Raw genomic sequence first — 72,089 nt, 5'->3', positions numbered from 1 at the left:
GCAATGCTTGAACCATATGTTGGCTTCAAGGTTGCAATAAGAAGAAATTGATGAAGGATATCAAGTGTCAAGTATGTCTTGAAGATGGAGATGAAGAGTTGTCCATAGGCAATGCTTGAACCATATGTTGGCTTCAAGGTTGCAATAAGAAGAATTTGATGAAGGATATCAAGTGTCAAGTATGTCTTGAAGATGAAGATGAAGTGAGCCCTCAAGTTATCTCAAGACATCAACATGATGAAGAATGAAGAAATGATGTGCAAGTTCAAGATGAGCCAACTCGAAGAGATCATATGCTTGAAGCTTGCCATCCATATGGTGTTCATGGATTTGAGAAGATGCGCCGAAGAAGAAGCTCTCCCATGGTGGATTATGGGGGAGCAATCTACAAGACTTCGTCTAGCAAGCACAAGCAAGAAAGGTGTTCCATCTTGTTGCGGTCAAGATCGTCATCATCGAGCTCAAGTGGAATACGCAAGTTTAAGGTTTGCTCTTGATAGGGTTTCTTTCTCATCGGTCTCATAGTGTAGTTGGAGACCGGTTTATAGTTTAGTTGCCGTTCTATCAAGAGGGCTCTCGAGTGAGTAACTCGATCATATCGTTCGGAGAGAGCTCAAACCTTTGCATCCTTGCATCATCTTTCTTGGTTGTTATTTGGATCTTATCCATGTGATGTTTTAGAGCTTGTGCGTATTCTCATGACAAGCTCTAGTTCATCAAGAATGGTTTTTGCTTGGGCAACTTGTTGCATTTTCGAGGTTGGAGGTTTTACCGGTATGTCTTTCTTAGATAGGTCAAACCTTTCATCATTTGTTTCTATACTCCTTTGCTGGACTATGATGGTTCCCTGCATGATCTTGTAGAGCTTGTTACTAGCTTCGAAACGAGTCCAAGATCATCAAAATCGGAGTCCGGATACTCAAGTTATGCTTTTTCTAAGTTTGCCAAAAAGGAGGAGTTTGGGCTGAGCGGTAGTACCGCCCGAGCACGAGCGGTAGTACCGCCCGTGCACGAGCGGTAGTACCGCCCGAGGTACCGCCCGTGGTACCGGAAAATGGCCATTTGCCACAGTTTTGTTCCAGGGCGTTGGGGAGGTTCGGCCGGTACCTTGGCCGGTACCCCGGCCGGAGGCTCCGCCTCCTCCCGGCCCGCGCGCCCCAAGCCTCGCCGCGCTGCTCTACCTTGGCCGGTAGTACCGGCCCTTCCTGGCCGGTACCTCCGGCCTCCCCTCCCAGCCCACAACGCCTCCAACGGGCAGAAAAATAGGGCCTGCTATTTAAGCCCCTTTCTCTCACCTTTTTGGGTTGCTTCTTCCTCCTCTCTCTTCTCAAGCTTTGCTCCACCATTGTTGTTAATACTTGAGCTTGAGATCTCTCTCCCCTTCCCATGATTCTTGCATCTATTTGAGAGAAAGATTGAGGGGATCTAGATCCACACTTTGACCAAACCAAATCACCTCTTTGTGAGTGAATCATTGGGATCTAGATCTTGGAGAATTTTGTGTTCTCCTCTTTGTTCTTCCTCTCTTATTCCCCCAATAGCTTTTGTAGCTTTGTTGGAATTTGAGAGAGAAGGACTTGAGCATCTTTGTGGTGTTCTTGCCATTGCATTTGGTGCATCGGTTTGAGTTCTCCACGGTGATTCGTGGTGGTGAAAGCAAGAAGGTTGTTACTCTTGGGTTCTTGGAACCCTAGACGGATTCTAGACCTTTGTGGTGATTTGTTGGGAGCCTCCAATTAAGTTGTGGATGTGTGCCCCAACCTTTGTGTAAGGCCCGGTTTCCGCCTCGAAGGAAATCCCTTAGTGGAACCGTGACCTAGGCCTTTGTGGCGAGGGTCACCGGAGATTTAGGTGAGGCGCCTTCGTGGCGTTCGGTGTGTGGTGTGAGTACCGCATCTTGGGGTGAGGCCTTTGTGGCGTTGGTGTGCATCGAGCAACCACACCTCAAGGTGAGCCTCTTGTGGCGTTCGGGAGCACTAAGCAACCGCACCTCTCCACCGGAGATTAGCACTCGCAAGAGTGTGAACTCCGGGATAAATCATCGTCTCCCGCGTGCCTCGGTTATCTCTATACCCGAGCTCTTTACTTATGCACTTTACCTTGTGATAGCCATCGTGCTTGAAGTTATATATATCTTGCTATCTTACTTGCTTGTATTGCTTAGCATAAGTTGTTGGTGCACATAGGTGAACCATAGTATATAGGCTTTGGGCTTGACAAAGTAAACGCTAGTTTTATTCCGCATTTGTTAAGCCCATCTCGCAAAAGTTTTAAATCGCCTATTCACCCCCCCCTCTAGGCGACATCCGTATCCTTTCAATTGGTATCAGAGCAAGGTCTCTCATTCTTAGGCTTCACCGCCTTGAGAGTAAAGATGTCGGTTAGGGGATCAGCGCACAATAACTTGGTTATATTTGATGGCACAAATTATGATCTATGGAAAATTTATGTGCTTAATATTTTGCGGCGTATGTCTCCGGACATGGAGCGATTTCTTGGCATGGGTTTTTCTTCTCCTAAGGATCCTCAAAATTTATCTCTTGAGGAGGAGAAAAACTCTTGCCTCGATGCTCTTGCTTCTCATGTGTTTTCCATTGTTGTGAGCAATGTAGTTACTTCTTCAATCATGCCTTTTGGGAGCGCTCATGAATTATGGACAAAGCTTCAAGATAAATATGATGTGTCCAATATTATTGAGGATGATTGTATTGCTTCCACTTCTGGTCGTGATGAGTTCTCATCTTCATCCACTTCACCAAAGTGTGGTAAGACACAAGGTAATGATATGGTGAGTGGTGATGAAAATTGCAATGTTGATATTGAGCGTACTATTGATGATTCTTCATCTCTATCGCATTGCAATGCTTCATCTTTGGACTTAAACACATCTAGCACTAGAAATGATTTACATGCTTGTGTTGATAGTCCTTGCATATCATGTGTAAGTTGCTTGAATAAATCTAATGATGATATGCTTGCTTTGTCTTGTGGCCATGATAAAAATGCTTATATTTCCTCTAGTTGTTGTGTGACTAACATTGTAGAGGAAACAAAAGATTCTATTGGTCAAGACAAGATCTTGAAAGGAGCCTCAAGTAACTCCTCATCTTTATCTCACGGTCCTCGTATATGCCTTATGGCCAAGGGTTCCACGGTACCTCCTACCATGGAACCTAATATGTCTCGTGGTGATAAGGATGAGGATGAATATGAAGAAGAGGATTGGGTTGTCTCTCTACGCGATAAGGGTGAGAGCGTATTCAAGGTTATTTGCAAAGATAAAATTGCTAGCACTCACTTCTTTGAAATCTTGACTACCGCTATTGAGAGCCAAAAACTTATTTGGATGCATGAGAATACCATTGATAAAAAGGGTGCTCTTGAACGAGAGTATGCCAATGATGTAGCATCCTTAAAGAATGATCTTGAAGAAGAACAAGATACCGTAGCCTCTCTAGAGGAGCAACTTGAAACCCTTGAGGTGTCTCAAAATGAAATATTTGCTAAACTCACTAAAGAAAGAGACCATGCTAAAGCTAAATTAAAATTGCTTAAAAATGAAAAGTCCAAAGTTGGTGTTGGTCATGATAAACTTGTTAAGGATCTAGATGATCTAGACAAGGCCCACAAGGCCTTGGAGAGTGAACACTCTATCCTCACCAAGTCATATGAGCAACTACAAGCTTCATATTTAAAAGAGCATGCTATGTTACCCTCTCTTCTTGATATGTCTTGTGATGATGCTTGTGCTACTAACTCTACTACTTGTGAAGCATCTATCTTGAAGGAGAATGTTGAGCTAAGGGCTCAACTTGATTTGCTAACTAGCAATTATGGGAAATTGGAAGAAAATCATGGAAAGCTTGCTAGCTCCCATGAGGATCTTCTAGCCTCTCATGATAGGCTAAAGTTAGCTCATGAGGCTATCATATCTAAGGCAACACCTTGTGAGCCTCATGTGGGTACTAGCACTACTACTCAAAATGTTACATTGCCATGTGCTAGTCCTTGTAATTCATCCACTCATAATATTGCTAAATCTTGTGATGAATTATCTTCCTTGCCTTGTTGCTCTAACAATGAAGGTTCTACTTCCTCTAGTACTTGTGTTGTTACTAACCATGTAGAGGAAATCAAAGAGCTCAAGGCCCAAGTCTCTTCTTTGAAGAACGACTTGGTAAAGGGTCATGAAGGGAAATGCAAACTTGACAAGATGTTGAGTGTGCAACAATCCCCCAATGACAAGAGTGGACTTGGATTCAACTCCAACAACAAGAACAAGTCCAAGAACAACAAGAAGAAGAAGGGCCAAGTACAAGTCAAAGACCCGGCCAAGATTGTTTGCTTCAAGTGCAAAATTGAAGGGCATCATGTTAGATCTTGCCCTTTGAAGAAGAAGCAAAAAGGGAAGCGGCCTCAAGCTCAACGTCATATTCAACCTCAAGTTGAAGAAATGCCACTTCCCAAGAAGAATCAAGCCAATGCTCCCATTGTGGAGAAATCTAGTGAGAAGAAGGAGAAGAAAAGAACTTGCTACATATGCCGTGAGAAGGGCCACATCTCCTCCTTTTGCACTATTGGTACCTCATCCAACTCTATCACCATTGATGATGTTTATTCCCTTCGTAAGGATGAGGGTGGCAATGTGTTTGCCAAATTTGTTGGTGCTCAAAGTGGTGTCAAGAAAAGAACCATTTGGGTCGCCAAGCCTATTGTGACTAACCTCTTAGGACCCAACTTAGTTGGGGACCAACAATCCAAAACTTGATCAATAGGTGCTTGTTGGAGGGCATTGGAGACTTGGCTACATCATGAAGAATTAAGGGATCTTCATCATTTATATTATCTCAAGCCAAGTCTTTTGATTATCTTGCTACTATCATATATCCAATGTTCCTCCTTGCGGTAACATGTTCTCAACCCATTTATATTGAAAGTTACTCGCCCCTTTGCATGTGTTAGTTTTGTTCCTAACATGTGTTTGTATATGTTGTGCTTCCTAATAGTTTTGCTTGAGTAATCAAGTCTATGCATGTTGGGTTGCACACCATGTATTTGTGTTTGTGTTGGAGCCTCTTTGCATCTTGTTGTATCTTATATGGCTCTTATGAGAGATTATTGGACTATAACATTTTGGGGGAGTGATATGCCTTTAGGAATTTCACAATCCTAACAATGTGTGTACATGAGGAATATCACTTAGAATTGATATTGCAAGATTATCTAGTCTCTATGTGGTATGTCATCTTCATGAGAAATTCAAATTCTAATGTCCATTAATATCTCTAGTTGGATCTTATTTGCCTCTTGTGAAAATAAATTCCTTATCACATTATGGGGGAGTAATAAGCTTTGTGCATATTACAATCCTAGGAAATGTGAACATTTGAGGTTGTGTCACATAGAATTGATATTGTAAATTATCTCTCATATGTGACATGTTTTCTCAAACAAGTTCCAATTTGCTTAAATGGCTTCATTGCTAATATCTTTGTGGATCTTATTTGTGAATGTGGTCCTTAGCATGGTTTTCACAATGTGTCCCTCAATACTTTTTTTGGAAAACCATATGCTTCAAGTCATACTATTAATTGCTTTGCATGTTGGTATGAATACTATTAATTGCTTTGCATGTTGGTATGAATACTATTAATTGCTTTGCATGTTGGTATGAATACTATTAATTGCTTTGCATGTTGGTATGACTAAATGAAGCTATCAAGGAACTATCTTTGCATGATGGTTAACTCTTATCTTTTACCATATGCTTTATTCGTTGTAAATATGATCTTTCGTTTACTTACAAACTACCACCGGGAAATATTTCCTAAATACCTCTTGTCCTAGGACAATTGGTAATCTATTATGAGGTAGATTTTTATTGATCATATTTACATTGGCTCTTGTGTTCAAATTGCCTTATTTATTGCCATGAATTTGTTTTGCTTTGACTCCCATATGTCTTCCTTGCATCTTATGGATCTAATTTGTCTATTCAACTTTCTTAGCATTTTAGTATATATAGGTAGCGTGATGATCCTAGTTTTGTGCATTTTGTCTTCATATGAAAAATCCTAGATAATGCACTAATCTTGGGGGAGCTCTTCTATATTTGTTAGAATGCTTAACATCTCTTGATCTTTATCAAAAATTTGGTTTTGGGAGATATAAAATTTTCTTTTTGGTACTTTGTGCCATCATAAAAAGTGTCGAGGGTTTGGTTTATTTGTTGGAACCTTGCTCTCTTGGGAGTTGGTTATCTCATTCCTTTGTGTTTAGGTTTAATTAGCTTCTTATAATGAGATAATTCTTTGGAGTCAATCTTGTGTTGATTTGATTCGTTGATATAATTTGGACAACCATTGTCTCTTAATTTATTTGGTGTTTTGTACAAATTACATCTTTATTTGGTTCTTGAAAGTTTTGTGCATGCATATTAAATATATGTATATCTTATGGCATGTGTTACTTCCTTTGAGTCAATATATAGGGTAAACTCCATCAAATCCTAATTTGGCTAAGATGTGCATGAAATTCAATTTCATATCTATATGCACATAGTATTGTGGAGTTTGTCCTATATGTTGTAGTGTGTCTAACTACTTTGGACCCAATTAGTTTGGGGACCACTTTGTACTTACCGTTGTGTTAGGTACAATGGATATGCATTGGATGCTTGTCTCACTCTTGGAAAGATGTGGTGACTCAATGGTAACTTGAGGCAAGCTAGGATGATCAACGAACACATATCTACTACATCCACACTAATGCTATCTTGGTAACAAGTATCTTCTCATGCATACTTTTCTTGTATCAAACCTTATGGTTGCATCTTGGCATGAATCTCTTGATTTGCAAATGTTGTGCTTCTTGCAAAAGTCTTAATGAAACCTCTTTATTGTGAATGTGAGTAATTTGAGATGAGTGCATTTGTTGGGAAGTATTTTAAATCATGCTCATGATTCATCCATCCCAACTATGCCTATCTAGCAATTTTGTTGCATATCAATTCCTCAAGGCTCTCACATGTGCAATATAGATGAAAGTGCAAATTTAGTTACTTCTTTTGGTATCCCCGTTTGTGATACTTGTTGCCTTTCTCAAATGCATCCCAACTATCTTCTATCCCTTGTTGATATTTGTGATGTATTTTAGTTGTTTGTGGTTGAAGTTCATGAATGTACAATAAGATAAAATTGAGCCTTTGGCCATGCTATTAAGCAAAAATTCTTATTGGTATATTGCATGACTTCGTCTTGGATATCATACTATTTTTCTTGCGTATCTATTTTATGTGTGCATGTTTCTTTGTGGATAAATATCTTTGTGATATTGCCCACTTAGAGAAACTTATACACATAAGAGATGATACATCTCCTTTTGATATCTTATTTATTGCGTGTTGATTGGTCATGCTAAGCAATATAATTCATTGAAGACTATGATGATGCTTTTTGCTCATCCTTGTAATAGTCTTATAATATGCTTTATCATGCCTTTCACATATCCTCTTGGTTGAGCCTTTTTATTATGGTGCCTCTTACTTGTTGCTCAACTATTTATTTGTTGCAAGTGTTAAGCTTACTTTTCTATCTATGATCTATTGTAAATGTTTGTGTTTTGAATGATAATGAGGGAGTGAGGATTCCATGTTATGCATATTGTATTCAAATGCAACATCTTAATTTATGCATGTACCTTGGGGAGCTTCCTCATTTAATTTAGAGCACTATCTTTTGGTGATCATTAGAGTTTGATTCACTTGGTATACTTTGTTTTTGAATGATATTATGGGAGTGATGATTCCATGTTTGTGCACTTTATACTCCAATGCAAATTGTCTTGTTTTGTGCACAAACCTTGGGGAGCTTCCTCATATTATTTAGAGCAATCTTCTTGATCTTATCATAATATCTATCTTTCTTTTGGTATCTTCTTTGTGGTTCATTTGGTTGCTTGCTTCATTTGTTGAAGCTTCTTGACTTTTTTATCTTTTTGCAATCTTTGATCCTATCTATAGTGTGATTCCTTCCGAATATTCGTCATTGGATATGTGCTTTTGATTCCACTCAAATTATGAGAAATGCACACGCTATGGAGGAACTCTCACTATATTGGCCTTCTAAATTTTTCACCCATTTCGGCAATTGGTGCCAATGGGGGAGAAGTTTAGAGGGTTTAAGGGAATTTGGTTATGTCTTTGCTTTGTGCTTAAGCATGTGCCTTTATTGCATTGCATCTTGTTGCTTTGCATAGTTGAATACTTAGAGGAAACTCCACTAGGCTTTGAATGCCAATATATGCAATGAAAGTCAAGATCATTCACACATGCATATATTATGGGGGAGTTTGCTCTATATATTCAACTTGTTTGTTACTTAAATTCCATATATAAACCCTCTCAAAGAGATTGTCATCAATTACCAAAATGGGGGAGATTGAAAGTGCATGGAGCCCCCATGTGTGGTTTTGGTAATTAATGACAATCCCTATGGACTAATGTTTGCATTGAGTTATATTTGTAGGAGTTGTCCATAGGCAATGCTTGAACCATATGTTGGCTTCAAGGTTGCAATAAGAAGAAATTGATGAAGGATATCAAGTGTCAAGTATGTCTTGAAGATGGAGATGAAGAGTTGTCCATAGGCAATGCTTGAACCATATGTTGGCTTCAAGGTTGCAATAAGAAGAATTTGATGAAGGATATCAAGTGTCAAGTATGTCTTGAAGATGAAGATGAAGTGAGCCCTCAAGTTATCTCAAGACATCAACATGATGAAGAATGAAGAAATGATGTGCAAGTTCAAGATGAGCCAACTCGAAGAGATCATATGCTTGAAGCTTGCCATCCATATGGTGTTCATGGATTTGAGAAGATGCGCCGAAGAAGAAGCTCTCCCATGGTGGATTATGGGGGAGCAATCTACAAGACTTCGTCTAGCAAGCACAAGCAAGAAAGGTGTTCCATCTTGTTGCGGTCAAGATCGTCATCATCGAGCTCAAGTGGAATACGCAAGTTTAAGGTTTGCTCTTGATAGGGTTTCTTTCTCATCGGTCTCATAGTGTAGTTGGAGACCGGTTTATAGTTTAGTTGCCGTTCTATCAAGAGGGCTCTCGAGTGAGTAACTCGATCATATCGTTCGGAGAGAGCTCAAACCTTTGCATCCTTGCATCATCTTTCTTGGTTGTTATTTGGATCTTATCCATGTGATGTTTTAGAGCTTGTGCGTATTCTCATGACAAGCTCTAGTTCATCAAGAATGGTTTTTGCTTGGGCAACTTGTTGCATTTTCGAGGTTGGAGGTTTTACCGGTATGTCTTTCTTAGATAGGTCAAACCTTTCATCATTTGTTTCTATACTCCTTTGCTGGACTATGATGGTTCCCTGCATGATCTTGTAGAGCTTGTTACTAGCTTCGAAACGAGTCCAAGATCATCAAAATCGGAGTCCGGATACTCAAGTTATGCTTTTTCTAAGTTTGCCAAAAAGGAGGAGTTTGGGCTGAGCGGTAGTACCGCCCGAGCACGAGCGGTAGTACCGCCCGTGCACGAGCGGTAGTACCGCCCGAGGTACCGCCCGTGGTACCGGAAAATGGCCATTTGCCACAGTTTTGTTCCAGGGCGTTGGGGAGGTTCGGCCGGTACCTTGGCCGGTACCCCGGCCGGAGGCTCCGGCCTCCCCTCCCGGCCCGCGCGCCCCAAGCCTCGCCGCGCTGCTCTACCTTGGCCGGTAGTACCGGCCCTTCCTGGCCGGTACCTCCGGCCTCCCCTCCCAGCCCACAACGCCTCCAACGGGCAGAAAAATAGGGCCTGCTATTTAAGCCCCTTTCTCTCACCTTTTTGGGTTGCTTCTTCCTCCTCTCTCTTCTCAAGCTTTGCTCCACCATTGTTGTTAATACTTGAGCTTGAGATCTCTCTCCCCTTCCCATGATTCTTGCATCTATTTGAGAGAAAGATTGAGGGGATCTAGATCCACACTTTGACCAAACCAAATCACCTCTTTGTGAGTGAATCATTGGGATCTAGATCTTGGAGAATTTTGTGTTCTCCTCTTTGTTCTTCCTCTCTTATTCCCCCAATAGCTTTTGTAGCTTTGTTGGAATTTGAGAGAGAAGGACTTGAGCATCTTTGTGGTGTTCTTGCCATTGCATTTGGTGCATCGGTTTGAGTTCTCCACGGTGATTCGTGGTGGTGAAAGCAAGAAGGTTGTTACTCTTGGGTTCTTGGAACCCTAGACGGATTCTAGACCTTTGTGGTGATTTGTTGGGAGCCTCCAATTAAGTTGTGGATGTGTGCCCCAACCTTTGTGTAAGGCCCGGTTTCCGCCTCGAAGGAAATCCCTTAGTGGAACCGTGACCTAGGCCTTTGTGGCGAGGGTCACCGGAGATTTAGGTGAGGCGCCTTCGTGGCGTTCGGTGTGTGGTGTGAGTACCGCATCTTGGGGTGAGGCCTTTGTGGCGTTGGTGTGCATCGAGCAACCACACCTCAAGGTGAGCCTCTTGTGGCGTTCGGGAGCACTAAGCAACCGCACCTCTCCACCGGAGATTAGCACTCGCAAGAGTGTGAACTCCGGGATAAATCATCGTCTCCCGCGTGCCTCGGTTATCTCTATACCCGAGCTCTTTACTTATGCACTTTACCTTGTGATAGCCATCGTGCTTGAAGTTATATATATCTTGCTATCTTACTTGCTTGTATTGCTTAGCATAAGTTGTTGGTGCACATAGGTGAACCATAGTATATAGGCTTTGGGCTTGACAAAGTAAACGCTAGTTTTATTCCGCATTTGTTAAGCCCATCTCGCAAAAGTTTTAAATCGCCTATTCACCCCCCCCTCTAGGCGACATCCGTATCCTTTCAACATCATATTTTCCAATGGCACCTATTTTCGAGTTGATCATATAGTTTTTTTAGATATATCAAAAACACTGGAACCTAAATCTAGAATAGCATGCCTAATAACTTTTCCAACAATAATTAGCATAATTGGGATCCATAGATCCCTAAGCTTAGGTGGTGATGGCTGCAAGTACACAGATCAGTTGTAGCTAGTTTCGAAATAAGAGTATCGAACCACGAGGAGCTACTAGTAAAGATCTTAGTGCCCCTTGTTGGTATTTATCTAGAATTACTTAGAGCTGTCTTGAATCCCAAATGAGGTGTTGTTATGAAAGAGCTTTGTGGCTTAGTTTATAAAATAAATAACTGAAATAGAAAAGTGCAATTACTAAGAATTAAGTTTGAACTTTAATAAGGCTAAAATGTTCTCGGATGTTGCTGGTTCCACCACTACTATTGATTAAGAACACACACTAGATAGTCTAAATATTTTATAACGTTCCCATTGTATGTGGGAAAGACTCGATGTTGGGATATGCATTTTTTAACACATCCCTGAATAATCACCATGATGACCTTTGGCGAGCCACCTATTGATCCATCACAACTAAGGGATTACCGCATGGTTATTTGTGAAAACATAGTGAGTCCTTTATTATCCCCTCCTTCCATACAATAATGCACCACACACGTTATGTCACTTCCCGCCGTACACACTATCATACTTCCGAAGGTAATTCCCTCTCGTGGCCCTAAGGCAAATATTACATGGTCGACTTCATGTAGCATCACGAGAGAAAACTAACATGCAATCATAGTGCAAAGTTATAAATCATCTTCATTCCTATTATAATATTACTAGGGTTTCTCCATCTCCCGGAAGAACGAGGTGAACTACTCACACATGGAAACAATAAGGAACATCATCATAATCTTGCGAATAGAATAAGGGTAGCGATGTGAATTCAAGTACAAACCCACAATGACAGTGGAGATTACAATCTAATGGGGTGAGCGGGATGGAAATGGTGATGGTGTTGCGGTTGATGCTGAAGGAGATGATGCATTGTCCTCCGATTATCCTCGTAGCAACTTCGATTTTGCCTCTTCTTGTTCCTCCTTGAGATCTCTTCTGGGACTATGTTCTGATGTTTCTGGTCACACTGGGGCTTGGATCTCAGATCCATCTGCGGGATATGAAAGTAATTGCGAAGGTATGGTACGGCGTACGGGCAGACGGTACAGGCGGGCTCCCCCGTACCGACGCCCGCTAAACTCCCTGGAACTTGTCCTCGCGATTCCCTTTCAGCCAGACACGTGGTTAAGTTCTTAAATAACTTTTATCACGTCAAAATACCATTAAATGATAGTTTTTATTGATATTTCATCATTGCCTTTATATTTTAGGATCAAGTGTAAAAAAGCACAAAAAGGGCGCGGTAGCGCAACAAAGTACAAAAATCATATCACTAGATGTATGTATGTGAAATAAAGGAGCAAAAACATGCTAAAAATGCACTCACTAACTTCCCCAAGCTAGACTCTTGCTCGTTGATACGTTGCAAACGTATCCATAATTTTTGATGCTCCATGCTTGTTTTACACCAATTTCTATATGTTTTCTTTACACTTCGTTACACTTTTATATATTTTCCGGAACTAACCTATTGACAAGATGCCACAATGTCAGTTCCTTGTTATCTGCTGTTTTGTATTTCATAAAAGTTGTGCAGAAAATATTCTCGGAATTGGACGAAACAAAAGCTGAAGTTTCTATTTTACTGTAACGAAGACGGAGTCCAGAGGGCAGACGAAGGAGGGCCAGGAGGCGGCCACACCTGACCTTGGTGCGGCCTAGGCCCTGGCCGCGCCAAGGGATGGTGTGGTGCCCCCGGGCGCCCACCGACCTCGCCCTTCCGCCTATAAGATGCCTCCCGACACGAAAACCCTAAATCATCCAGCCTCCATCCACGAAAAGTTCTGTAGCTCCGCCGCCATCGAAGACAAATTTCGGGGGATAGAAGTCTCTGTTCCGGCACCCTACCGGGACGGGGAATTGCCCCGGAGCCATCTCCATCGACTCCACCGCCATCTTGCTGACTCCCATGATGAGGAGGGAGTAGTTCTCCCTCGAGGCTGGGGGCTTTACTGGTAGCTATGTGGTCTATCTATCTCTCTCATGATATGATCTTTATGTGATCGTGAGCCTTGTAATCTAGTTGAATAGGTAGATATTATTCTTCAACTATTATTCTACTCAAGTGGTTTTATTATGTGATCTCCGGGGACACCTTGTCCCACGGTGTGAAGGTGACAGTGTGCACACCGTGTTTCTCTCTTAGACTAAACTTTACAGAAATACTTATGAATTGTGGTGTCTTGTTGGTACCATCTTTGTATTCTCAAATTGATAGCGTGGGGTGTCCATAGATTGGGAATGCGAATTTTAAGGAGTGCTTATGCAGCCCTACCCGGTGAATTTGTGTTTGTTATCAAACCAGAGAGTGGTTCAGAGTAGCATCGTGAAGAGATAATATTTATGTATTCAATTATAATATCATTGTTGAGAGTGTCCACTAGTGAAAGTATGATCGCTGGTCCTTGTTTTAAAGCATTGAAACACCGTTTACAACATGTTCTACTACATATTTGCTTGCTACCATTTTTATTTCAGATTGCAATTACCACTCATAGTCTTCCATATTACTTGTATTTCACTATCTCTTCACCGAAATAGTGCACCCATTGAAAGGACGAGATGTCGCTTAGAGGGGGGTGAATAGGCGTTTAAAAACTCTTACGGAATTGGCTTGTAAGAATGCGGAATTAAACTAATGTTTATTTTACAAGCACAAACCCAAAATATGATAGGCTCAACTAAGTGCGATAACAACAACAAGTGATAGCAATATGTAATAAGTACTTCAAGCTCGATGGCTATCACAAAGGACAGTAAACTCGGGTATAGAAATAACCGAAGCACGCAAAGACAAAGATGTATTCCCGTGTTCCCTTCCTTTGCAAGAAGGTACGTCGCGTTTGGAGAGGTGGGGATACCACGAAGGATTTCCCAACGCCATGAAAGCTAAACTTCTTCTCCGAGCCAATTCCACGAAGGATAATGGCCCTTTCCTTCTGGCTAGCTTTTCCTCCACTTCGGAGATGGCAAGCTCCAAAACCACTTCACAAGCTCCACGAAGGAGAAACCCGGACCTCTTCACAATCTTCCGCGAAGAGGTCACCGGGACACCAACCAAGCCAACTAGGAGGTCACCCTCAATAGTAACAAGCTCACGGTCTCTCACTTGAAAAAATCATGGTGGAGAGCTCAACACTATGAAATGATGCTAAGCAAGAACACCAAAGATGTTCAAATCCTTCACACTCAAATCCCACCAAAGCAATAAATGCTAGGATGGAATTTGAGAGAAAGAACAATGGAGGAAATCAACAAATGACTCCAAGATCTAGATCCCAAGAGTTCCCCTCACTTAGAGGAGGAAAAGATTTGAGGAGGTTGTAGATCTAGATCTCCTCTTTCAAATTCCCCAAGAATATGCAAGAATCATAGGAGGGAAGAGAGAGGAAGCAAGCTCAAGAGGTTCAATAATGGTGGTCAAAAATATGCTTAAGAACCCTAAGAACAATGGGGAAGAAGCCCCTTCTATAGCCCCTCAAAAATATGACCGGTTGGGCCAAAACCGAGCCAACCCTGCACTCCACCCGGCAGGTACCGGAATTTTCGGTATCCAAGCCGGCATGCCGGGCCAGATAGCGGGCTGCCCGGCAACATCACTCAGCATGCCGAGCCACACGGCGAAAATGTGATAACTTTTGCATACGGACTCCGATTATGATGATCTTGAGCTTGTTTGAATCACGACAACGAGCTCTACAACATTATGGATAGAAAAATCATAGTCCAACCATTGAGTAAGAAAAATAATATAAAATGTTTGACCTATCTATGAAACGTCAAACCGGTAAAACCTCCAAACATGAAAACGCAATAGAAGATGCGTACGAATTCCGTTTTTGATGAATTTGGGCTTGTTGTAAAGCTAGAAACAAGCTCAAGAACCTCACACAAAGAAACACAAATAAGCAACAAGATTTATGAATGAAAAGAATGCAAAGGGTTGAGCTCCCTAAGACGGTGTGATCAAGTAACCCAACCGAAAGCCCCTCTTGATAGTGCGGTCATCTATCCCATAACCGGTCTCTCAACAACCACCTTGATACCGGTGAAAGGAAAAACCTATCAAGGCCATACCTTTTCCTTGCGCATCCCTCTTGATCTTGATGCTGATGCCTCATTCTTCATTCAAGCCAACACACCTCACTTGATTATTGTTGCTTCGTGAAGACATATAATTTTCTCCCCCATACACCACTATGGGATAGCTTTATTAAGCACATCTTCACATGTCCATTTTCACCAAATGGATGGCAAGATTCAAGCATGTGATCCTCTTGAGATGCACAACTCGAACTTGCCCAACTCAACCTTGATGACGATCACCACTTGATGTCATCCTCTTATGGGCTATATGAGATCTCACTTTTGATGCATGCCCATGGAAAGATACCTAACCCATATAGACAACACAAGGGAAAATATATGATGGGTTAATTCATAAAGCTTAATTAACAAGGATTAACATATCACATGACTTTCCGTGGCACATTCTTCATGCTTCATGTGTTGACCAAACTTGAATCTATCTGTCACTCTTTGTATTGGTCAACCTTGTATCTTCTCATGCTCTATCATACTATCTTGAGGTGTATAAAGAACTCTTCATTTGTTTGCATGCTCTAAATATTAGTCAAATGTAGCTCAACTTATGAGACTATCATGACACTGACTTAGAGCCATATCTTGAATTCTTCACTTGGAATCAAGCACTCAAGATTTTCATCATTCATTGCTTAACACATAAGCTAGAGCATGGCTAATATTGAGTTCCACATAAGAAGTCCATCTTCATTTCTTCTTCTTGATCATATCACATATATGTCTTCAAATCGATGATCTTGATGCCAATACCAAAAGTATAACAATATATTCATGGCATCCACACTTGAATCCAACATATGGACTTAAAGAAATACCTATGTAATATTCACATATAATAACTCCATCGTCATTTCTTCTTCTGGATCATATCACATATATGTCTTCAAATCGATGATCTTGATGCCAATACTCAAGATATATCTTTATCTTAATGGCATCCAACTTGAATCAAACACATGGACTACAAGTAGTACCTATGGAATATTCCTTCATATAAACTCAATGAAAACATTAGTCCATAGGGGTTGTCATTAATTACTAAAACCACACATAGGGGCAGTGTACCCTTACAATCTCTCCCATTTTGGTAATTGATGACAACCACAACAAGAGGGTTTATATGATGAATATTAGAAACAATTATGCAATTTATCCGAGAATAAGTTGAATACAAGAGGTTGTATTTGATATGGCCCAGTAACACAAAGCTATTGGCCCATATCAAAACCAGTTCTACTCACACAACTACAACTAATGTAAGGGATGTGAGTAGGACCAACATATATAGAGCAAACTCCCCCACAATGTATGCACATGTGATGAACATGATTTCATTGCATACATTGTCAAGATTAAACTTTGGAAGAGTTTCCACTATATAAACAACCATGCAGGATATAATAAATATGGAATGCACGAGAGGCAAAACACTTAAGCACAAACCAAACTTAAGTATAAATAAAACCCTTAAACCCTCTAAACTTCTACCCCATTGGCAACAAGTGCCAAAATGGGTGAAAACTTTAGAAAGCCAATATAATATGAGTTCCTCCCCAAGGTGTGCATTTCTCATTATTTGAGTGGAATCAAATGCACATATACAATGATGAATACTTGAAGGAAGTCAAACTATATTGAGGATCAAAGATTGCACAAAGATAACATGGTGAAGAAAGTTTCAACAAATAAAGCAAGCAATCAAGGATCCAATTTGGATAAACAAAGATATCATGATAATAGAGATATAGTGCTCTAAATGAAATAAGAAACCTCCCCAAGGTTCATGCATGAATTAGAATAGTTGCATTTGAATACAATATGCACAAACATGGAATCCTCACTCCCTCTATATCATTTAGAACACAAACAAGATAAAGAGGATAACTTTAGTCCAAAACATTTATGAGATATGGGTGCAAGAACATAAAATAAAATTAAGCCAAGCGCTCATAAATCAAGTCCTTACCAACACCACTAAAATCAATAGGATAAAAAGATGGTCGGCAAAGAACAAGGATATCAAGGTGATGGATTAAAACTCTCATGCATATAAGTTTCTAAAGTGGACAAGATGATCCATAAAGAAACATGCACACACAAGAGGTTAATAAAATAAATGAGACATGGTATCCAAGATGAAGTTATAAAATATACCAAAGGATGTTTGCTTAAAAGCATATATAGCCTATGGATCCAATTTTCACTTATGGTATAGGAATGAACTTCAACCAAGAAAATCGCAAAAACATCACAACTAACAGTAAGGGAAGTAAAGCTAGTTGGAATGTTTTGAGAAAGGCAACAAGTATCACAAATAGGGATTCATTTTGCAATTTCATCAATATTGCACATAAGAGCTCTTCGAGGAATCGATATTCAATAAATTGCTAGATATTACCATCATATGCATCTTCTCAAATTACTCAAATGTACAATAGATTTTTTCTTTAAAAATTATTTTTCTAGAACCGCAATATTTTCGAAATAAAAAATTTCATGCCAAGATGCAACCTACAAGAGGTTGGATTATATATGAGTATGAATGAATAAGATACTTGTTACCGAGATAGCAATGTCATGATGTAGTAGATAAGAGTTCATCGATCATCCTAGCTTGGCTCTAATTCTCATATGGTGACGACCCCTTCCTTATAGATGAGACAAGCCTCCATTGCATCTCCAATGTACCTAAAACAACATTAAAGTACATCTTGGTCCCCAAACTTATTGGGTCCAAAGTGGTTATACTAACCACAATACATAGGATACACTCCATATCAATATGTGCATAGTTATAGATGAAGTTGGAATTTCATACACATCTTAGCCATTTAGAATTTGATGGAGTATACCCTATATATATTGGATCAAACAAAGCATAGTATGATATACAATGTACATTTAGTAAGCATACATGCACAAGATCCAAATAAGAAAATCAACACATGATTTAAGCAACAAAGTTAACAAAAAATCAACTAAGAAAATTGTTGAGCATAAAAGATGAATAAAGCCACACATGCTCAAAGATTTATCTCATTCAATCAAATAAAATATGTAAGAAAGAATGAGATAACACACTCCCAAAAGAGCAAGGTTACAACAAATAAACTAAACCCTCTACACTTTTCACAATGGCACAAAGTACCAAAAGGAAAAGGTTTGTCTTCCATCAAGGTAAACTTGATAGGAATCAAAAGATTTTATCAAAATATTTTTCAAAGAGGCAAGGAAGACACATGGGAGCTAAAAAGATTTCTTGGAAATAAAATAAGGCAATAAGAAGCAATCGAAGGTGAAGATGATCCATACATTCAACCACATACAAGGTTATCAATTGTCAAAGACAATGAGAATATCGGAATTGATTTCCGGTGGTATATTTCAAGGATTCGAGATCAACTTCACAATAAAAGACATAGGATAAATATATAGGATTAAGCACTATGCACAGATGTAGATTCTTGATAGCTTCAACTAGTCAAATAATCACGCACATCAATGATTTGAATAACCTGAAGCAAACGGTGTCCCAAATAAAATATAGATATATGTATTTGAGGAAAACCGTACGAAGAATTTCTTACTCAAACAAGAACCCATAAGATGAGCAATACAAGCTTTTTAATAAGAGTGATCTTGTTTGAGAAAACATGCCACCTGGGAATAAGATAATTAGCAATTCAACTCTAAGTGGCAAAACCTCATATGTTCACATTTTCTAGGCTTGTGATATGTACAAAACATATTAATTCCCCATAATGTGATACAACATTTCTTCTAATCAAGAGGCAATTAAAATTAGACTAGAGATAATTAATGGACACTTGGAATTTGAATTTCTCATGAGTATGACACACCACATAGTGACTAGATAATTTTGCAATATCTGTACTAAGTGATGGTACTCATGTACACATATTTTAAAGAAATAGAGATACACAAGGCATATTGATGGCGCGTGAAGCACACGTCTGTTGGGAACCCCAAGAGGAAGGTGTGATGCGTACAGCAGCAAGTTTTCCCTCAGTAAGAAACCAAGGTTATCGAACCAGTAGGAGATGAAGGCCACGTGAAGGTTGTTGGTGGAGGAGTGTAGTGCGGCGCAACACCAGGGATTCCGGCGCCAACGTGGAACCTGCACAACACAATCACAATACTTTGCCCCAACTTAGCAGTGAGGTTGTCAATCTCACCGGCTTGCTGAAAACAAAGGATTAAACGTATGGTGTGGAGAATGATGTTTGCTTGTAGAAAACAACAGAGAACAGAGATTGCAGTAGATTGTATTTCAGATGTAAAAGAATGGACCGGGGTCCACAGTTCACTAGTGGTGTCTCTCCAATAAGATAAATAGCATGTTGGGTGAACAAATTACAGTTGGGCAATTGACAAATAGAGATGCACATACATATATCATGATGACTACTATGAGATTTAATTAGGGCATTACGACAAATAGCATAGACCGCTATCCAGCATGCATCTATGCCTAAAAAGTCCACCTTCGGGTTAGCATCCGCACCCCTTCCAGTATTAAGTTGCAAACAACAGACAATTGCATTCAGTACTGCGCGTAATGTAATCAACACAAATATCCTTAGACAAAGCATTGATGTTTTATCCCTAGTGGCAACAGCACATCCACAACCTTAGAACTTTCTGTCACTGTCCCAGATTCAATGGAGGCATGAACCCACTATCGAGCATAAATACTCCCTCTTGGAGTTACAAGTATCAACTTGGCCAGAGCCTCTACTAGCAACAGAGAGCATGCAAGAACATAAACAACACATATATGATAGATTGATAATCAACTTGACATAGTATTCAATATTCATCGGATTCCAACAAATGCAACATGTAGCATTACAAATAGACGATCTTGATCATGATAGGCAGCTCACAAGATCTAAACATGATAGCACAAGAGGAGAAGACAACCATCTAGCTACTGCTATGGACCCATAGTCCAAGGATGAACTACTCACGCATCAGTCCGGAGGCGGGCATGGTGATGTAGAGCCCTCCGGTGATGATTCCCCTCTCCGGCAGGGTGTCGGAGGCGATCTCCTGAATCCCCCGAGATGGGATTGGCGGCGGCGTCAAAGTAACTTTTCTCGTATCGTGGCTTTCGGTAGTAGGGTTTTCGCGACGGAGGGAATTTATAGGCGAAGGGGCAGAGTCGGGAGGCGCCCGAGGGGCCCACCCCATAGGGCGGCGCGCCCAAGGGTGGGGCCGCGCCCCCCTAGGGTGTGGCCGCCTCGTCGCCCTTCTTCGTCTCCTCTTCGGACTTCTGGAAGGCTCCGTGCAAAATAAGACCGTGGGCTTTTGTTTCGTCCAATTCCGAGAATATTTCCTGTGTAGGATTTCTGAAACAAAAAACAGCAGAAAACAGGAACTGGCGCTTCGGCATCTTGTTAATAGGTTAGTGCCAGAAAATGCATAAAAATGATGTAAAGTGTATATAAAATATGTGAGTATTGTCATATAACTAGCATGGAACATAAGAAATTATAGATACGTTTGAGACGTATCAAGCATCCCCAAGCTTAGTTCCTACTCGCCCTTGAGTAGGTAAACGATAACAAGGATAATTTCTGAAGTGACATGCTACTATGATAATCTTGATCAATACTATTGTAAAGCATATGAAGTGAATGAAGTGATTCGAAGCAATAGTAAAGATAATGAATAAACAACTGAATCATATAGCAAAGACTTTTCATGAATAGTACGTTCAAGACAAGTATCAATAAGTCTTGCATAAGAGTTAACTCATCAAGCAATAGATTCTTAATAGAAGGTTTTGAAACAACACAAAGGATGATTAAGTTTCAGCAATTGCTTTCAACTTGTAACATGTATATCTCATGGATAATTGTCAACATAAAGCAATATAACAAGTGCAATAAGTAAACATGTAAGAATCAATGTACACAGTTGACACAAGTGTTTGCTTCTAAGATAGAAAGAAGTAGGTAAACTGACTCAACATAAAGTAAAAGAAAGGCCCTTCGCAGAGGGAAGCATGGATTACTCATGTGCTAGAGCTTTTTATTTTGAAAACATGGAAACAATTTTGTCAATGGTAGTAATAATTCATATGTGTTATGCATAAGACCTCTTATAAGTTGCAAGCCTCATGCATCGAATACCAATAGTGCTCGCACCTTGTCCTAATTAGCTCGGATTTCCATGGATTCTCATTGCATTACATATGTTTCAACCAAGTGTCACAAAGGGGTACCTCTATGCAGCCTGTACAAAGGTCCAAGGAGATAGATCGCATTTGATTTCTCAGTTTTGATAGATCTCAACTTGAGGACATCCATACCGGGACAACATAGAAACAGATAATGGACTCCTCTTTAATGCTTAAGCATTCAACAACAGATAATATTCTCATAAGAGATTGAGGTTTAATGTCCAACTGAAACTTCCACCATGATACATGGCTTTGGTTGGTGGCCCAATGTTCTTCTCTAACAATATGCATACTCAAACCATTTAATCATGATAAATCACCCTTACTTCCACTACTAGAAGATAGGCAATCAGTGGCGCACCTGTTTTTGCCATCAGTGGCGCACTAGTGGTGCGCCACTGCTATCACGCCACTGCTAACAATTAGCAGTGGCGCACTAGTGGTGCGCCATTGCTATTTGGCTTAGCAGTGGCGCACCAGGTAGTGCGCCACTACTAGCTTGATGGTGCGCCACTCCTAAATGTCTGAGGTGCGCCACTGGACAGAAACAAGGTGCGCCACTACTAAAATTTGAAATTTCTAGATCTGGATCTGGATCTGGATCTGGATCTGGCACATTTTGTTTCGAATTTTTTTGGCTCGTTATTTTTTCTCGTTCTTGTTGCTAGAATTATTTGTTCAATGTTCATTCTCATTTTTCTTAGCCTTGCCGCCGGTGAGGATGGATGAGAGAGGTAGGAGAGGTGAAGAGAGGTGAGGATATGGAGGAGGTAGGAGAGGATGAACAAGAGGACGAAGGCCAGAGGTAATGGAGGCCAGAGGGTCGTCGGAGGGTCGCCGGAGGGTCGTCGGAGGGTCGTCGTAGGGTCGTCGGAGAGTAAGGTCACCGGAGGTCACCATAGTCGACATAGTGGAGGAGGTCGCCGGAGTGTAAGGAGAAGTAGAAGAAAGGGTGAAAGAGAGGAGGAGCGGAGATGAGGAGAGCAGGAGGAGGAGAGGAGAATGAGAGCAGGAGAATGTGTGGAGGAGGAGGGAGGAGGGGGTAAGTGGCTGGCTCCACCCATTTTGAATCCCATTTTGAAATTCGTCGGCGGGAAGCTTAGCAGTGGCGCACCAAGGCATGGGTGCGCCACCGGTAATTTTTTCCTATTTTTTGCCCAAAATCTAAAACCTGAAAAAAGTCCTGTTTCTGTTTTGAATTTGACGAATCCATTTTTTCTCGAAACGGCCATAGGCGGTTGAATTCGGATAGGAAATTTCGTGTAGATAGATTTTGATATAAAAAAGTTTTTCATCGGAGGTCGTATGCAACCAGAAATCCCGTTTTACCGAAAGATGACGCCATTTTGCATAATATATCGAAATTCATTTTTTCAAAATTTCCTTAAAGCTAGATCACATAATACATGGGCAGTTCAAAGGATTTTATTTTTTGAAATTTCTATCTATTTCTTTTATTTTTTCCAAACCCGAAAAGGCGATCCACGGGGGGGGGGGGGGGGGGAGTGGAAATTTTTTGGCACCACTTAGCAGTGGCGCACCAAGCATGGTGCGCCAGTACTAAGTGATGCCCAAACATTTCCATCATCCCCTTTACATAGCAATGGCGCACCATGTAGAGGTGCGCCACTGCTACAAGAAATAGATGTGGCGCACCTCTGCATAGTGCGCCATTGCTATGTATAAGGCTGGGTCAAACCCATGGTCAAACTTAGTGGTGGCGCACCACAGGAGAGGTGCGCCACTACTAAAAATTTTATAGTGGCCCACCACTTTCCGGTGCGCCACTGCTAAGTAGTAGTGGCGCACTGCCCTCCTGGTGCGCCACTAACACCCATCTTACGGCTAGCCCTTTTCCTAGTAGTGTTCAGACAAGACGAACATGCATAGCAACTCACATGATATTCAACAAAGGTGTAAAAAGTTGATGGCGTCCCCAGAAACATGGTTACCGCTCAACAAGCAACTTATAAGAAATAAGATACATAAGCGACATATTCAATACCACAATAGTTTTTAAGCTATTTTCCCATGAGCTATGTATTGCAAAGACAAGGAATGAAATTTTAAAGGTAGCACACAAGCAATTTACTTTGGAATGGCAGAGAAATAGCACATAGTAGGTAGTTATGGTGGACACAAATGGCATGAGTTTTGGCTCAAGGTTTTTGGATGCACGAGAAGCATTTCCTCTCAGTACAAGGCTTTGGCTAGCAAGGTTGTTTGAAGCAAACACAAGTATGAACCGGTACAGCAAAACTTACATAAGAACATATTGCAAGCATTATAAGACTCTACACTGTCTCCTTGTTGCTCAAACACTTTTACCAGAAAATATCTAGACCATAGAGAGATCAATCATGCAATCCAAATTTAAACAAGCTCTACAGTAGTTCTCCACTAATAGGTTTAAACTACATGATGCAAAAGTTTAAACATGATCTATGAGAGCTCAAAACAATTGCCAAGTGTCAAATTATTCAAGACCATATCCCATTTACCACATGAAGCATTTTCTGTTTCCAAGCAAAAATCAATCAACGAAGCGGTTTTCAACTCCGCCATGAACATTAAAGATAGAGCTAAGAACATCAGTGTTCATATGAAAAAGCGGAGCGTGTCTTTCTCCAATATAAGGAATGCTAGGATCCGATTTTATTCAAACATAAACAAAAATAAAAACAAATAGACGCTCCAAGTAAAGCACATAAGATGTGACAGAATAAAAATATAGTTTCACTAGAGGTGACCTGATAAGTTGTCGATGAAGAAGGGGATGCCTTGGGCATCCCCAAGCTTAGATGCTTGGGTCTTCTTGAAATATGCAGGGATGAACCACGGGGGCATCCCCAAGCTTAGACTTTTCACTCTTCTTGATCATAGTATATCATCCTCCTCTCTTGACCCTTGAAAACTTCCTCCACACCAAACTCAAAGCAAACTCATTAGAGGGTTAGTGCATAATGAAAAATTCACATGTTCAGAGGGGACACAATCATTCTTAACACTTCTGGAGAGGTTACTATCAAAGACTTTACTTGGCACAACAATATGATAAGGAGAGGTTGCTACAGTAGTAACAACTTCCAAGACACAACAAAACAGTAGTAAAATAAAAACATGGCTTATCTCCCAAGAAGTGCTTTCTTTATAGCCATTAAGATGGGCTTAGTAATTTTAATGATGCTCTCGCAAGAAATAAGAGTTGAAGCAAAACAGAGCATCAAAAGCAAATAAGAAACACTTTTAAGTCTAACCCACTTCCTATGAAAAGGAATCTTGTAAATAAACAAATCATGTAAGCATAATGCAATAAGCATAGGAAAACAAGACAAGCGCAACTTCAAGATTTTAAGCAAAAAGAGACGTGTTTTAGTAACATGAAAATCCCTACAACCATATTGTCCTCTCTCATAAAGATATTCAGTAGCATCATAAACAAACTCAACGATATAACTATCACATGAAATATTCTTATCATGAGCTACATGCATAAAATTATTACTCTCCACATAAGCATAGTCAATACTATTAATTGTAGTGGGAGCAAATTCAATAAGATAGCTATCATTATTATTCTCATCACCATAATCATCATATATAGGAGGTAAAGTATCATCAAAGTAAATTTTCTCCTCCATGCTTGGGGGACTAAAAATATCACAACCAGCTTCCCCAAGCTTAGACTTTTCCATAGCATTAAAAATAATAGTGTTCAAAGAATTCATGCTAAAAACATTGCTACAACTATTTTGCAAACAAAGTTCCATGGGTTTTTTAATTCTCTCTTCAAACACATCATGTCCTAATTCAATATAAAGTTCATAAAGATCTCTAATTTTTTTGTCGTTTTCCATTAAGCCTAACTAGTGAAATCACACAACTTAGTGTTCTCGGGAGTATTCATTTTAATAGTAATAAAAATAAGTAAAGCAAACTAAATTAAGTAAAGTAAAAACAAGTAACTAATTTTTTTTGTGTTTTTGATATAAAGAAAGCAAACAAAATAGAAAATAAAATAAAGTAAAGCAATACAATAAACAAAGTAAAGAGATTGGATGTGAGAGACTCCCCTTGCAGCGTGTCTTGATCTCCCCGGCAACGGTGCCAGAAAAATTGCTTGATGGCGCGTGAAGCACATGTCTGTTGGGAACCCCAAGAGGAAGGTGTGATGCGTATAGCAGCAAGTTTTCCCTCAGTAAGAAACCAAGGTTATCGAACCAGTAGGAGATGAAGGCCACGTGAAGGTTGTTGGTGGAGGAGTGTAGTGTGGCACAACACCAGGGATTCCGGCGCCAACGTGGAACCTGCACAACACAATCACAATACTTTGCCCCAACTTAACAGTGAGGTTGTCAATCTCACCGGCTTGCTGAAAACAAAGGATTAAACGTATGGTGTGGAGAATGATGTTTGCTTGTAGAAAACAACAGAGAACAGAGATTGCAGTAGATTGTATTTCAGATGTAAAAGAATGGACCGGGGTCCACAGTTCACTAGTGGTGTCTCTCCAATAAGATAAATAGCATGTTGGGTGAACAAATTACAGTTGGGCAATTGACAAATAGAGATGCACATACATATATCATGATGACTACTATGAGATTTAATTAGGGCATTACGACAAATAGCATAGACCGCTATCCAGCATGCATCTATGCCTAAAAAGTCCACCTTCGGGTTAGCATCCGCACCCCTTCCAGTATTAAGTTGCAAACAACAGACAATTGCATTAAGTACTGCGCGTAATGTAATCAACACAAATATCCTTAGACAAAGCATTGCTGTTTTATCCCTAGTGGCAACAGCACATCCACAACCTTAGAACTTTCTCACATCGTCCTGCATTCAATGGAGGCATGAACCCACTATCGAGCATAAATACTCCCTCTTGGAGTCACAAGTATCAACTTGGCCAGAGCCTCTACTAGCAACGGAGAGCATGCAAGAACATAAACAACACATATATGATAGATCAATAATCAACTTGACATAGTATTCCATATTCATCGGATCCCAACAAACGCAATATGTAGCATTACAAATAGACGATCTTGATCATGATAGGCAGCTCACAAGATCTAACCATGATAGCACAAGAGGAGAAGACAACCATCTAGCTACTGCTATGGACCCATAGTCCAAGGATGAACTACTCACGCATCAGTCCGGAGGCGGGCATGGTGATGTAGAGCCCTCCGGTGATGATTCCCCTCTCCGGCAGGGTGTCGGAGGCGATCTCCTGAATCCCCCGAGATGGGATTGGCGGCGGCGTCACAGTAACTTTTCTCGTATCGTGGCTCTCGGTAATAGGGTTTTCGCGTTGGAGGGAATTTATAGGCGAAGGGGCAGAGTTGGGAGGCGCCCGAGGGGCCCACCCCATAAGGCGGCGCGCCCAAGGGTGGGGCCGCACCCCCCTAGGGTGTGGCCGCCTCGTCGCCCTTCTTCGTCTCCTCTTCGGACTTCTGGAAGGCTCCGTGCAAAATAAGACCGTGGACTTTTGTTTCGTCCAATTCCGAGAATATTTCCTGTGTAGGATTTCTGAAACCAAAAACAGCAGAAAACAGGAACTGGCGCTTCGGCATCTTGTTAATAGGTTAGTGCCGGAAAATGCATAAAAATGATGTAAAGTGTATATAAAACATGTGAGTATTGTCATATAACTAGCATGGAACATAAGAAATTATAGATATGTTTGAGACGTATCACATATCACTCCCCCAAAATGGGATGTTCCATTAATCACTCGAAAAGATCCAAATAATATATCATCAAGATGCATTAGAGACTCAAAGCAAAATACAAACGTAAATGATGTGTCAAACAATCATACTTGAATAAACAAGGTAAGCGAGTAAGGCACAACATATACAAAAACATACTTGGTACAAAACCAAAACATGTAAAGGGGAAAGTAACTAACAATGTAAAGAATTTAAGTACAAGTTACCGCAAAGAGGAACATTGGATATAAGATATATATGATAATCCTTATGACTTGGCTTGATAGAAATATAATATATGAATATCCCTTAATTCTTCCTGAAGTATCCAAGTCTCCAATTCCCTCTACATATACCTATTGATCAAGTTTGAGCTTGTTGGTCCCCAACCAAGTTGAATCCGAAGAGGTTAGTCACAATAGGTTTGGCAACTCAAATGGTTCTTTTCTTGACACCACTTTGAGTTCTAACAAACTTGGCAAACACAATGTCATCCTTATCCTTCCCAAGAGAATAATCATCATCAACAATGATAGGGTTAGATAAGGTACTGTTTAAACAAGAAGAAGCAAGATGCCCCTTCTCACGATATATGTAGCAAGTGTTCCCCTTTCTCTTCTTTATTGATTTCTTTTCTTGGGGAACTTTATCTTGATTCTTCTTGGGATGTGTCCTATCTTAAACTTGAAGTTGAGCTTGTGACTGACCTTTACCATGAGGTCGCTTTCCTTGTTGCTTTTTTACTCAAGTGCTTCTTCTTCTTCAATGGGCATGCTCTAACATGATGCCCTTCAACCTTGCACTTGAAGCAAACAATTTTGGCCAGATCCTTGGCTTTGTCTTGGCCCTTCTTTTTGTTGCACTCGCTCTTGGACTTGCTCTTATTGGAGTTGAATTCAAGTCCACTCTTGTCATTGGGGGATTGTTGAACACTCAACATCTTGTCAAGTGCGGGTTTCCCTTCATGACTCTTTGCTAAGTCTTTCTTCAAAGAAAGGACTTGGGCCTCGAGCTCTTTGATTTCCTCTACATGGTTAGTAGAAATACAAGGACTAGAGGAAGTAGAAGCTTTATTGTTAGAGAAACAAGGCAAGGCAAGTAATCCAACACAAGGTGTATCAAGAGTTTGTCTAGATGGATTACTAGGACTAGCTAGCACAAGGCAATATAGCATTTTGAGTAGAGGTTGTGCTAATTTCCACATGAGGCTCACAAGATGTTACCTTAGTGATACTAGCCTCATGAGCTAACTTTAGCCTATCATAGGAGATTAGGAGATCATCATGAGAGCCTGAGAGCTTTTTACGACTTTCTTCCAATTCCCTATAATTGCTAGTTAGCAAATCAAGATGAGCCCTTAGCTCAACATTCTCCTTTAAGATAGATGCTTCACAAGAAGTAGAGTTAGTAGCACAAGAATCAATAATAGATTTTTATTTTTCAAGCACATAACATTTATGGGATTCCATTTCTTGCTTAAGGCCATTAGTTATGCACCTTTAATTTTTTAGCTCTTGTCTAAGGAGATTGAATCTCCGTTTCTCATTTTCAATATGAGATTCCAACTCCTCAATGGACTCAACCCTTTCATTTAGGGAGTCCATCAAGAAATCGAATTTGACAAGGGCATCACCACGAAGGGTGCATCTAACATTGTAAAGGCCTTTAGTATAGCATCTTCATCTTGTTCATCATCATTACTCTCATCATTAGGAGATGTGTTGGGATTCAAGGTAGGAGTTACCTTTGGTCCCTTTTCCATAAGGCACATGTGCATATCGGAGGATGACAATGAAGATGTTTTGGAATCTCCATTCATGAGAGTATCATGCATCATAGATTGTTCAATTTCCTTTACGTTGTTAGCCAAATAACTAGATGAAATATAAGCATTTCGTTCATGGCAAGAAGACATAGCAAGCATATCATCACGAGATTCATGTAAGGAGTTTATACATGATATACAAGTATCTATATTATTTTCAGTGTTAGATGTGTTTAAGTACAAAGAGGACACATTGCAAAGGGATAAAGATGGAGAATCATCACTACTAAGCATACTATCAACAGTGCAATTTTCCTCACCACTCACCATATCATTACCTTGTGTCCTGCCACACGTTGGTGAAGTGGATGAAGATGATAACTCATCACGGCCGGAGGTAGAAGCAACTTGGAGTTCGTCATGATGTGAAGGGGGAGAGAGCTCCTCGGAGACACTACCGACCATATGAGAAATGGATCCACCAAATATTTCCTTAAGCTTGATCCACATCTCATGAGATGATTTTTTGCTTTATAAATATCAAGAACCTACAAAAATATGATCTCAAGGAGGATAAAATCTTGTTAGATACTTGAGCTTCAAGATGTAAAATTTTCTCATCCTCTAAAGATAGATTGTGAGGATCCATCGAAGGAGAAAAACCTACATCTAGAAATCGCTCTATATTTGGACACAAGGTCCGAAGATTACAAAGCAAGCGATTTCTCCACAAAAAATAATTTGTGCCATCAAAGATAATTGTGTCATTGTGCACTATATTACTAATCGACATCTTTACTCTTAAGGCGCTGAAGCCTTAAACAAGGAGAGACCTTTGCTCTGATACCAATTGAAAGGACAAGATGTCGCCTAGAGGAGGGTAAATAGGCGTTTAAAAACTCTTATGGAATTGGCTTGTAAGAATGCGGAATTAAACTAATGTTTATTTTACAAGCACAAACCCAAAATATGCTAGGCTCAACTAAGTGCAATAACAACAACTAGAGCTAAGCAAGATACGCACAATATATATATGAACAACAAGTGATAGTAAGATATAATAAGTACTTCAAGCTTGATGGTATCACAGAGGAAAGTAAACTCGGGTATAGAAATAACCGAAGCACGCGGAGACGAAGATGTATTCCCGTGTTCCCTTCCTTTGCAAGAAGGTACGTCATGTTTGGAGAGGTGGGGATCCCACGAAGGATTTCCCAACGCCACGAAGGCTCACCTTCTTCTCCGAGCCAATTCCACGAAGGATAATGGCCCTTTCCTTATGGCTAGCTTTTCCTCCACTTTGGGGATGGTGATGTCTACGGGTGCTTCTATTCTTGTAGACAGTGTTGGGCCTCCAAGAGCAGAGGTTTGTAGAACAGCAGCAAGTTTCCCTTAAGTGGATCACCCAAGGTTTATCGAACTCAGGGAGGAAGAGGTCAAAGATATCCCTCTCAAGCAACCCTACAATCACAAAGCAAGAAGTCTCTTGTGTCCCCAACACACCAAATACACTTGTCAGATGTATAGGTGCACTAGTTCGGCGAAGAGATAGTGAAATACAAGTGGTATGAATGAATATGAGTGGTAATAGCAATCTGAATAAAATATGGCAGCGAGTAAACATGCAACAAAACAGTAAACAAATGGAGATTCGATGCTTGGAAGCAAGGCCCAGGGATCCTGCTTTCACTAGTGGACACTCTCAACAATGATCACATAATAGAACCACTCTACGCCCTCTTGTTGGATGATGAACACCACTAACTGTGTAGGATTACACGAACCCTCAATGTCAGAGTTAACAAGCTCCACAATATTCGATATTCATGTTTAAATAACCTTAGAGTGCAAGATAGATCAACACAATTACACCGAGAACTAACATAGCATGCACACTGTCACCATCACACTATGAAGGAGGCATAGATCACATCAATACTATCATAGTAATAATTAACTCCATAACCTACAAGAGATTATGATCATAGACTACGCCAAGTACTACACGATGCACACACTGTCACCATTACACCGTGCAGGAGAATAAACTACTTTAATAACATCACTAGAGTAGCACATAGATAATATTCAACTAGATCACATAAAGAGAGAGATGAACCACATAGCTACAGCAGAGCCCTCAGCCCCGGGGGTGAATTACTCCCTCCTCATCATGGAGACAACGATGGCGGTGAAGATGGTGGTGGAGACGGCGGTGAAGATGACTCCGGGGGCAATTCCCCGTCCTGGCAGGGCGCCGGAACAGAGACTTCTGTCCCCCGAATTGGAGTTTCACGATGGCGGCGGCTCTGGAAGGTTTTCTCTGGTTTCGTCGAACGGGGTCGAGGTTTTAGGTCAGGGACGACTAAATAGGCGAAGAGGCGGAGTCGGAGGGGCCACAGGGGACCCACACACTAGGGGGGGCACCCCCCTGGGCCGCGCCGCCCTGTGGGGTGGGGCCCCCCTGGCTCCCCTCTGGCCTTTCTCCGGTGCTCTGGAAGCTTCCGGGAATTATAAGATCTTCGGTGTTGATTTCGTCCGATTCCGAAAATATTTCCTTACTAGGATTTCTGAAACCAAAAACAGCAGAAAATAGCAACTGGTCTTTCGGCATCTCGTCAATAGGTTAGTTCCAGAAAACGCATAAAAACAATATAAAGTGTGAACAAAACATGTAGGTATTGTCATAAAAAAAGCATGGAACATCAGAAATTATAGATACGTTGGAGACGTATCAGCATCCCCAAGCTTAGTTCCTACTCGTCCTCGAGTAGGTAAACGATAAAAGATAATTTCTGAAGTGACATGCTACCAACATAATCTTGATCATACTATTGTAAAGCATATGAGATGAATGCAGCGATTCAACGCAATGTTAATGCAATGAGTAAACAATTGAATCATATAGCAAAGACTTTTCTTGAATAATACTTTCAAGACAAGCATCAATAAGACTTGCATAAGAGTTACTCATAAAGCAATAAATTCGAAGTAAAGGTATTGAAGCAACATAAAGGAAGATAAAGTTTCAGCAGTAGCTTTCAACTTCAACATGTATATCTCATGGATAATTGTCAACACAAAGTAATATAACAAGTGCAATCAGTAAACATGTAAGAATCAATGCACACAGTTGACACAAGTGTTTGCTTCTGGGATAGAAAGAATAGGCAAACTGACTCAACAATAAAGTAAAAGATAGGCCCTTCGCAGAGGGAAGCATTGATTACTATATTTGTGCTAGAGCTTTTCATTTTGAAAACAAGAAACAATTTTGTCAACGGTAGTAATAAAGCATATGAGTTATGTATAAGACATCTTATAAGTTGCAAGCCTCATGCATAGTATACTAATAGTGCTCTCCCCTTGTCCTAATTAGCTTGGGTTAACACGGATTATCATTGCATAGCATATGTTTCAACCAAGTGTCACAAAGGGGTACCTCTATGCCGCCTGTACAAAGGTCTAAGGAGAAAGCTCGCATTGGATTTCTCGCTTTTGATTATTCTCAACTTAGACATCCATACCGGGACAACATTGACAACAGATAATGGACTCCTCTTTAATGCATAAGCATTTAACAACAATTAATTTTCTCATAAGAGATTGACGATTGATTGTTCAAACTGAAACTTCCACCATGAATCATGGCTTTAGTTAGTGGCCCAATGTTCTTCTCTAACAGTATGCATACTCAAACCATTTGATTGTGAAAACCGCCCTTACTTCAGACAAGACGAACATGCATAGCAACTCACATGATATTCAACAAAGGTAAAAGAGTTGATGGCATCCCCAGAAAACATGGTTACCGCTCAACAAGCAACTTACTAAGAAAACATATTCTTCACCACGATAGTTTTTAAGGCTATTTTGTCCCATGAGCGATATGTTGCAAAGGTAAAGAATAGAAATTTTAAAGGTAGCACTCAAGTAATGTACTTTGGAATGGCGGAGAAATACCATGTGGTAGGTAGGTATGGTGGACACAAATGGCATAGTAGTTGGCTCAAGGATTTGGATGCACGAGAAGAATTCCTCTCAATACAAGGCTAGGCTAGCAAGGTTGTTTGAAGCAAACTCAAGTATAAAAGGTGCAGCAAAGCTCACATATGAACATATTGTAGCTATTATAAGACTTTACATTGTCTCCTTGTTGTTCAAACACCTCAACCAGAAAATATCTAGACTCTAGAGATCAATCATGCAAACCAAATTTTAACAAGCTCTATGTAGTTATTCATTAATGAGTACAAGGTACATGATGCAAGAGCTTAAATATGATCTATATGAGCACAACAATTGCCAAGTATCACATTATTCAAGACATTAAACCGTTTACCACATGTGGCATTTTCCGTTTCCAACCATATAACAATGAATGAAATAGTTCAACTTTCGCAATGAACATTAAAGATAAAGCTAAGAACATATTTGTTCATACGAAACAGCGAAGCGTGTCTCTCTCCCACACAAGCATGATGGATCAGATCTTATTCAAACACAAAACAAAAATAAAAGAACACAGACGCTCCAAGTAAAGTACATAAGATGTGATTGAATAAAAATATAGTTTCAAGAGAAGAAACCTGATAAGTTGTCGATGAAGAAGGGGATGCCTTGGGCATCCCCAAGCTTAGATGCTTGAGTCTTCTTGAAATATGCAGGGATGAACCACGGGGGCATCCCCAAGCTTAGACTTTTCACTCTTCTTGATCATATTGTATCATCCTCCTCTCTTGACCCTTGAAAACTTCCTCCACACCAAACTCAAAACAAACTCATTAGAGGGTTAGTGCATAATCAAAAATTCACATGTTCAGAGGTGACACAATCATTCTTAACACTTCTGGACATTGCCGAAAGCTACTGGAAGTCAATGGAACAAAGGAATCCATCCCACATAACAAAAGAGGCAATGCGAAATAAAAGGCAGAATCTGTCAAAACAGAACAGTCCGTAAAGACGAATTTTAAAATGGCACCAGACTTGCTCAGATGAAAATGCTCAAATTGAATGAAAGTTGCGTACATATCTGAGGATCACTCACGTAAATTGGCATAATTTTCTGAGTTACCTACAGAGAATTAGGCCCAGATTCGTGACAGCAAGAAATCGGTTTCTGTGCAGTAATCCAAATCTAGTATCAACCTTTCTATCAAAGACTTTACTTGGCACAACAATGCAATAAAATAAGATAAGGAGAGGTTGCTACAGTAGTGACAACTTCCAAGACTCAAATACAAAATAAAAGTACTGTAGCAAAATAAACTCATGGGTTATCTCCCAAGAAGTTCTTTCTTTATAGCCATTAAGATGGGCTCAACAGTTTTAATGATGCAATCGCAAGAAATAGTATTTGAAGCAAAAGAGATCATCAAGAGGCAAATTCAAAACAAATTTAAGCCTAACATGCTTCCTATGAAAAGGAATCTTGTACACAAATGAATTCATGAAGAACAAAGTGACAAGCATAAGAGGATAAAACACGAGTAACTTCAAGATTCTCAACATAAAGAGGGGAAACTTAATATTATTAAGATGCATATACCCATGTTTCCCTCTCTCATAATAACTTTCAGTAGCATCATTAATGAATTCCACAATATACCCATCACTTAAAACATTCTTATCATGGTTCATATGCATAGAAGTATCATTAATTTTGGCATAAGAAGAATTCTTCTCATTAATAGTAATTGGAGCAGGATTATTATCAAGAATTTGAACATGGTAAACAAGTTGCATATTAAGGGAATTGTTTTTGGCAATCCAATCATAACTATGACAAGTTTCATAAGGATAGTTATAACCTATATCATAGCATTCTTTATAATAATCATCAAAGGTCGGAGGCACAGTGTCATCATAAGAAATAGAATAGTTATCTTTCACAGTCGGTTTATCTGTAACCATACCATCATTGTTATTAGAAGGAGATGTATCAAACACATAATGATCAGTAGCAAAAGGATTTTCAAACACCTCTTCCCCAAGCTTAGAGCTTTCTATATCATTATGGGAGGAAGCATGGATAGCACTGATACTATGGCAATTATTATCATCATCATTTTCAGAATTAGTTTCCAGTAGATTTGCAATATCAAAAGTAGTGTGCTCATTCAAATCATGATCACTAATGTATGTAAAGGGCATAGGAAGATCATTGTATTCAGATTCATTATCATAATAATCATTAGGAGCAACATACTTACGGTTACCTAGCGTTATCTCATTCACGCGGGGATATGCCGTTACCTCTTTCTCTTTATTCTCCTTCTTGTTCTTCTTCTTCTTCTTCGTTCCCTTCTTCCTCTTCTTCTCCTCCTTCTCCTCGTTCCCTTCTTTAGGAGGAAGAGGTTTGAAGGGTGGCTTGTCCGCATAACCTGATTTACTTTCAGAAACAATAGAAGAAACTTGGGAGGGTTCCTCCTTTTCATTAATTAGTTCAAAACACACAGCGGTCCTATCATATTTTGGCAAGGTGGCATCTTCTAAAATATTTTGTATGTAAGTATTTGTATGGCTATTATCAATGCAATCAGAAAAACACCCATGCAGGACATCATCAATATCGAGATCATTAATATCTAACAAAGAAATTTTCCTTGATAGCTCTTCACACCACAAAAATAAAGTGAGTTCATCATGCTGATTAGGAGTAATTTCATCATCACAATACAAATTTGCAGCACTCATTGGGTTCAAATTATCATTGGTGGAGCATTGAAAATTAAAATGACCCACTTCATGGCAAACTTCACAAATAAAAGGATAGAGGGCACAAACTTTTTACCAAGATCATCTAGAGCCCTAGCCCACTTTCTAGTTTTTTCATTAATATGATGGATACAATATTCATCTTTGATTTGATTAATTCCACAAGGTCTATGCATTCCACAAAAATTAACATGCTTATAGGAAATAGCATTCTTAGGAGTTTGAGCATGCTTATTGCAATCATTAACAACAATTTCATCCTTCATGCAAGCCTCTTTAAAAGGTTCATGATACTTATCAAAATTCTTTTTAGGCAATTCAAAATGAGAAGCAAAGGCTTTATAAAGATTTGCAGCAACTTGAGAGTCAAGACCATAAGTAGCACTCATATGTCGAAATTTATCGCATTCCATAAAAGCTTCAATGCATTCATAATCATAATTTGTACCGACTCTTCACCTTTGTTGTTCTCCCATCCTTCAAGCATTCTCCTCAATCCGATCAAGAAGATCCCACCTAGCTTCAACCTCCTTGCTTGTGAAAGATCCCTCCTAATGTGCATCCAGATAGTCCTTGTGTTGTCCTGAAAGCCTCGCATAAAAATTGTTAACAATAACATTACGGGGGAGCTCATGAATGGGACATTTGAGTATTAGTGACTTCAATCTCCCCCATGCTTGAGAAATACTCTCTCCATCACGAGGATAAAAGTTATAAATATAATTCCTATCAATATGCACTTCATGAGGAGGATAAAATTTAGAATAAAAGAGAGGTACAATTTCCTCCCAACCAAGAGAATGACTATTCTTCAACAATTTATACCAATGCGCCGCTTTACCAGACAGCGAAAAAGAGAATAGCTTCTTCCTCACTTCATCCATAGAGATACCTGCACACTTGAATAACCCGCATAATCCATGCAAAAACAGTAAATGATCTCCAGGATGGACAGTTCCATCCCCTTCATAGCGTTTATCAATAACACGTTCAATAATTTTCATGGGTATCTTGAAAGCAGTACTTGCAGTTGGTGAACAAGCATCATTAGAGTTATCGCATATGGGAGATAAAGCATTATCAGAACAAATTTTCTCACCTAAAGATGGGAAACTAAAAAGATCACAAAAACTAGCTTCCCCAAGCTTAGACTTATCCATAGCATTAGCAGTGATTGCGTTCATACTAATAACATTGCTACTAGCATGCAATTGAGGCTCCATAGATTCTTTAATTTTCGCATCACACAATTCATGTCTTAACTTAGGAAATAGAATAAGAAGCTCATTGTTGTCCATTATGCCTAACTAGTGTAAACAAGAAACAAAAAGATGCAATTGCAGGATCTAAAGGAAATAGCTTCGAGCACTCACACACCGGTAACAAGACTAGGAAATAGCTTAGTAGTCGGAGGATGTGAATACCTTTTACCTTACCTCCCACTGCAAGAACGGCGCCGTAAAATAGCTTGATGTCTACGGGTGCTTCTATTCTTGTAGACAGTGTTGGGCCTCCAAGAGCAGAGGTTTGTAGAACAGCAGCAAGTTTCCCTTAAGTGGATCACCCAAGGTTTATCGAACTCAGGGAGGAAGAGGTCAAAGATATCCCTCTCAAGCAACCCTGCAATCACAAAGCAAGAAGTCTCTTGTGTCCCAAACACACCAAATACACTTGTCAGATGTATAGGTGCACTAGTTCGGCGAAGAGATAGTGAAATACAAGTGGTATGAATGAATATGAGTGGTAATAGCAATCTGAATAAAATATGGCAGCGAGTAAACATGCAACAAAACAGTAAACAAACGGAGATTCGATGCTTGGAAGCAAGGCCCAGGGATCCTGCTTTCACTAGTGGACACTCTCAACAATGATCACATAATAGAACCACTCTACACCCTCTTGTTGGATGATGAACACCACAAACTGTGTAGGATTACACGAACCCTCAATGCCGGAGTTAACAAGCTCCACAATATTCGATATTCATGTTTAAATAACCTTAGAGTGCAAGATAGATCAACACAATTACACCGAGAACTAACATAGCATGCACACTGTCACCATCACACTATGAAGGAGGCATAGATCACATCAATACTATCATAGTAATAATTAACTCCATAACCTACAAGAGATTATGATCATAGACTACGCCAAGTACTACACGATGCACACACTGTCACCATTACACCGTGTAGGAGGAATAAACTACTTTAATAACATCACTAGAGTAGCACATAGATAATATTCAACTAGATCACATAAAGAGAGAGATGAGCCCCGGGGGTGAATTACTCCCTCCTCATCATGGAGACAGCGATGGCGGTGAAGATGGCGGTGGAGACGGCGGTGAAGATGACTCCGGGGGCAATTCCCCGTCCCGGCAGGGCGCCGGAACAGAGACTTCTGTCCCCCGAATTGGAGTTTCGCGATGGCGGCGGCTTTGGAAGGTTTTCTCTGGTTTCGTCGAACGGGGTCGAGGTTTTAGGTCAGGGACGACTAAAGAGGCGAAGAGGCGGAGTCGGAGGGGCCACAGGGGACCCAAACACTAGGGGGGCGCCCCCCCTGGGCCGCGCCGCCCTGTGGGGTGGGGCCCCCCTGGCTCCCCTCTGGCCTTTCTCCGGTGCTCTGGAAGCTTCCGGGAATTATAAGATATTCGGTGTTGATTTCGTCCGATTCCGAAAATATTTCCTTACTAGGATTTCTGAAACCAAAAACAGCAGAAAACAGCAACTGGCCTTTCGGCATCTCGTCAATAGGTTAGTTCCAGAAAACGCATAAAAACGATATAAAGTGTGAACAAAACATGTAGGTATTGTCATAAAACAAGCATGGAACATCAGAAATTATAGATACGTTGGAGACGTATCAGATGGCAAACTCCAAAACCACTTCACAAGCTCCACAAAGAAGAAGCCCGGGCCTCTTCACAATATTCCACGAAGAGGTCACCGGGACACCAACCAAGCCAACTAGGAGGTCACCCTCCAAGAGTAACAAGCTCACGGTCTCTCGATCACTTGAACAAATCATGGTGGAGATCTCAACACTATGAAATGATGCTAAGCAAGAACACAAAAGATGTTCAAATCCTTCACACTCAAATCCCACCAAAGCAACAAATGCTAGGATGGAATTTGAGAGGAAGAACAAGGGAGGAAATCAACAAATGACTCCAAGATCTAGATCCCAAGAGTTCCCCTCACTTAGAGGAGGAAAGGATTGGAGGAGGTTGTAGATCTAAATCTCCTCTTTCAAATCCCCCAAGAATATGAAGAATCATAGGAGGGAAGCGAGAGGAAGCAAGCTCAAGAGGTTCAACAATGGTGGTAAAAACGTGCTTAAGAACCCTAAGAACAATGGGGAAGAAGCCCCTTTTACAGCCCCTAAATAATATGACCGTTTGGGCCAAAAACGAGCCAACCCTACACTGAACCCGGTAGGTACTGGAATTTTCTGTATCCTACCCAGCATGCCGGGCCAGATACCGGGCTGCCCGGCATCAGCACTCAGCATGCCGAGCCACACGCCGAAAATGTGATAACATTTTCATCCGGACTTCGATTATGATGATCTTGGGCTCGTTGGAATCACGATAACGAGCTCTACAAAATTATGCATAGAAAAATCATAGTCCAACTATTGAGTAAGAAAAATAATATAAAAGGTTTGGCCTATCTATGAAACATCAAACCGTAAAACCTTCAAACATGAAAACGCAATAGAAGATGCATACGAATTTCGTTTTCAATGAATTTGGGCTTGTTGTAAAGCTAGAAACAAGCTCAAGAACCTCACACATAGAAACACAAAGAAGCAACAAGATTTATGAATGCAAAGAATGCAAAGGGTTGAGCTTCCTAAGACTGTGTGATCAAGTTACCCAACCGAAAGCCCCTCTTGATAGTGCGGCCATCTATCCTATAACCCGGTCTCTCAACAACCACCTTGAGACTGGTGAAAGGAAAAACCTATCAAGACCATACCTTTTCCTTGCGTATCCCGCTTGATGTTGATGATGATGCCTCATGCTTCATTCAAGCCGGCACACCTCACTTGATTATTATTGCTTCGTGAAGATATATAATTTGCTCCCCCATACACCACTATGAGATAGCTTTATTAAGCACATCTTCACATGTCCATTATCACCAAATGGACGGCAAGCTTCAAGCATATATAGATGAACTTGTTGTTATGAGGCTAGGCATCAGCCCTCGAACCGCGAGGACTACTCACACATGATTAGATCAACAGTCATAAACATTGCCTTAAAGATCTTGAATATGTTGAATAGATTCCAAAGTAGAGAGGAATGGAATGACGATGGAGATGATCGTGGCAGTGATCAAGCTTCGGTGTTGATGGAGATATGACTCATGGTGCCAGAATGGGGTTTCGGTGGATCTCTTTGTCTCTTATGACCTAGGCGTCTTCACGATATATATTGGGTTTGACGAGGCAAATCCACCGAAAGGTGGTATGGTCACCCGGTACGGGCATGGGTGACCATACCGCTAGTTGTCAAATCTTCTCTGTGATGCGTCTTCATGGATTGGGGTTGACTTGGTGAAGTTCCTAGCTCGAAATTCTTCTTTGATTGCCTTTGATTTCCTTCCCAAAAATCCCATTTCTATGTAGAAATAAACAAAGACTAGGATTTGCATATCTATGAATTAATTAGTGATTAGCAGCGGGTCCAGAGAGGTATTATCATTATTTAAATAAAAAAGTTTTAGATGGAGATTAAAATGAGTGTGTTACCACTCATCACGGTGGCTTTGAGAGCGAAGAGCTTGTGATCCCTCCTAGCGTCTCGTAATGAGTTGTTGGTGAAGATCATAAGCACCTCTTTGATGGAGATTTCTGGCTTGGGTCCAAGGGACATGCCTTTGAGCCCTTTCGATATCTCGTTGATGGCATGGAGTGTTCACACCCTAGAGGTCCTCGGGGGCATGCATGTGTGTTCCATCACTCCCTATGGAAAGGGCAGTCTGGTGTGCACTGATTTCCTTTGCTTTTTTACTCAGTGGACGACATTCCTCCTTGGGATGTGATGACTGCAAGAACACAGATCAGTTGTAGCTAGTTTCAAAATAAGAGTATCAAACCACGAGGAGCTACTAGTAGTGATCTTAATATCCCTTGCTAATTTCTATTAAAATTACTTAATAATTGTTTTCTAATCTCATAATGATAAAATGGGGGTGATGTAAACGGTTGCAGGGAAAGTAAATAAATCAGTAAAAACGTTATATAAAAAGGGTTGGAACTTTATAAGACAAATTGTTCTCAGGGATTATTGGATCCACCTCTAGCACTAGGACTCATGTTAATCAAGATAAAATATGCTTTCAAGCATGTTGTGCGTGGGAGAGCTTCGTAATAAGATGCGCCCAAAAAACCATCGGTCATCGCATCTCTAAATAACCACATCATCTAGCCTTCTGCAGCCAAATATTTGACTAGTGTTATTAAGGGGTGTACCCCATGGTCATCGATATGAGCTTAGTGAATTCCTTTTATCCCCTTGTTCATGTGTCAAAGAAACGATACGGTAATGTCAATTCTCGCCATTCGCTTTACCAAACTTCAAAGAGTAGTTCCCTCTCAAGACCAATAGGCAATATTACATGGTGCACAACATGTAATAACGAGAGAGAAAACTAACACACATTAATACTTGAAACTATAGATCATCTTAGATTCATCTCATATTCATGCTAGGGTTTCTCCATCTCCCAAGAACTAATAAGACCACTCACACATGGAGACAATCAAGAACATCATCATAATCTTGTGAAATGAATTAAAGGAATGGAACAAATTTAAATACAAATCCACAATAGCAATCAAGATTACAACTATGGTTGGAGGATGATGGTGATGAAGGTGCAACGGTTGATGATGATGAAGGGGATGATACATTGTCCTCCGAGGATCCACGTAGAAGCCCGGATCTTGCCTTCTCCAAAGTTCCCACTTGAGATTTGATCTGGGCGGTGTTTCTCGATTTCGCAAAGCTATGTGTGTCTGATCTCTGATCCGTCTGCGGGAGGTGAAAGTATTTGACGAGGCGGTGCTCCTGGAGGGTGGTACGGGCGGGTCCTGCCCATACCGATGCCCGTTAAAGCCCCTGGAAGCTATCCTCGCGCTGTCCTTTCGCCCAGGCGCATTATTAAGTGCAAAAATGATTTCTATCATGTCAAAATGCCAGAAAATGACAGTTTTCATTGATATTTCATTATTAACTTATTATTTTAAGATCCTCTGTTGACAAGCATAAAAGGGCGCGGTAGCGCGGTGAAATACAAAAATCCTACCACTACTTGATGATAACTTGATAAAATAGTAATGCAAAAGCATGCTAAAAATGCACTCATTAGGATGCTTTTAACAAACAATATGGAAAGTGATTTGGTGAGTCGCACAGCTAAACACGGCCGACTGGTCTCGCATATATATCAATCGTCAGGTTACAGATGGGACACGTATTGTTACAGCTAACAACTAGCTAACAGGTAACATACTATGGTTATGATTCTAGTATATCTAGAATTGTTACAACAATACAATTGTTATGTTTAATACCCTCCTACAATCTCAGCCTACTGAAGACATGTTGAGATTGTGCCGACATGCTTGGAATGCTGGCAATGGAAGTGGCTTAGTGAAGATATCTGCAACTTGATCCTCCAAAGAGATGAACTGAATATGAAGTAGTTTCTGAGCTACTCTTTCTCGAAAAAAATGGAAGTCCACCTCAATATGTTTAGTCTGAGCATGGAAGACAGGATTGGAGGACAAATATGTGTCTCCAAGATTATCAGACCATAATACAGGAGGGCAATCCTATTTTATCCCAAGCTCCAGAAGGACTGACTGAATCCAAATCAATTCAGCTGTGGCATTAGAAAATGCCTTGTACTCTGACTTAGTACTAGAACGAGAAACTATAGCCTGCTTCCATGCACTCCAGTCAATCAAATTTCCCCCAAAGAATATAGCATAACCCCCGGTTGATCGCCGATTATCAGAGTCCCCCGCCCAATCAGCATCAGAAATGGCAGACAACAAACTAGCAGAAGAGGGACGAAGACTAAGACCATGATCACTTGTCATCTTGACATAACGAAGGATGCGTTTCACCGCAGCCCAATGTGTATCTCGCGGCTCATGAAGAAATTGACAGACCCTATTGACAGCATAGGATAAATCAGGGCGAGTGACTGTAAGATACGGCAAACTTCCAACTGCACTTCTGTAGTGTGTAGCATCTTCACATGAGAGAGGAGTACCATCAGAAGTACTTAATGGATCAGTGACCATCGTAGGAGTGTTTGATGGTTGACACTTGAGCATACCTGCCCGCCGAAGGAGCTCAAGCACATATTTCCTTTGACTGATAATTAGACCACCAGATGACTGTCAAAGAAACTCAATACTAAAGAAATAGTGGAGTGGCCCAAGATCTTTGACCACAAACTCTAATAATGTCATCCACATAAATGAGAAGGTAAACTGTGACTTCTGGATGTTGAAGTATGACTAATGATGTATCAACAGCTGAAGCTTTGAAGCCAAGTTTACCAAGAACTGAACTCAACCTTACATGCCATGCTCTTGGTACTTGCTTAAGTCCATATATAGCCTTCTCAAGATGGCAGAGATGATGGGGATAGGTTGAATCCTCAAATCCAGGTGGTTGGCGCATATACACTTCCTCATCCAAAATACCATGGAGAAAAGCATTCTGAATATCCAACTGGTGAAGGTGCCATTTCTGGTACACTTCAAGAGACAACAATAACCGAATAGTTGTGGGTTTGACCACGGGACTAAATGTATCATCATAATCTATCCCATATCTCTACTTGAACCCTTTTTCCACCAACCGTGCCTTGTACCTTTCGACAGAAACATCGGCATGGTGTTTTACCTTGAACTGGAGTCTATCACATTGACGCTAGATTTTCTCGGAACCAGCTGCCAGGTACCACTTTTCTGCAGTGCATCGAACTCCTGATGCATCGCTTCTCTCCAAAGCGGATCGGTCATGGTGTGATGAAGATCACGTGGCTCGGCGGCGACAAAACGTGCATGCACCATGCACGTAGACAACCAGGCCAATGTTCCATTAGTGCGCTTCCGAGGTTGTCGTACCCCTTGCTGTAATCGAGTCCTAATGCGAGGAGCTGAAGCATGCGGTGGAGAAGAAGCTACATCGCGCTCAGCTGGCGAGGTGTGGTCGCACTCAGCTGGCGAGGCGTGGTCGTGCTCAGCTGGCGAGGCATGGTCCTATGGTGATGCTAACCCACGGGCTGGCGTGTCGTTGGCCGGTGAATCTGGCCCATATGATGAAGCAGACTCCACGTCGAAGCTAGAGGCCGAAGCAGGCTCCATCAACATAGATGGGCCGGTAGCTACATGGTGATCAGTGTGCACGTCAATCGATGATGTTGCATGGCGCTCATCGTGATCGTGACGCTTGCTCTGGAATTTTTCAAGCTGAACGCCTCTTCCAATGCCTACACCATTGATGTGGGCATTACCCTTCGGGTAACTAATGTTGCACTGCCTCTTGCGGCCCAACCAAGGGCCCATGATGGCACTCGATGGTAAGGTGGGCTACTACGTCGACACGGAAGAAAATTCCTTGAAGAACAAGATGAGGAGACGAAGAATACAAGGAAGGTTTAGAACTAGGACTCTTTGTAACCTAGTCGTACCAGGACAGATCTCTCGAGACCTGGCTCCCTATATAAGGGCCAAGAGAGGGGCTGCCGAGGACACATGCAATCTTAGCAATCATAGCCACCATAAGTCTAGAGCTAGGTCCCTGCAGAACTTAGCCTCTCGACGAGATCATAGTCGAAACCTTCAGCACCCCATTGTAACCCGATATTTTCATAATCAAGATCAGACAGGCAGGACGTAAGGGTTTTAGCTCATCGAGGGCCTCGAACCTGGGTAAATAGCTTTTCCTGCTTGTTTGATAACCGATGTCTCGTGTCAGCCTACAGGATTCTATCTACCCTAAGCCCCAAACGGAGGGCATTGCCGAGGAGTACCCTCAACAATTGGCGCCGTCTGTGGGAAACCTGTTGGCACAAGATCCTTCATCGGCAGATCCAGCTATGTCGTCGTCAGCTTCATCGATGCCGTCGGCATCACCAAGCTCAGGGAGTCCGATTCGATTCGGTTCCTACGAGTTCACCCCGCACAGCGACTCGTCCCGTTCAACTTTTTTGGGTCTACAAGGAAACTTGGGCATGACGTTCGGAAGCGTCCACTGTAACATCAACACGAAGGGAGTCCTTCGGTTGCTGGAGCCGTTCGTCCCCAGATCAAGAAGGAAACCATCCCCATCGGCCGCAGGATCGATCATGTCATCATCGATTGATCTTTCAGCTGGCTTAACAGACTCGACGAGTTCGTCTCCACCATCGACCCCTCGGTCGGTATCTTCAATGTCGGTTGGATCTGACGACCCCATGTCGTCGGATATGACCTTGTACTACTGTTTGAACTGCGACACCAGGCACGGATTGGGATCAAGTGACACACCGTTCATCTGCAGTGCCAGATATTCGTCGGGAGAGGACAGTATCGACAGCGCTGTTAGGACGACCACCTGGAGGGCAGCGCGTCACCAAGTCTATGCTACCAACAACGTAGGAAACGCGGGGAACGAAGGATAAGAAGAAGATCACACCCCCCGCTCCGGCAGGCGACGCAACTTTGAAAATAGTGCCAGTAACAACAACAGCGATTACACCATCGCGGAGGAAGAATGGGTAGCAGCCCGGGCAGCTGTACTCAACAACACGCCACTTCCCGCCGGAACTTCGGTTGGAATCCTTAATGCCTATCGTTCTATCTTGGAGAAAAATCGGGAGCGACTGTCGAACGAGCAGGCCACCCACGAACGACGTTTGCTAGCAGCGGATCAATCTTGTGAACGACGGAGGGGCTCACGAGGAAGCACGTCCCGAAGCAGCCAAGGCGTGGAAAGCATCGATCAAGGTTGTCCCGACTTTCGGAAGACGATGCCAGAGAGATAACATCAAACCTATCCAAGTCCTTCATGACCATGGACACTGCGGGTATTGTAAGGCCAAAAACCGTTGAAGGAGCAACCGCCAACCTTGCGGCATACCTCATTAACCAACGACCAGAAGGTTCTATGGCTCAAGCCCATCGAGGTGCTCTGGAAAGCCTTGCGATATTGGGAGACAGTCTGGTTCCACGAAAGGAAAAATCCACGCCTCAAGCCAGCGGCTCGAAACACCGCTCAAGGGACGCCCGAGACGAAATCACCCATAGCAGAATCGACAAAGCAGGGCGACGTCGAGCCGCAAGGGAAGAGTACGATAGTGACGCCTCGGAGGAAAGCCAGGAGTACGATGGCGAGATGAGGGGAGCTGATTGTTTAAGTTATAAGATCTGCGAGACAATGCCGCCCAAAAGGTTCAAACCTACTCCTACTGATGCCGCTAAGTATGACGGACAGCAGGAGCCAAGGTCTTGGATAGATGATTATCTGCAGACTGTGATCCTACACAAAGGAAATCAGATAGCGGCGATGCAGTGCTTGCAACTTTACCTGAAGGATTCGGCACGAGCCTGGTTGAGAGGCCTGCCAAAGGGCTCCATTAAGTCATGGGACGATCTAGTAGATGCTTTCGTCAAAAACTTCCAAGCAACATACAAAAGGCCTGTTGGGATCGATGAATTACGGCATTGCCAGCAGAAGCCGAAGGAGTCGATGCGTACGTACATTGGGAGGTTCACCAAACTCTTGAACGCTGCCGAAGACGTTTCCGTCGATAGAGCAATAGATGCCTTTAGCGATGGTATTCGACGCGAAACCTACATAGAGGAGCTTGGGCGCAAGAAGCCGAAGACCATGACCAAGTTAATGGAAATCGCCAACAGTTGGGCTGATGGCGAATACAACGTACGAAGGCCCCACGCAGTGACGATGAAGACGATGATCAGCAGAGGCACGATTCGGGTGGCCGAAGAGATCGTCGCAAGAAAAGGAAAGACCGCAGTTACGATGACAGTAACTTGGTAGCCGCAGGATATTCTGATCGCCGAGACGATCGGTATGACGACAGGTGAGATGATCGACAGGACAACAATCGGAACACCGCTGGGAACCGTGGCAACTACAAACCACGGCCTCAAAGGACACCCGAGTTACCCTTCGCTGAGCAGACAAATGCCCCTTGCTACCTGCACGCGTACATCGATTCTAAAGATGACAAGAAGAAGTCAAGTCATTTGCTCAGAGACTGTCGACAGTTCATTGAGATGCAGAAGCTCATCCAGTAGCAGCAGCAGCCAATTCCACCACCGCCGCCACCTCAGCACCAAGTTCAGCAGGTCCAGCCTCGCAACTCTAACGAGACTTTTCCTCCACCACGTGGACAAATAGCATGATTCACAGAACTGGTGTTTCGAGAAGGGAGATGAAGAAGCTCACCCAGGAAATCAACCTGGCAGAAAGTATCATGGCTAATATTCCTGAATACATCGACTGGTCATCTCAGAGCATTCTATTCAGCAGAGCAGACCACCCGATGACAATTCCAAAGCCAGGACATGCTGCCTTAGTAGTCGAAGCGCAAATTGGAGGATTTAAAATGAGAAAGGTCTTCATGGACTGTGGAAGCGGATTAAATCTGATATTCCTCGACACAATCAAAAACATGGGAATTATGATGTGGATGCTGGAAGAAACAGATACTTGTTTCCACGGGATTCTCCCCACTTTACCAGCGTACTCTCTTGGCAAAGTCTACTTGAACGTTGTCTTTGGGAAACCCGACAACTTTAGGAAGGAGAAGATCGAGTTTGAAGTAGTGAACTGGGAATCACAGTACCATGCTATACTCGGGAGATCAGCTTATGCCAAGTTCATGGCTATGCCACATTATGAACGGAACAAACATCACAGTCTATGGAAGTTTTTCACGCTCAGATAATTGTGATCGCGAGTTTCAGAGGATTGCTGCCAAATTCGGACTAAAGCAAGAACCTGATGACTTCCCTTCAAAATCGTCAGCATTCGACAATAAGGAAGATGAACGCGTCAAGAAACTGAAGAAGAAACCGGATGATCTTGCTCTGGAAGCTTCGACAGTAAAACCTTTGGCAGCTGACGGCAAGACCATTGTAGAAGAAAACAAAACTCTGGTACTCACCGCAAGAACTCCTGATGAAACCAGTGATGCTTCCAAAGCCACCGGCACGTCGGATAAGCTCGAACATAAGAAAAACCCTCCTCTTGTTTAAAAGGATGGGTAGCATTATATTTAGTTTTTTCTCTTTTCAATAGGGCTCTTTTAGCCCCTTAGTTCTCTCTTACTTTATTAATGAAGACTCAAGTTTCGTTTCTCTGAAGTATTGCAGTAATTCGGGAGACCCGAACAAAATTATCAAGAACTCTGTTCGTATACTACAACGAACATCGGTTTAATTGAAAATATGACCCAGATTGCACTCTAAAAGGCCTCTGAAATTACGAGTGCTATGATGCAAAATTAATGGGAATCTTGCTTTTTATCCTTCACTATAGACGCCTCAAAGAGTGCCGCAAATAGCAAGGATCATGCAACACATACGAAAACGACCCATGTCCGGTACTTTAAACTACAGAAGTAGTAAAGAGCGACGGAGTCATCGGCAGATCTAGTTCCACCGATTCATTCGGGGGCTGCTCTCAAGTCATGCATCGGTTGAAAGCAAAGTTGCACATACAACAGATTTAGCAAAACCTGCAACACGAGCTGATCACTCAAATAATTTGTTGCCGACAAACATACGTGTACATCATAATACAGATGTAAAACGAGTAATTAAGATTTACTCCTTAAATCTTGCCAACGGCATTTAAACGTAGTTACCAAAAAGGAGGTACATATATACAACCTGCCGATAAATTAGTCTAATTCTAATCATCCGAACAGTCGGATGCAGCAAGCATCGGGGCATTTTCTTTACAACTGGAGTATATTTCGGAACTATTCCTGCGGAGCCTCCACTTCTTCGGTTGAGGACTCTTCAAGCCTTTCGATAACAATGGTGGCAGGAACCTCCACCTTTGGGTAGAGAGGTCCTAACTCACCATCGGCATTGGCAATTGTCATTAAGTCTGCGGAAGGATGGCGTCCGAGAACAAGAGCAAATGCAGCTTTCGCTCCTGCAATAAGCTGTGCTCGAATCAAGCTTCGGATCTTCCTGGTATTAATGAATTTTGACATTAAAGTCAACAGCGTGGGAGGAACCTCGTTCAAAGGGAACATTGTCTTCCAGATTATTCTTAATCCCTTATAGCACTTGTCGAAGAATCGGTGGACCTGTTGAACAACCCGATCTTGAAACTTCGCGATAGTGGAAGATTTTGATTTACTACTCCAGAAAACCTCATCTAGAGATGATAGATGAGTCAACGCATTTACGCGTTCATGGATACGCGTGTTTTCTTCAACCGGGTTCAGAGCTACGACTACAAGGAGCAATGAAGAAAGATAAGAAGATACCCTTATAGAAGTTAAGGAACAGGAAGTTAAGGGCACTTACAGTTCAAAATTTATGTGGCCTTATGCAATTCAGCAAGAGCATAGCGTTCTGCGTCAGCCGCCAGTTCGCTTTTCTTCCTGATAATAGCGGCCAAGGCATAAGTACTACGCATATCTTTTTCCATCTGGGTGATTCGATCCTTCATGCGTTGGAGTCGATCATTCTCAGAAGAAGCACGAAGGATCGTCGGTAAACGAGCGTACAGGAAACACCTGCAAAAGTTAACAAGAGAATGATGGATTATATGGGTTCATCATTGGAATTTACTCCCATTGGGAGCATGCAAATAAAAGTATTATAACAAAAGGGTACTGGCAACATTGCCAATACGAAATTCATTACAAACACATGGTCTTATGACAAGAAATTGTTTCAAACATGCAAAGATTACAATTCAACAAGAATAAAGTCAAGGGGCTTGGGTCTGGTTTGATAAGCTTGAGCCAGTGGATGATTTCCCTGCCAAGACCAGCTCAAGAAGTTGACGAGCACACTTAAGCGCTGGGGTTTTAAAGTCACCCAAATCAACAAGTCGACCATCTTGCTCCTTCGGTAGTTCCTTGGACATTTTTTCAATATCGGCTTTGAAACCGTGACCCATCATAAGCTGGAAAGCTAGGAGGGCGCCATAGGTACGTGAAGTACGTTTGAATACCTCGATAACTCCCTTCGTGTCGACAGCAAAAGTATCTATCAGTTGCTCCAGAGTTTTGTTCTGGTCGACCTTCGAGAAAATCATCGAGTGCAACCTCGCCATGACTCCTTTCTTCTTCTGGAGAAGAGCTTGAATAAGCTTGTGGGATTCAAGAGTCGATGTCAGAGCATCGGCAGGCAAGTCATCAGGAATTTTCTTCAAAGCGTCAGCAGAGATATCGGCAGATTCTGCAAAGAACGGGTAGGAAAAATTCGTTAATAATAATGATTGAATTCAGAAAAGAGGAATTGATAAACAAGTTGGTTGGAATTACTAAGCAAGGCCAAAATAGATTGACGAAGAAGATTATCTTCTTCATTCTTTCGGGCTTCGGCAGCAAGTTTCGAGTTTTCTTCATCCTTCAGCTTGTTTTTCAGCCTCTCCAGTTCCTCTTTCAGAGAATCAGTGTTTTGGCGGGCTTGGCAGCAATTTTAATTGCGCCTTCAAGCTTCGAAGAAGAAGACTCGATCTCCTTTTGCAGTCGAGCTTTATCAGCTTCAAGAGAAGTGAATTGGGAAGCAAAGGCTTCCAAGGAAGAAATAGCCGCTCGAAAATCCTAGGAAATTGAGAAAAGGCGGCCATTAGCAAATACTAAGATAATAATTTGAGGATCCACTTGGGAGTTACTGGAGATGAACATACTATCAAAGGAAGACAAGCTTACAGGTTTTTCAGGAGGCGAAGCTGTGACCACAGCAGCCGAAGGAATCTCCTTCCCTTTAGAAAGGGAAGAAGCTGTAGAGACTTGAGCCGCTGGGGCTGTAGCCAGAGCCGAAGCCTCAGAGGCTGCCGGAGCTGGCTTGCTAGAGCTCGTCTTGGCCTTCTTTGACAGAGATTCCATGAAGCCTTCCTCACTGCGAGTATGCAAATTAGATGAAATGGGAGCTGAATACCTATAAACTCCATCAAAGCCAGAGTTAAAGTAAAGCAGTAAGGACTTACAAGTCAAGAAGATCATCTTCATCGGCAAAGCCGCCGGAAGATCTCTTTGCAGGCAGCGCGTCGGCCTTCTCCGCAGCTGCATCAACAAAGGCAACGCGGTCAGCATCATCATCATGATTCGACTCCACTGTATCGCTGGTGTCGTCAGCAAGCGATTTAGGATCTATGGAAAGAGCTTCAGGATTCATCGGGTCATTTTCTTCATCTTCTGGACCCATATAGGACTCTACAGGATCGGAAGGGTTTCTTTCTTCAGGAACATTATCCGACAATTCTTGAGAACATTCGGGAGCTATCTGGATCTGTCGAAAGAATCGAGTAAGAATCATGAAAACTATGAAGTTGGAAGTAACAAGTCAATGAAAACACGAAGAGAAAATTACCTCGGTTGGTGGATGATCGACATCAAAAGGTGTCTGAAGTGATACGAGTGGAATCGAGTCCTCTTGACTAAAATGAGTGAGGCGCCTAACTTCATCGAGCAGTTCCTTCTCGGATAACTCAGCAATGTTCACTCTAGTCCCATCTTTAGGACCTGAATACAACCACATCGGGTGTGCCCTGGACATGATTGGTTGGACTCGACGTTTCAAGAAAACGGCGGCTACCTCGGTGCCTATCATGGTCTGGCCGTCGGATTCCTTGATTCGAAGAAATCTCTCGAATAATTTTCCTCGGGTGAGAGGATGTTTTTCCAGGAACTTCTAGGCACGGCCTCCAAGACATCGGCAAATTGAGGGAGTTGAGTGTCAGCTGTTGATGAATCTCTGATGTAGAACCATTTCAGCCTCCATCCTTGGACAGATTCTTTATTTGGGAAATTGAAGTAATTAACTTCTTTACGAACAACAAATCCAACTCCGCCGGTGACGAAGGACCCGTTGTTGCAATTGTATCTCTTCACAAAGAAGATCTTCTTCCACAAACCAAAATGGGGCTCAATGCCCAGGAAAGCTTCACAAAGGGTGATAAAGATAGCGAGATGGAGGATTGAATTGGGGGTCAATTGCCACAATTGGATCTCGTAAACTCGAAGGAGACGCCGGAGAAACTCGTGAGCAGGAAGGGAGAGACCACGATAGAGAAACGACAAGAACATGACAGTAAAAGCAGCGGGGGGATTGGGGCGTGAAGCCGCACCTGGAAGGAGGACGTTCCCCTCGTCAGACGAGATTATCCCAAGGCTTCGAGCCCTCTTCTCGTCGCGCTTGGTGGTCATGGAAACATGCCAATCGCCTGGCGTAGGTCCAGCTGTGGAGCTTTCCGGCGCGGGCGGCACAGGAGCCGGCGGAGGAACATCCGATGCAGCCTTTTTGGGCGTGCTTGATGAAACCTTGCTGGCGGTGCCACTAGGTGCGGTGCCAGCGGCGAGAGTAAGGTTCTTCTTTTTCACCATCGCGAGATCTGGAGAAGGTCTAGAAAACGGCAGGGCGGTGCAGAAGTTGTGAGCAAGGAGGATGAATGAGGAAGAGAGGATGCGAGGAGAAAGCGTGAAAGAGGGGAATCTGCCCTCTGAAGATTATATAAAGGGAATTTGAGATTGGGCGACCACGTGTCGTTGATTTCAATTTAATAAAGGATCACTTTTCATCATTAAGTGCGGAAATTGAGGAGATACCTTGGTAACTGTACGAAAGTACTGATCATTTCCCAAAACTGGACCGCGCAGAAGTGGGGTAGGCCTGTCAGGTCACGTCCCGTCAACCAAACCACAGCAGTAGTGATGTCATCAATGATGTCATGAAAGGTGTCGAGTCCGTATGAAGCATCCGAAGAAAAATGAGAACCGTCGGGTGGATCGACTTGAGTCTACACACGTATCCAAGCATTCATGTCTACACTCGGGGGCTACTCCCATCGGGAGCGCTGCACGCGCACCCGATATAATTCAGACTCGAATACTTTCTTTCAAGGAAGAGCATGCCAGGAGTATCTGAAGAAAGATTCAATTATTCAAACTGTTTGGCCTTAGTCTGCACTCGGTTGAAAGCACCCGCGACCAGACTCGGGGGCTACTCCCATCGGGAGTGCTGATTGCACACTCGACGAAACTTTTTTGCACTCCAGGATCATGCCCGGGGACTTGATTCTGTGTAGGGTTGCGTTGTTTTGCCATCGGCAGTTAACCAGCAAAGCTGGGCAGGTTACTCGATATCCCTTACATACTGAATCTTATTCGAAAGTTGAAGCCCCGATGTAAATGTATCGGATGACCTATGAAGACCTGCAGAAAGCTTTGATAGAAGAAAGCATTCGAGTAGCGCAACTTGAGTCTACGCACGGTTGCAAGCATTCGTACCTAGACTCGGGGGCTACTCCCATCGGGAGCGCTGGACGCGCACCCGATAGAAGAAGATGATACTACTACATGGAGGACAAGGCTTATCGGCTAAGGCGAATATTCGACAGAAGACATGCTTCAGTCCCTGCCCGAAGTATCTTCAGCCAAGCACTCGGGGGCTACTGATGTGGGTATTACCCTTCGGGTAACTAATGTTGCACTAAAGCTGGGCACGTTACTCGATATCCCTTATGTACTGAATCTTATTCGAAAAGTTGAAGCCCCGATATAAATGTATCGGATGACCTATGAAGACCTGCAGAAAGCTTTGATAGAAGAAAGCATTTGAGTAGCGCAACTTTAGTCTACGCACGGTTGCAAGCATCCGTACCTAGGCTCGGGGGCTACTCCCATCGGAAGCGCTGGATGCGCACCCGATAGAAGATGATGATACTACTATAAGGAGGATAAGGCTTATCGGCTAAGGCGAATATTCGACAAAAGACATGCTTCAGTCCCTGCCCGAAGTATCTTCAGCCAAGCACTCGGGGGCTACTGATGTGGGCATTACCCTTCGGGTAACTGATACGTCTCAAACGTATCTATAATTTCTTATGTTCCATGCTAGTTTTATGACAATACCTACATGTTTTGTTCACACTTTATGTCATTATTATGCGTTTTCCGGAACTAACCTATTGACAAGATGCCGAAGTGCCAGTTCCTGTTTTCTGCTGTTTTTGGTTTCAGAAATCCTAGTAAGGAAATATTCTCGGAATTGGACGAAATCAATGCCCAGCATCCTATTTTTCCACGAAGCTTCCAGAACACCCGAGAGCCAGCAGAGGGGGGGCCACCAGATGATAGGGCGGCGTGGCCAGTGCCTGGGCCGCGCCCCCCTGTTGTGTGGCTGCCTCGTCAGCCCTCCGACTCTGCCTCTTCGCCTATTTAAGGCTCCTCGACCTAAAACCTCGAGACAAAAAAAACCACGGTACGAGAAACCTTCCAGAGCCGCCGCCATCGCGAAGCCAAGATCTGGGGGACAGGAGTCTCTATTCCGGCACGCCGCCGGGACGGGGAAGTGCCCCCGGAAGGCTTCTCCATCGACATCACCGCCATCTTCATCACCGCTGCTATCTCCCATGAGGAGGGAGTAGTTCTCCATCGAGGCTAAGGGTTGTACCGGTAGCTATGTGGTTAATCTCTCTCTCATGTACCCCAATACAATGATCTCATGAATTGCCTTGCATAATTGAGATCCATATGATGAGCATTGTATCACTATTAGTCTATGTGCTACTCTTGTGATGTTATTAAAGTAGTCTATTCCTCCTTCACGGTGTAATGGTGACAGTGTGTGCATCGTGTAGTACTTGGCGTAGGTTATGATCATAATCTCTTGTAGGTTATGGAGTTAATTATTACTATGATAGTATTGATGTGATTTATTCCCCCTTCATAGTGTGATGGTGACAGTGTGCATGCTATGTTAGTACTCGGTTTAATTTGCAAAGATCTATTATGCTCTAAAGGTTACTTAAATATGAATGCCGAATGTTGTGGCGCTTGTTAACTCCGGCTTGAGGGAGCTCTTGTAGCCCTACACAACGAATGGTGTTCATTATCAAACAAGAGTATATGTAGCACAAAGGAAGAGAACTTATTTATTTATGTGATCAATGTTGAGAGTGTCCACTAGTGAAAGTATGATCCCTAGGCCTTGTTTCCAAATACTGCAATCATCGCTTGTTTACTGTTTTGCTGCATCTTTACTTCCTGCAATATTACTACCATCAACTGCACGCCAGCAAGCACTTTTCTGGCGCCGTTACTACTGCTCATATTCATCCATACTACTTGTATTTCACTATCTCTTTGCCGAACTAGTGCACCTATACATCTGACAAGTGTATTAGGTGTGTTGGGGACACAAGAGACTTCTTGTATCGTGATTGCAGGGTTGCTTGAGAGGGATATCTTTGACATCTTCCTCCCTGAGTTCGATAAACCTTGGGTGATCCACTTAAGGGAAACTTGCTGCTGTTCTACAAACCTCTGCTCTTGGAGGCCCAACACTGTCTACAAGAATAGAAGCACCCGTAGACATCAAGCACTTTTCTGGCGCCGTTGCCGGGGAGGAAAGGTAAAAGGCACTCATACTCCGGTCCCAGGTAACTAAGTACTTTTCTGTTGCCGTTGTGTGTGTGCTCGAAGCTATTTCCTTTAGATCCTGCAATTGCATCTTTTTGTTTCTTGTTTTCACTAGTTAGGCTTAATGGAAAACAACAACACAATGAGAGATCTTTATGAACTTTATCTTGAATTAGGACATGATGTGTTTGAAGAGAGAATTAAAAAACCCATGGAACTTTATTTGCATGCTAGTAGCAATGATATTAGTATGAACGCTTTGAACACCATTGTTGCTAATGATATAGAAAATTCTAAGCTTGGGGAGGTCTGTTTTGATGAAAATGATCTCTTTAGCCCTCCGGGTATTGAGGAGAAGGTTTATGTTGATTATGATATGCCTCCCATATATGATGATTATAATGATAGTGGTCTTCTGGTGCCACCTACTATGGAGGATAAGTTTAATTATGATTACAATATGCCTCCTATATTTGATGATGAGAATAATAATGATAGCTACTTTGTTGAATTTGCTCCCACTACAACTAATAAAATTGATTATGCTTATGTGGAGAGTAATGATACTTTTATGCATGTGAATAAGAATGCTTTATGTGATAGTTATATTGTTGAATTTGTTCATGATGCTACTGAAAGTTATTATGAGAGAGGAAAATATGGTTGTAGAATTTTTCATGTTACTAAAACACCTCTCTATATGCTGAAATTTTTGAAGTTACACTGGTTTTATCTTCCTATGCTTGTCACTTTGTTCTTCATGAATTTATTTATGTACAAGATTCCTTTTCATAGGAAGTGGGTTAGGCTTAAAATTTGTTTCATACTTGCTTTTGATGCTCTCTTTTGCTTCAACTCCTATTTCTTGCGAGTGCATCATTGAAATTACTGAGCCCATCTTAATGGCTATAAAGAAAGCACTTCTTGGGAGATAACCCATGTTTTTATTTTGCTACAGTATTTTTGTTTTATATTTGTGTCTTGGAAGTTTTTTACTACTGTAGCAACCTCTCCTTATCTTATTTGATTGCATTGTTGTGCCAAGTAAAGTCTTTCATAGTAATGTTGATACTAGATTTGGATTACTGCGCAGAAACAGATTTCTTGCTGTCACGAATTTGGGCAGGGTTCTCTGTAGGTTACTCAGAAAAATCTGCCAATTTACGTGCGTGATCCTCAGATATGTACGCAACTTTCATTCAATTTGAGCATTTTCATCTGAGCAAGTCCAGTGCCTCCAAAAAATTCGTCTTTATAGACTGTTCTGTTTTGACAGATTCTGCCTTTTATTTCGCATTGCCTCTTTTGCTATGTTGGATGGATTTCTTTATTCCATTAACTTCCAGTAGCTTTGGGCAATGTCCAGAAGTGTTAAGAATGATTGTGTCACCTCTGAACATGTGAAATTTTGATTATGCACTAACCCTCTAATGAGTTTGTTTCGAGTTTGGTGTGGAGGAAGTTTTCAAGGGTCAAGAGAGGAGGATGATATACTATGATCAAGAAGAGTGAAAAGTCTAAGCTTGGGGATGCCCCCGTGGTTCATCCCTACATATTTCAAGAAGACTCAAGCATCTAAGCTTGGGGATGCCTAAGGCATCCCCTTCTTCATCGACAACTTATCAGGTTTCTTCTCTTGAAACTATATTTTTATTCGGTCACATCTTATGTACTTTACTTGGAGCGTCTGTTTGTTTTTGTTTTATTTGAATAAATTCATGCTTGTGTGGGAGAGAGACACGCTCCGCTGTTGCGTATGAACACATGTGTTCTTAGTTCTATCTTTAATGTTCATGGCGGAGTTGAAAACCGCTTCGTTAATTGCTATTTGGTTGGAAACAGAAAATGCTTCATGTGGTAATTGGTATAATGTCTTGAATAATTTGATACTTGGCAATTGTTGTGCTCAAATAGATCATGTTTAAGCTCTTGCATCATGTACTTTGCACCTATTAATGAAGAACTACATAGAGCTTGTTAAAATTTGGTTTGCATGATTGGTCTCTCTAAGTCTAGATATTTTCTGGTTGAGGTGTTTGAACAACAAGGAGACAATGTAAAGTCTTATAATAGTTACAATATGTTCATATGTGAGTCTTGCTGCACCATTTTATACTTGAGTTTGCTTCAAACAACCTTGCTAGCCTAGCCTTGTATTGAGAGGAATTCTTCTCATGCATCCAAATCCTTGAGCCAAAAACTATGCCATTTGTGTCCACCATACCTACCTACTACATGGTATTTCTCTGCCATTCCAAGCAAATACTTCATGTGCTACCTTTAAACAATTCAAAAGCTAGTATCTCTTATTTGTGTTAATGTTTTATAGCTCATGAGGAAGTATGTGGTGTTTTATCTTTCGATCTTGTCATTTACTTTTGCCAGACTTTCACAATGGACTAGTGGCTTCATCCGCTTATCCAATAACTTTGCAAAAAGAGCTGGCAATGGGGTTCCCAGCCCCGATTAATTAACTTGCATTAATAATTCTCTTCACATGCTTTGCCCTGATCTATCAGTAAGCAACTTAATTTTGCAAATAGACACTCCTTCATGGTATGTGAATGTTGGAAGGCACCCGAGGATTCGGTTAGCCATGGCTTGTGTAAGCAAAAGGTTGGGAGGAGTGTCATCCATAAATAATGAAACTAAAATACATGTGTAAACAAAAGAGAAGAGGGATGATCTACCTTGCTGGTAGAGATAACGTCCTTCATGGGAGCCGCTCTTGAAAGTCTGGTTGATGAGGTAGTTAGAGTGCCCACTACCATTCGTTGACAACAACAAACACCTCTCAAAACTTTACTTTTATGCTCTGTATATGATTTCAAAACTTGAAAAGCTCTAGCACATGATTTAATCCATGCTTCCCTGTGCGAAGGGCCTATCTTCTACTTTATTGTTGAGTCAGTTTACCTATTCCTTCTATCTTAGAAGCAAACACTTGTGTCAACTGTGCATTGATTCTTACATGTTTACCTATTGAACTTGTTATATTGCTTTATGTTGACAACTATCCATGAGATATACATGTTGCAAGTTGAAAGCAATTGCTGAAACTTAATCATCCTTTGTGTTGCTTCAATACCTTCTACTTTGAATCTATTGCTTTATGAGTAACTGTTATGCAAGTCTTATTGATGCTTGTCTTGAAAGTATTATTCATGAAAAGTCTTTGCTATATGATTCATTTGTTTACTCATTGTCTTCATCATTGCTTCGAATCGCTGCATTCATCTCATATGCTTTACAATAGTATTGATCAAGATCATGTTGGTAGCATGTCACTTAAGAAATTATCATTGTTATCGTTTACCTACTCGAGGGCGAGTAGGAACTAAGCTTGGGGATGCTTGATACGTCTCAAACGTATCTATAATTTCTTATGTTCCATGCTAGTTTTATGACAATACCTACATGTTTTGTTCACACTTTATGTCATTATTATGCGTTTTCCGGAACTAACCTATTGACAAGATGCCGAAGTGCCGTTCTGCTTTTCGCTTTTTGGTTTCAGAAATCCTAGTAAGGAAATATTCTCGGAATTGGACGAAATCAATGCCCAGCATCCTATTTTTCCACGAAGCTTCCAGAACACCCGAGAGCCAGCAGAGGGGGGCCACAGGGCCACCAGATGATAGGGCGGCGCGGCCAGGGCCTGGGCCGCGCCCCCCTGTTGTGTGGCTACCTCGTCAGCCCTCCGACTCCGCCTCTTCTCCTATTTAAGCCTCCTCGACCTAAAACCTCGAGACAAAAAAACCACGGTACGAGAAACCTTCCAGAGCCGCCGCCATCGCGAAGCCAAGATCTGGGGGACAGGAGTCTCTGTTCCGGCACGCCGCCGGGACGGGGAAGTGCCCCCGGAAGGCTTCTCCATCGACATCACCGCCATCTTCATCACCGCTGCTGTCTCCCATGAGGAGGGAGTAGTTCTGCATCGAGGCTAAGGGCTGTACCGGTAGCTATGTGGTTAATCTCTCGCTCATGTACCCCAATACAATGATCTCATGAATTGCCTTGCATAATTGAGATCCATATGATGAGCATTGTATCACTATTAGTCTATGTGCTACTCTTGTGATGTTATTAAAGTAGTCTATTCCTCCTTCACGGTGTAATGGTGACAGTGTGTGCATCGTGTAATACTTGGCGTAGGTTATGATCATAATCTCTTGTAGGTTATGGAGTTAATTATTACTATGATAGTATTGATGTGATTTATTCCCCCTTCATAGTGTGATGGTGACAGTGTGCATGCTATGTTAGTACTCGGTTTAATTTGCAAAGATCTATTATGCTCTAAAGGTTACTTAAATATGAATGCCGAATGTTGTGGCGCTTGTTAACTCTGGCTTGAGGGAGCTCTTGTAGCCCTACACAACGAATGGTGTTCATTATCAAACAAGAGTATATGTAGCACAAAGGAAGAGAACTTATTTATTTATGTGATCAATGTTGAGAGTGTCCACTAGTGAAAGTATGATCCCTAGGCCTTGTTTCCAAATACTGCAATCATCGCTTGTTTACTGTTTTGCTGCATCTTTACTTCCTGCAATATTACTACCATCAACTGCACGCCAGCAAGCACTTTTCTGGCGCCGTTACTACTGCTCATATTCATCCATACTACTTGTATTTCACTATCTCTTCGCCGAACTAGTGCACCTATACATCTGACAAGTGTATTAGGTGTGTTGGGGACACAAGAGACTTCTTGTATCGTGATTGCAGGGTTGCTTGAGAGGGATATATTTGACCTCTTCCTCCCTGAGTTCGATAAACCTTGGGTGATCCACTTAAGGGAAACTTGCTGCTGTTCTACAAACCTCTGCTCTTGGAGGCCCAACACTGTCTACAAGAATAGAAGCACCCGTAGACATCAGTAACTAATGTTGCACTACCTCTTGTGGCCCAACCAAGGGCCCATGATGGCACTTGATGGTAAGGTGGGCTACTACGTCGGTGCCGAAGAAAATTCCTTGCAGAACAAGACGAGGAGATGAAGAATACAAGGAAGGTTTAGAACTAGGACTCTTTGTAACCTAGTCGTACCCGGACAGATCTCTCGAGACCTGGCTCCTTATATATGTAGGGATTCATTGCATAGAAAACAAAAAAATTCCTACCGCGAGAACGCAATCCAAGCCAAGATGCAATCTAGAAGACGGGAGCAACGAGGAGATGATCGAGACTCACCCTTGAAGATTTCCAAAGCCTACAAGATGAGGCTCTTGTTGCTGCGGTAGACGATCACTTGCCGCTTGCAAAAGCGCGTAGAAGATCTTGATCACGGTGCCACAATCGGGCAGCACCTCCGTACTCGGTCACACGTTCGGTGTTGATGAAGACGACGTCCTTCTCCCCGTTCCAGCGGGCAGCGGAAGTAGTAGCTCCTCCTTGACTCCGGCAGCACGACGGCGTGGTGGTGGTGGTGATGGAGAACTCCGGTGGAGCTTCGCTAAGCGTGCGGGAGAGGTGGAGGAGAGAGGGGGCGGCTAGGGTTTGGGAGAGGGGGTGGCCGGCCTCAAGGGGTGCGGCCAGCTTGGTGGCTTGTGGTGGCCGGCCCCCTCCCCTATGCCCCTCATTATATAGGTGGAACCCCAAGTGTTGGACTACAAGTTTTCGAATAAGACCCGAACCAAAACCTTCCATGTAGTAGGGAAACCTACCCAAGGTGGGACTCCCACCCAAGTGGGATTCCCACCCTTCCATGAAGGGGGGTGATACGTCTCCAACGTACCTATAATTTCTGATGTTCCATGCTTGTTTTATGACAATACTTATATGTTTTGCTTGCACTTTATAATGTTTTTATGCATTTTCCGGAACTAACCTATTAACGAGATGCCGAAGGGCCAGTTGCTGTTTTCTGTTGTTTTTGGTTCCAGAAAGGCTGTTCGGGCAATATTCTCGGAATTCGACGAAATCAACGCCCAGAACCCTATTTTTCCCGGAAGCATCCAGAACACCGAAGGAGAGTCGGAGAGGGGCCAGGGGGCCACCACACAACATGGCGGCGCGGCCCCAGGCCTGGCCGCGCCGGCCTACTGTGAGGGGGGCCCAGGCACCCTCCGACTCCGACTCTTCGCCTATATAAGCCCTTTCGACCTAAAAACGCGATACCAATTGACGAAACTCCAAAAAGACTCCAGGCGCCGCCACCATCGCGAAACTCCAATTCGGGGGACAGAACTCTCTGTTCCGGCACCCTGCCGGGATGGGGAAGTGCCCCCGGAAGCCATCTCCATCGACGCCACCGCCTCCATCATGCTCCGTGAGTAGTTCCCCCATGGACTACGGGTTCTAGCTGCAGCTAGTTGGTATCATCTCTCCCATGTACTTCAATACAATGATCTCATGAGCTGCCTTACATGATTGAGATTCATCTGATGTAATCGGTGTTGTGTTTGTCGGGATCCGATGGATTGTTACGTTATGATTGTCTATCTACAAAGTTTATGAAGTTATTGTTGCTGCAATCTTGTTGTGTTTAATGCTTGTCACTAGGGCCCGAGTGGCATGATCTTAGATTTAAGCTCTATACTTATTGCTTAGATTGTATCTACAAGTTGTATGCACATGTCTATGTCCGGAACCAAAGGCCCCAAAGTGACAGAAATTGGGACAACTGGAGGGGAAGGCTTAGATATGAGGATCACATGTTTTCACGGAGTGTTAATGCTTTGCTCCGGTGCTCTATTAAAAGGAGTACCTTAATTTCCAGTAGATTCCCTAGAGGCCCGGCTGCCACAGGCTGGTAGGACAAAAGATGTTGTACAAGTTTCTCATTGCGAGCACGTATGACTATATATGGAAAACATGCCTACATGATTAATAATCTTGATGTTCTGTCTTAATGCTATTTCAATCCTATCAATTGCCCAACTGTAATTTGTTCACCCAACACTTGTTATTGGAGAGTTACCACTAGTGTAGATAGTCAGAACCCGGTCCATCTCTCATCATCATATACTCGTTCTACATGTCATTAGAAGTACTATCAACTATTTTCTGGTGCCATTGCTCTCATATTATCAAGCATCGCTGCCGTGTTATCATGCATTAATGCTCTCATATTACTGCTGCTTTCACATCACCCCCGTTACTAGTGCTTTTCCAGTGCAGCTGAATTGACAACTCAGCTTGTTAAGGCTTATAAGTATTCTTTACCTCCCCTTGTGTCGAATCAATAAATTTGGGTTTTACTTCCTCGAAGACTGTTGCGATCCCCTATACTTGTGGGTTATCAAGACTATTTTCTGGCGCCGTTGCCGGGGAGGCATAGCTCTACTCATAAGTTCACCTGGGGAGTACACTCTACCTCTCTCTCTGTTTTATTTTATTTTGTTTTACTTAGTTTACTTCTGTCTAGTTTATTTGTGCTTAGTTTATTTCTGTCTAGTATTACTTTGCTTAGTTTACTTTTGTTCAGTTTGTTTTTGTTTTGTTTTACTTTTCTCATATACCCAAAAATCCATAAAAATTTGAAAAACCTGAAAATTAAAAACTGTTGCTATGGGAGAACCTACAACCTACTTGGAGCTTATAGAATATTATAATAATTATAGAGAATCAAGAGCGGGAAAAGTGATGAGTGCTGTGATAGAAAAATTGAATACAATTTCTAAAATCTTGCTTAAACGCCATGATATAAACTGTTGCTCTCAACAGGACACTAAACATCTTAAATTTCAATGTGGCTTTAGTGAGGAATTTTTAATTAAGAACTATAATCGGAATAGCTATATTCATTTTGGGTTTGAAGAGGTAGAACAATTTGTCATATTTATGGGAGCCTCTGAGATAGAATCCTTCATGGTTAAAAATTATGAAACTTGTGTTGTTTGTAAGGACCTTAAAGATTATGTCTCTTCTATCCTTAATTTTTGCAATGAAAGTTACACTGATAATCCTTATATCATTGATTATAAAGAGAGACTCATTAATGCACAAGAATGCACTCACAATTTGCAGGGACCTGTGGAAGAAGAAATTGATGAACCTGAAAGCTCATTGGATGAAAAAGAGGAGGAAATTGATGAACCTGAAAGCTCATTGGATGAAAAAGAAGAGGAGAGTGATGAACAAAAGGAGGAAGAATGGATTAGCTACCCATGCCAACCTTCTAATGAGAGTAACTCTTTATCTCTTACACTATTTGATTGTCCTCCATGCTTACCAAAGGAGGTTGAATGTTATGTTCCTGTGAATTCTCTTGAAATATTCCCTATGAGTAAAACTTGTGAGAATAATTATGCTACTGTTATTTATGATAATCCATGCTACTTTGATAAATCTTATGATAATGCTTTGTTTGTGCCTGATGTCAAAATGCATGGTACTAAAGAATTTTGCGTAGCAAATGTTTATGATAAAGCTCTTGATGATGGTCCTATGTTACTTGATAATATTAATTGTACTACTAATGAAAATGGGATTGGAGAGTTCTTGACTTTATCTATGAGTCCCATATCTCTTGAGAATGATCAATCATCTTGTTATAGTATTGATAAAAGTGGGTTTGAAAGATTTAATCCCATTATTTTTGAGCTTGATAAAAATTATGTGTTTATGGATCATGAAAAGCATGCTTTATGTGATAGTTATATTGTTGAGTTTGTTCATGAAGCTACTGAAAATTATTATGAGAGAGGAAAATGTGGTTGTAGAAATTTGCATGGTACTAAAACACCTCTCTATATGTTGAAACTTTTTGAGTTACTCTTGTTTTATCTTCTTATGCTTGTCACTTTGTTCTTCATGAATTTATTTTTGTACAAGATTCCTATGCATAGGAAGTGGGTTATACTTAAATGTGTTTTGAATTTTCTTCTTGATGCTCTCTTTTGCTTCAACACTTATTTCTTGCGAGTGCATCATTAAAACTGCTGAGCCCATCTTAATGGCTATAAAGAAAGAACTTCTTGGGAGATAACCCATGTCTTTATTTTGCTACTATTTTGTTGTGTCTTGGAAGTTGTTACTACTGTAGCAACCTCTCCTTATCTTTATTTTATTGCATTGTTGTGCCAAGTGAAGTCTCTAATAGAAGGTTGATGCTAGATTTGGATTTCTGCGCAGAAACAGATTTCTATCTGTCACGAATCTGGGCTGTTTTCTCTGTAGTAACACAGAAAATTATGCCAATTTACGTGCGTGTTCCTGAGATATGTACGCAACTTTCATTAGTTTTGAGTTTTCTTATTTGAGCAACGGAAGTACCTCTTTAAAATTCGTCTTTACTGGCTGTTCTGTTTTGGCAGATTCTGTCTCTGTTTTTTTGCATTGTCTCTTGCGGACTTTAAGCAAGGCTTTCTAGACGTGGAGAGCTGTAGCTAATGTTTTATTGAGTTCTTGCAATGTGTCACTACAGGGCTAAAGTGGATTAAAGTTTTTTGAGTACTAACCCCTCTAATGAAGTTTATGAGAAGTTTGGTGTGAAGGAAGTTTTCAAGGGTCAAGAGAGGAGGATGATATATGATCAAGAAGAGTGAAAAGTCTAAGCTTGGGGATGCCCCTGTGGTTCATCCCTGCATATTTCAAGAAGACTCAAGCATCTAAGCTTGGGGATGCCCAAGGCATCCCCTTCTTCATCAACTTATCAGGTTCTTCTATTGAAACTATATTTTTATTCGGTCACATCTTATGTGCTTTACTTGGAGCGTCTGTGTGTTTTTATTTTTGTTTATGTTTGAATAAGATCGGATCCTAGCAATCCTTGTGTGGGAGAGATACATGCTCCGCTTTTTCATATGAACACTTGTGTTCTTCGTTTTACTTTTAATGTTCAATGACAAAAGTTGGAAGCTATTGCATTTATTGCTATTTGGTTGGAAACAGAAAATGCCTCATATTTTCTTGGATAATTTGATACTTGGCAATTGTTTTGAGCTCTCAAGCAGATCATGATTAAGCTCTTGCATCATGTAGTTTAAACCTATTAGTTGAGAACTACCGTAGAGCTTGTTGAAACTGGTTTGCATGATTGGTCTCTCTAAGGTCTAGATATTTTATGGTAAAAGTGTTTGAGCAACAAGGGAGACAGTGTAGAGTTTTATAATGCTTGCAATATGTTCTGATGTAAGTTTTGCTGTACCGGTTCATACTTGTGTTTGCTTCAAACAACCTTGCTATCCAAAGCCTTGTACTGAGAGGAAATGCTTCTCGTGCATCCAAAACCTTGAGCCAAAACCTATGCCATTTGTGTCCACCATATCTACCTACTATGTGGTATTTTCTGCCATTCCAAGCAAATACTTCATGTGCTACCTTTAAACAATTCAAAAGCTATTATCTCTTATTTGTGTCAATGTTTTATAGCTCATGAGGAAGTATGTGGTGTTTTATCTTTCGATCTTGTCATTTACTTCGGACAGACTTTCACCAATGGACTAGTGGCTTCATCCGCTTATCCAATAATTTTGCAAAAAGAGTCAAGGCGTGGGTTCCCAGCCCCCAATTAATCAACCTTCATTAATAATTCTCTTCACATGTTTTGCTCTGATTCATCAGTAAGCAACTTAATTTTGCAAATAGACACTCCTTCATGGTATGTGAATGTTGGAAGGCACCCGAGGATTCGGTTAGCCATGGCTTGTGTAGGCAAAAGGTTGGGAGGAGTGTCAACCATAAATAGAACTAAAATACATGTGTAAACAAAAGAGAAGAGGGATGATCTACCTTGCTGGTAGAGATAACGTCCTTCATGGGAGCCGCTCTTGAAAGTCTGGTTGACGAGGTAGTTAGAGTGCCCATTACCATTCGTTGACAACAACAAACACCTCTCAAAACTTTACTTTTATGCTCTCTATATGATTTCAAAACTTAAAAAGCTCTAGCACATGATTTAATCCCTGCTTCCCTCTGCGAAGGGCCTTTCTTTTACTTTATGTTGAGTCAGTTTACCTACTTCCTTCCATCTTAGAAGTAAACACTTGTGTCAACTGTGCATTGATTCTTACATACTTGCTTATTTGCATTCATTATATTACTTTGTGTTGACCATTATCCATGAGATATACATGTTGAAAGTTGAAAGCATTTGATGAAACTTAAATCTTCCTCTGTGTTGCTTCAATGCCTTTACTTTGAATTTATTGCTTTATGAGTTAACTCTTATGCAAGACTTTTGATGCTTGTCTTGAAAGTACTATTCATGAAAAGTTTTGCTATATGTTATCTATTTGTTAGCAACTATAGATCATTGCCTTGAGTCACTGCATTCATCTCATATGCTTCATAATAGTATGATCAAGGTTATGTAAGTAGCATGTCACTACAGAAATTACTCTTTTTTATCGTTTACCTACTCGAGGGCGAGCAGGAACTAAGCTTGGGGATGCTGATACGTCTCCAACGTACCTATAATTTCTGATGTTACATGCTTGTTTTATGACAATACTTACATGTTTTGCTTGCACTTTATAATGTTTTTATGCATTTTCTGGAACTAACCTATTAACGAGATGCCGAAGGGCCAGTTGCTGTTTTCTGTTGTTTTTGGTTCCAGAAAGGCTGTTCGGGCAATATTCTCGGAATTCGACGAAATCAACGCCCAGAACCCTATTTTTCCCGGAAGCATCCAGAACACCGAAGGAGAGTCGGAGAGGGGCCAGGGGGCCACCACACAACATGTCGGCGCGGCCCCAGGCCTGGCCACGCCGGCCTACTGTGAGGGGGGCCCAGGCACCCTCCGACTCCGACTCTTCGCCTATATAAGCCCTTTCGACCTAAAAACGCCATACCAATTGACGAAACTCCAGAAAGACTCCAGGGGCGCCGCCAACATCGCGAAACTCCAATTCGGGGGACAGAACTCTCTGTTCCGGCACCCTACCGGGACGGGGAAGTGCCCCCGGAAGCCATCTCCATCGACGCCACCGCCTCCATCATGCTCCGTGAGTAGTTCCCCCATGGACTACGGGTTCTAGCTGTAACTAGTTGGTATCATCTCTCCCATGTACTTCAATACAATGATCTCATGCGCTGCCTTACATGATTGAGATTCATCTGATGTAATCGGTGTTGTGTTTGTCGGGATCCGATGGATTGTTACGTTATGATTGTCTATCTACAAAGTTTATGAAGTTATTGTTGCTGCAATCTTGTTGTGTTTAATGCTTGTCACTAGGGCCCGAGTGGCATGATCTTAGATTTAAGCTCTATACTTATTGCTTAGATTGTATCTACAAGTTGTATGCACATGTCTATGTCCGGAACCAAAGGCCCCAAAGTGACAGAAATTGGGACAACTGGAGGGGAAGGCTTAGATATGAGGATCACATGTTTTCACGGAGTGTTAATGCTTTGCTCCGGTGCTTTATTAAAAGGAGCACCTTAATTTCCAGTAGATTCCCTAGAGGCCCGGCTGCCACCGGCTGGTAGGACAAAAGATGTTGTACAAGTTTCTCATTGCGAGCACGTATGACTATATATGGGAAACATGCCTACATGATTAATAATCTGGATGTTCTGTCTTAATGCTATTTCAATCCTATCAATTGCCCAACTGTAATTTGTTCACCCAACACTTGTTATTGGAGAGTTGCCACTAGTGTAGATAGCTGGGAACCCCGGTCCATCTCTCATCATCATATACTCGTTCACATGACATTGGAAGTAGTATCAACTATTTTCTGGTGCCATTGCCTCTGTGTTACTATTACTGCTGCTGTTATCATTACTATCGCTCTCATATTATCACTGCTTTCACATCACCCCTGTTACTAGTGCTTTTCCAGGTGCAGCTGAATTGACAACTCAGTTGTTAAGGCTTATAAGTATTCTTTACCTCCCCTTGTGTCGAATCAATAAATTTGGGTTTTACTTCCCTCTAAGACTGTTGCGATCCCCTATACTTGTGGGTTATCAGGGGGTGGCCGGCCCCCTTGGTGGAGTCCACCTTGGACTCCCCCCTCTAGGGTTGGCCGGCCATGGGGAGGTGGAGTCCCTCCGGGACTCCTCCTTCCTTAGTGATTTCTTCGGACTTTTCTTGAACCTTCTAGAACCTTCCATAAATGCACCGGATCATTTCCAAACTTGGAATATGACTTCCTATATATGAATCTTATTCTCCGGACCATTCCGGAACTCCTCGTGATGTCCGGGATCCTATCCGAGACTTCGAACAATACTTCGAACTCCATTCCATATTCAAGTTCTACTATTACAACATCAAACCTTAAGTGTGTCACCCTACGGTTCGTGAACTATGTAGACATGGTTGAGATCTCTCTCCGACCAATAACCAATAGCGGGATCTGGAGATCCATAATGGCTCCCACATATTCAACGATGACTTAGTGATCGAATGAACCATTCACATACGATACCAATTCCCTTTGTCACGCGATATTTTACTTGTCCGAGGTTTGATCATCGGTATCACTCTATACCTTGTTCAACCTCGTTTCCTGACAAGTACTCTTTACTCGTACCGTGGTATGTGGTCTCTTATGAACTTATTCATATGCTTGCAAGACATTAGACGACATTCCACCGAGAGGGCCCAGAGTATATCTATCCGTCATCGGGATGGACAAATCCCACTGTTGATCCATATGCCTCAACTCATACTTTCCGGATACTTAATCCCACCTTTATAACCACCCATTTATGCAGTGGCGTTTGATGTAATCAAAGTACCTTTCCAGCATAAGTGATTTACATGATCTCATGGTCATAAGGACTAGGTAACTATGTATCGAAAGCTTATAGCAAATAACTTAATGACGTGATCTTATGCTACGCTTAATTGGGTGTGTCCATTACATCATTCATATAATGATATAACCTTGTTATTAATAACATCCAATGTTCATGATTATGAAACTAATCATCTATTAATCAACAAGCTAGTTAAGAGGCTTACTAGGGACTCATTGTTTGTTTACATAACACACATGTATCAATGTTTCGGTTAATACAATTATAGCATGGTATATAAACATTTATCATAAACATAAAGATATATAATAACCACTTTTATTATTGCCTCTTGGGCATATCTCCAACAATATAAGGGCCAGGAGAGGGGCTGCCGAGGACACACATAATCTTAGCAATCATAGCCACCATAAGTCTAGAGCTAGGTCCCTGCAGAACTTAGCCTCTCGACGAGATCATAGCTGAAACCTTCGGCACCCCATTATAACCCAATATTTTCATAATCAAGATCAGATAGGCAGGACGTAAGGATTTTACCTCATCGAGGGCCCCGAACCTGGGTAAATCGCTTTCTCCGCTTGTTTGATAACCGATGTCTCGTGTCAGCCTACATGATTCCATCTACCCTAAGCCCCAAACAGAGTGCGGTGACCCAGCATACCACTGCATGTTGTAGTATACAAGTCGTTGATATGATCTTTGCGAAGGGACTTCTTCACAATTTGCCATATCCCTCAGAGTGGTACAACAGAAACATTGCAGGTCATAACACTCCATACTTTATTACAAACATTGTCTTAACAAGTTGGTATTCTCACAGGTCCTATGAAAACACCCTAAGATACTACTTAAGTACGATTACAACTCATAACAAATATAAAGAGCTCAACAACTTATTTAGGTAAGTTCTACGTTGCTCGGCTCTATGATGCTAGTGTATGTCACTACTCCTCCACCTCCGTGTCATCTGGTCCGTAGACTACCCCATAGTCTACGCCTTCCACTCCGCCGGTAAGATCAGGTTCTTCATAGACCAGCTCGTAACTTCCTTCTGGTGCTCCATCGTTGATGGCCTCCACTTCCGGATCACAGTCTAGCAAGGGTGTCGTAAGAAAGTGAGTGCAGAGGTACTCAGCAAGTTCTAAAAGAGTAAAAAGGTGTTTGATGCACTAGCTACGACCATTGATCAGGAAATCGCAGGTCAATGCATGTTTTGAAATCATTTCTTCAAAAGGTTGCTTTTATTATGAAAACTATGCCCGTCAGTCTTCACAGGTTGACTAGAACTTCGTGGAGTTCCTTTCCTGCCGCGTTCATAGCTCCCTTCCGGAACAAGGAGTGACAGCCACAATTTGATACACTCTGCAGAGGTGCGTTACTTTTCCCACAAGAGATCTCACCCTTTTTTGCCATCCGCAGGGACTTGCCCCCGTTCACACTTCCTCTGGTGTGAGGCCAGGTATAAAGATCCAAGCCCACACCGCCTTCTCCGCGACTGCAAACCCACCCTTTTGTCCAACGGTACACCTCCAGTAGACTTCCCCCGATAATACGGCTTTACTCATGGTGTACTCCGGACAATCCCTCATAGATCGTAGAGCTTATCATCACTAATGGATGGGGATTTAAAAGGCTATCCCAACCTATTGCGGCAGTGCCTCCAACACCCCACCGGCTCTCCGATCCGTTGGCGTGCAGAAGGGAAAAGATACGGCTGGCTTCCCCAGAGCCATTATAGATCTCATGGTCAACGCGATTTGTACGGGGCTAGAATCACTGGACGGCATTGGTAATTAATCCTAGGGTGATATAACCCATTGCAATGGAACCTCCACCATATCAACACATACCATGGTTCCATTGCCAGCCACATAGTCATATTCATAGTTGTAAAGTAACATTTCATTTGCGATGCAGGAATGATAAGTATATAGATTTGCATTAAAGTAGTAGAAAATACTCAAGTTGACATGAGCAAGGGTGAACTTGCACGTGGACTCATGAGATAGTGCAGTTCAATGCAGTTGATGGAACCTGGACCTCGGGTTCTGTAAGAAGCATCATTGTCCGGTAAGGACAATGTTATAAAATCCAAATAATGCAATCATGGATGTATTATTTTATGTTGAATCCCTTTACCCCGCTTAATTATATCAATTTAGGGTTGCGTTTAAGATTTATGTCTTTGACAGTAATTTACAATTGATTTAAAAGTATAAACCATTTTTTAATTCACACAAAGTACAACAATTCAAAGTAAAACTATTTACTTGGTGATTCCTTTAATCATTCCAAAAATAATTGAAAATTATAGAGTTACCTCTATAGTTTTTGGAAATAAAAGGAGTATAGTATTTTTCTGGGAAAAATACCCTTTTCAATAGAAATGACTTGGAATCTTAGAATTTCATTTTGAAATGTTTGAAAATAAGTATTTGAACTTATTTGAGATTTTTCCTTGAATTTTAAATACAAGGAAATAATAATTTTAAATTCCAAGTTATTATTTAAATTCTTAAATTCATAATTTTGAATTTGTTTAATAAATTCCATTTCATATTTTATTCTTGTTAAGATTTATTTTTCATTCATTAATCCAATTTTTAATGGATTTTTAGAGTTGTATTTGATTTATCAAAATTTGGTAAAATTCTGGCCTTTTATTAAATGTTAAAAGACCAAAGTACCCCCCCTGGACTCCTATTGGGCCCAGCCCATTTACCTAAACCCGGGGATGGCCCAATAAGGCTAATCCCTTTTGGGTTCGGTGGCGCCGAAGCGGCCCACCTCACTCTCACTCACTCGGCCCTCTCACTCGCTCGACCTAACCCTAATCTCTCTCGCGACGCGCTGGCGATGGCGTCGCCGCCATGGCCGCCGCCGTGCTCCGGCCATCGCCGTGCTTCCCTGACCTCGCCACCTACCTGATCTGGACCGCCGCGAGACGATCTATCGATTTGTCCGCGTGGTTTCCTCGATTGCTTCCTCTCCTGGCGGATCGCCTCCTCTCTGGATCTCGTGGAAAATCGCCTTGGGCGATTGGGTGATCTCCGACGAGCTCTCGCCCTCGCCATCGACGTGTGCGTCTCCGAGACCGACCTGGCGCGGGTGCTGCTTGCAGTACCTGTGCCGTCGTCTCCATGCCGTGCTGCTGTGGTGGTGTTCGTCGGCGTAACGCCGGCGCCTTCCCTGGTTTTGCAGCTGCTATGGC

General features: G+C 41.8%; 1 protein-coding gene across 1 annotated transcript; it reads right to left on the bottom strand.

Moving 5' to 3' along the window:
- Positions 1-42,407: 42,407 nt before the first annotated feature.
- LOC127329358 (secreted RxLR effector protein 161-like) lies at positions 42,408-42,884 on the bottom strand. The gene has a single exon (XM_051355885.1). It carries the CDS (start codon positions 42,882-42,884, stop codon positions 42,408-42,410), a length of 477 nt encoding a protein of 158 aa, XP_051211845.1.
- Positions 42,885-72,089: the final 29,205 nt, after the last annotated feature.

The sequence above is a fragment of the Lolium perenne genome, chromosome 2 (genome assembly GCF_019359855.2).
Source record: "Lolium perenne isolate Kyuss_39 chromosome 2, Kyuss_2.0, whole genome shotgun sequence".
Taxonomy (NCBI): domain Eukaryota; kingdom Viridiplantae; phylum Streptophyta; class Magnoliopsida; order Poales; family Poaceae; genus Lolium; species Lolium perenne.
The sequence above is the reverse complement of the archived record's forward strand: the minus strand, read 5'-3'. Positions and strand labels throughout refer to the sequence as shown.

Coding starts and splice junctions, on each gene's coding strand:
- LOC127329358 (XM_051355885.1), bottom strand. CDS start 42,884: ATGGTCACTGATCCATTAAGTACTTCTGATGGTACTCCTCTCTCATGT.